At 43.5% G+C, this 72,089-nt stretch overlaps 1 protein-coding gene across 1 annotated transcript; it reads right to left on the reverse strand.

Annotated features, from left to right (window-relative positions):
- Nucleotides 1–23,073: 23,073 nt before the first annotated feature.
- Nucleotides 23,074–59,427, reverse strand: OLFM4 (olfactomedin 4). Its single transcript, XM_032783944.2, has 6 exons — nucleotides 59,311–59,427; nucleotides 55,037–55,114; nucleotides 52,116–52,268; nucleotides 37,695–37,907; nucleotides 36,703–36,856; nucleotides 23,074–25,063 (listed from the first exon to the last, which is right to left on the reverse strand). The coding sequence occupies exons 1-6, from the start codon at nucleotides 59,395–59,397 to the stop codon at nucleotides 24,261–24,263; spliced, it is 1,488 nt and encodes a 495-aa protein (XP_032639835.1). The 5' UTR covers nucleotides 59,398–59,427; the 3' UTR covers nucleotides 23,074–24,260.
- Between the last annotated feature and the right edge of the window lie 12,662 nt (nucleotides 59,428–72,089).

Genomic DNA, 72,089 nt, shown 5'->3' on the forward strand with positions numbered 1-72,089 from the left:
ATCCACACATACATATGCCTGCACACTTTTCATTCTTTAAGGGAGCAGTGGGAATTGGAAAGGTTATAAATGTTCTCTCAACAGTACTGGTGACTGCAGTCCCCATATACTGCATAATAGATAGTGAGATAATAGACCTCCAGAAAGCCTTTGAGAGTCATTGGGATTTTCAGACTGTATTAGAATCTGAAATATGAAAAGAACTTAACTGTAAAAATCCTCTGGATATAATAGCAAGGTTTCTGGTGCAGTGGGGAAAGCTCTGTGTCGGGTACTAAAAGGAGTAAACTATCTGCTGTTTCTGAAGGTGCTTTGGATATGACAGCAGAGATTAAACAAATCCAAAGACACCAAATGAATCCAGAACTGAATGGTTCTACAGACTAGAGAAGTTTTAAAGTGAGTCACAGTGGAGAAATATGAGAAATGGAACTATTCCAGTAGAGGCTTATCTGAAAATATCAGCCAAGGAAACAAATTCCTGTTTTCTGCTACTGAATGAAAGGTCATCTTATGCAAGGTTAAATAATAGAAACACACTGTTGTCTTGTAGGATTTTACAAATTACTTCAGGATGACTTTTCTCCAGAATTTTCTTGTTGGTCACCAAGCACAGGATGTCACTTTTCAGCTGCTGATAGACTGTTAAGAATCCAAGATGTAGGCAACATGTTTGACTGCTTGAGTCAGATTTTGAAGTATTCTCCAAAACCTTGGGAAACCAGATCTTAAAAGGTAACTAGAGTGGACTGAAGATACAGGGGCTAGAAATGTGAACCAGCATTGTAAGCCAGCATAAAAGGCATCTTTTGAGGTCCCTTCCAACCCTAATAATCTATGATCTATGAACTAGCTAGGCTGGTGCAACTTAGACCCTCAAGTGGTGTAACTGGATGGAAAATGTGAACAGAGAAGCCCCACAAACTTGTGGTAATGTAAAATAAGCTAAATAGCTTTAATAGCCACAAATTAGTGGCCAAAAGGATGGTAAATGAGGTATAAATGGGGGAATAAGGGCATCTAAGTCAGTGCTGTGATGTAGGGTAATCTCACCACCTGCCATAATATAGTCACTTCTCAGCCATCCAAAAAGACATCCAGCACAACAGAAAAAACACTCAGTGAAACAATGCTGGCTGACTCCAAACACCTCTCCAATTAGTTCATGCCCAACTGTGGCCTCGACTGAGGTTTGTCCCATAGCACTCAGTATCCATGGACAGCTCTGGAAGATGTGCCAACTGCAGGGCCAAGAAAATAGCTAGTCTCTACAAAGAGGAGCTTGAATGCAGAGGCTAACTCTATAAGAAGGCCTATGGAGCCTGAGACTGAAGTTGGTTTTTAATGATTATCATTATTTGTATTGTGGTAGCATTTACAAACCGTAGCCCCATTGTGCGAGGCACCATATGCATAACATAAAGAATCCCTGCCCTAAGGAGTTTGCAGTCTAACTATAAGATGAGAGACAACAGGTGGATACTACAGGTCGATTTGGGAAGCAAAAGGTAATAATGAGAAGGCTCTGATCAGCATGATAGGCGGGGATCACAGCACACCAGCTGCCTAACAGTTGTCACGTCTCTTGTAGACATCACATGAGAGGAAAGATTTGAAGGTAGACAATGGAACAGCTAGGCAGATGTGTGAGAGGCACTTTCCATGCATGAGGCGTGGCATGGGTGAAGGTGGGAAAGCACACGTTGCGGAAAAATGTGACAAATGGACAATGAAGGCTAGCATGACTGGCAGAGCAGAGGAGGGAGTTAACCTCTTCTAATTTGTTAGAGGAGAGTAGAGATAGTCCTTAAAAGAGTAAATACAAATAGCTTGTTTGTGTTTGTGATGGAGAAGGGAGAGCCAGTGAAGGGATGCAAAGAGGGAGGTGATGTTATCAAAGAAACAAGCCAAGATAAAAATATTGGCAGCAGCGTTTTGTATGGATATAAGGGCAGCTAGATGGCATTTGTCAAGGCCAGAAAGGAGCAGGTTGCAGTGCTCAAGATATGCAATGATGAGGGCCTAGATGAGAGTTTTATGTTTGTGGACTGAGAGGAGAGGCCCTATTGCAGGGATCAGCAACCTTTGGCAGGTGGCCAGCCAGGGTAAGCACCCTGGTCGGCCGGGCCAGTTTGTTTACCTGCCGCGTCCTTAGGTTCGGCCAATCGCTGCTCTCACTGGCCGCGGTTCGCCGTTCCAGGCCAATAGGGGCGGCGGGAAGCAGCGCGGGCCGAGGGATGTGCTGGCCACTGCTTCCCGCTGCCCCCATTGGCCTGGGGTGGCGAACCACGGCCAGTGGGAGCCACAATCAGCCGAACTTGTGGACGCGGCAGGTAAACAAACCGGCCCAGCCCGCCAGGGTTCCAAAGGTTGCTGATCCCTGCCCTATTGTGTCATTCATAGTTAATGAGAGAGAAAGCAAGGGCTATGGGGAAATATTAAGAGCTCTGTTTCTACACCGAGCTTATGCTGATGGCTCAAATAGTCAAATTATTCACTGAATATTTTAGCAGATGCATTTAGCCATTTTTTCTACCAACAATTCACAAACCAGGCCTGATTTCCGCAAATGTATCCACTTGAAGCATAGGAATAGGTCTACACAGCACTTTAACATTAAAACAACACCTCCACTAGTTCAGACACATCAGTAGGTCTAATGATCTTCCACTAGCAGGCAGTCTCACGCAGTGTGTGTGTGTGTGTGTCACACATGCCAGTATGTACCATGCAGTCTTTATAATGTGGCAGCTCCCTGAAAGTCTCTCAGCTCACTAGATCAATTGCCATGGAGATGTTGTGACAATCCCCTGGAGGCACATGAGTGGTCTACACAACAGCATTTTTGAGCCCTAGAGGTCCCTTTTCAAGCCTATATTGAATTAAGTAAGTCACACCATTACCAAGGCACTCTCAGGACTGGTGATGCAAAACTTTAGTAGCTATTTTCCAGCCTTAATTGCTTTTCAAATGTATTCAGAGCAGCCCTATGGAAGTCCCAAGACATGCTTTCCCAACACTTGTGCAGTAGAACTGAAGCCTCCATTGTTAGGAGTCTGTTTTCAATTTTCTTAGCAATCTCTTTTGTTGCAGGGGCTGCTTTTTAGTGAGAGCTAGAACTCGTAGAGTGTCAAAAGGAACACAGACTCCAAATAAAACTCAACTATTGAAAATAATTAAGTACTGTATTTTTCTAGCTACCATGATGCCATTTCTGCCCCCTGCCTTTTTCAACCGCATAGTGGGCGCAAAGGGCTCACAAGCCCTGAGGTAGGTCTAAGGCTTCTTTTCTCCATTTATTTAATTCTTTCCCCCACTTCACCCTTCCATATTGTCTCTTTCTTTTTTCCATGGCTTCTTCCCTGTACCATTCATTTGCTCTAGGAAGCAGCACAAAATACAGGGCAGATCCAATCACCATGACTCCACTGACTTCAAGGGAGCTATTAAAGCTTACTGCAGTTGAGGGCTGACCACTAAAAGTTTGTGTGTTTTAAGCAGAGATGGCTCAAGACACCAAATTCACATGTGAATCCAAGTTTTCAGCACCGGAGGTTGAGGGATATTCATCTCTGGGATTTTCTTTTGGTTTGTTTATAAAGGCAGCTGCAAAATTACAGGTCTAGGTTCAATGCCATGCACGTTCCTCCCCAAGAGTTGAGGAGTGTCCAGATCTGGGGGTTTTGGCTCTGTATCCTCTCTACTTTTAAAGGGAATTTACCACTTATGAAAAGTGCCAGAAAGCAAGACCTGGAAACTTAAGTTATTTGCTTAGTCACAGAAATTATACAGCCTGAGCAGGAACAACACAAGGGACACACCATCCCATGATGTAACTCAACCCTGACCTGGAGGGATCACCCCTAGGGGCCATATTCAAAGTGATGGCATTTATGAAAGTTCTATATCCCAATCTCTAGATCTATTCAGTTTGTGCAAGAGTACACAACAATTCCTTCTTCTTCTCTTCTCCACATCTTGTTGTCCTTCAGAGAATGACCACTAATATTACAAGCCACAATAATAAATAAGTATACACAATGCCCTTATTTAATACTAGGGATGCTAGAATCCAATTACTTATCTCTTTCATCCCTCTTCCTTAACACTGCACATCTTTATTTTTGAAAAGAAGCTTATTTTTCAGTCTATTGTATCAACTCTGAGCTCCAAAGAACAAGGTTTGTAGTGAATGGTGAAATTTGTAATGAATAATGATATAGTAATGTTGATTTATTTGCACTTTTATTGTAGTTGCCTTCCATCTGCAGATCTCAACACACTTTGCAATTATCAGTGACTTTAGAATGTAAGAACAGCCATACTGGATCATACCAATGGTGCATCTAGCCCAGTACCCTGGTCAGGGCCATCCTTAGGCATAGGCAAAATAGGCAAATGCATAGGGCCTCACTCTGCCTGGGGGCACCACTCTGCAGGCAGCCCAGACAGACGGGAAGCAGTGGAGCATGTAGGAGCAGGGCTGCTGGGTCCTAGAGAGAGCAGAATGCTGCACAGTCTGAGGAATGGGATTGGCTGCTGGGGTCTCTGGGAAGGGGAGGGGGTAAGGGATGGGGAAGGAGCTCACCTGTGAGTGTGACTCTTTCCCCCCGGCTGAGGTGAGGTGAGGCAGGCTCTGTGACTCTGGAACCAGTATCCTTTGTTGTTCCCCATAACATCCATTCTTTTCCCCCCCGCCCCACAGAGCACCCCCTCCTTTCTCCCTCTTCCCAAGGAGCATCCCTCTCTCTCTCCTCCCTCCCCTCCGTCAGGGTTGGGTTGGGTGAGGTGCTGGAGGGTAGGTGGGGGGAAGAGGCTGGCTGGCTGCCTGCTGAGGACTGAAAGTGAAAGTAACTCACTTCCTTGGCAGTGAGCCAGGATTGGAATGTCACACAGGGCTTGGCTGGGGTTAGCCAGATGTGTGAAAAATCAGGATAGGGGATTGGGGTACAGTGATTAGATATCCCTATTTTATAGGGACAGTCCCAATTTTGGGGTCTTTTTCTTATATAGGCTCCTTTTACCACCCCTCTCCCCCATCCCTGTCCTGATTTTTCACACTTTCTGTCTGGTCACTCTAGGTGGAGGTAATTGGTGCCTATATAAGACAAAGCCCCAAATATCAGGACTGGCCCTATAAAATCAGGACATATGGATCTGGCCACCCTAGCTGGGGAGTGCCTCTCCCCCGGGCTGGCAGCTGCCAGAGATCCATCTCATCCGGGGGGAGCTGCACAGGGCAGGATGATGAAAGCCTCCTGAACCACGGTGATAGTTTTGATTTAAATGGGCTTGAACTGTACGAAGAATGAGTACACTGTCATCAATGTTGCCACATGCAAAATCGGTGATGGACATTGTACCGTTTATTCATACCCTCAAACTTGTTGACATATATCCTAATGTGTACATTGGCACTCATATTCTACTGACAATTCCTGTAACAGTATCATCAGGAGAACGGAGTTTCTCAAAACTAAAGCTCATTAAAAACTATCTCCGCTCTACAAGGAGTCAGGAACGCTTAACTGGTCTTGCTATTCTTGCAATCGAACAAGACATGACTTTGTTCTTTGTCATACGATGACATTATTCCTGATTTTGCAGCCAAAAAAGCCAGAAAGATTGCTTTTAATTAAAAACAAATCTTTGTTTCAATACCTCTTCATATAAATTTCCAATAAATTTTGATAAATTAAAAAAAAATATTATTTGCATCATTCTGTCATATCAGAAATTTTTTCTTAGTGCTGCTTCTTTTAGTCGCTAGCATCAGCATTACAGTGTGCTTAATTAAGTTAAACTGGTTTTAATAACGTGAATGTGGCAAGTTTTCCAATACTGTAAGCTTATGTTTGTGTTGCTAAGAGCAGATCAGGCACAGGGGCACCAGTTTAATAATCTCGCCTAGGGCACCATAAATCCTAAGGCCGGCCCTGACCCTGGTTTCTGTCAGTGGCCAACGCCAAGTTCTTCAGAAGGAATGAACAACACAGACAATCAAGTGATCCATCCCCTATTGTCCACTCCCAGCTTTTGGCAAACAGAAGCTAGGGACATTCAGAGCATGTTGTTGCATTCCTGCCCATTCAGGCTAATAGCCCTTGATGGACCTATCCTCCATGAATTTACCTACTTTTTTGAATCCTGTTATAGTCTTGGCCTCCACAACACCCTTTGGCAATGAGTTCCACAGATTAACTGTGCATTGTGTGAAGAAATACTTCCTTTTGTTTGTTTTAAACTTACTGCCTATTAATTTCATTGGGTAACCCCTAGTGCTTGTGTAACGTGAAGGAGTAAATAACATTTTCTTATTCACTTTCTCCACATCAGTCAAGATTTTATAGACCTCCATCATGTCCCCTCTTAGTTGTAACTTTTCCAAGCTGAAAAGTCCCCATCTTTTTAATCTCTCCTCATACAGAATCTGTTCCATATCCTTAATCATTTTTGTCTCTGTGCCTTTTCCAATTCCAATGTAACTTTTTTCATATGAGGTGACCTGATCGGCACACAATATTCAAGATGTGGGTGTATCCACATCTCGACTTGCATCACCCCTCCAGTATTGTCCCCACTCTACAGATGGGAAAACAGAGGCACAAAGGATGACTTGCCAAAGTCATGCAGAAAATTGAATAAAATCTTGGTGCCTTCATCCCAAATCCTGTGCTTTAACCACAATTCACTTTCCTTGCAGAAGTTCTATGACAAAGATGGAGAAAATATTCTACATGTCAATAGCAACTTTTTACTTAAATTCAACTTGCATCCTACATCTTGACAATGTCCCATGGTTGTACAACAATTGGCCTGTATCCTGTAAACCTGGTGACAACCTCCAGATCAAGAATTCCTAAATGTGTGCCAGAGTATGGTGCGGGGGGGAAATGTCATGGAAGAATCAATTACAGATATGAACATGCATTCTTATTTACATATTCATATTGATATCTTTCCATTTCTAACATTGATCAATGGAGTAGCACCAATGTATGTTAAGACAGCTTCTAGCAATTTAAGTTAATACTTGTTTTCATAACATTCTTTATTAAAAACTAGAGGTGAACAAAGAATGGGAAAAATGTTCCACCACTATGTATTTGCAATTTAAAATTCTGTTCACCAGTATTCACAGCCCTTCTTGTGTTTGCTTTCAGGGGATACTTGAGTGATCAATCTTCTGTAGCGTGCATACTTGTGGAAAGCGGATTTTAAACCTGAAGGATGAAACATCCACTGAAAGTGAATTTACAATAATATATCTAATTATAATATTTGTCACTCGTAACGAACCAACACAGTGAAAAGTGTGAAGTTTAACTATACAATATTCACAGCAAACTAGTTGTCATAAACAGATGGTTAAGGGTTATTGTCTCTCTTACCTGTAAAGGGTTAAGAAGCTCAGTGAACCTGGCTGACACCTAACCAGAGGACCAATGGGGGGACAAGATACTTTCAAATCTTGCTGGAGGGAAGTCTTTGTTTATGCTGTTTGTTTTGTTCGATGTTCGCTCTTGGGGCTAAGAGGGACCAGACATACACCCAGGTGTTCCCAATCTTTCTGAATCAGTCTTTCATGTTTCAAAATTGTAAGTATAGCCAGGCAAGGCGGATTAGTCTTACGTTTGTCTTCTTAACTTGTAAATGTGTCTTTTTGCTGGAAGGATTTTTACCTCTGTTTGCTGTAACTTTGAATCTCAGACTGGGGCAGGGGAGTCCCTCTAGTCTATATGAATCTGAGTACCGTGTAAAGCATTTTCCATCCTGATTTTACAGGGATAATTTTTACCGTTTCTTTCTTTAATTAAAAGCTTTCTTTTATAAGAACCTGATTGATTTTTTCGTTGTTTTAGAATCCAAGGGATTGAGTCTAAACTCACCAGGGATTGGTGGGGGGAAAAGGAGAGGGGATCGTTAATTCCTCTTTGTTTTAAGATCCAAGGAGTTTGGATCGGTGTGAAGCTTCCCAAGGCGACCCAGGGATGGGAAAGTCTGGGGGGGAAGTGGGGAGGATGGTTTATTTCTCCTTGTTTTAAGACCCAAGGGGTTTGGGTCTTGGGTTCCCCAGGGAAGGTTTTGGGGGAACAGAAAGTGTGCCAGAAACAGACTTCTGGCTGGTGGCAGCGTATCACATTTAAGCTGGTAATTAAGCTTAAAAGTGATCATGCAGGTTCCCACTTTTTGGACGCTAAAGTTCAAAGTAGGGGAAAAAACCTTGACACTAGTCCTAGGCAAAAAACATATGAAGGTATACAAATGAATAAATGTAGTAGTTTCACAAATAGGACAAAAGGGTGAAAATCTACAAATTATTCACAGCAAATTATTTGCTCAGCTAAAATAAAAATACTATTTTGATGGACTTCATGTCCTATTTTATATTCTCCACCGCCCACCCACAGTGAAGTCAATGGAAATGGTTCAGGCCCTAAGTGAACTTAGTGTTAGAAAAAGATGCTGATGGACTGATCCTCCGACTGGACTCTATTGGCCAATGTTGTGTTGGGGCAGCTCAGGCAAGCATAACCTCACCGGGGGCAGAGGGAGAACACATCAGCTGTACTAGTGAAATACACGCTTTTTACATGGGAAGGACCAACTCCACTTTGCCTTGCCCTTTCTTGACTCCTCTAGGGAGTCTAGTGGCACTAGACTTGAGTAACATTTACCCTCAGGCTGATGAAGGACTATAATTATGCCTAACCCATGCACAGAGATACAAAGAGAGAGATACCCTTGTGCCCACAAACCTGTGCAAGGACTGGAAACAATTATGCCCTTTTCTTTCAGGTTCAGTTTAATTTAATGCTTGGAAAAGACACCAGTTTGACAGCAGGGAAACTTGAACCCTTCTATTCATACACAGGAACATGAAGGTTATAAGCAATACCAGCGTAAGGTTCCTCCATAATCCCCCAGCAATGCATTTTTAACCCTGATCTGCAAGGAACACCTTTAGGGTTGAGCTTGTAGTTTGCTAAGGAGCAGGAGTATCTACCAGTTCACCTTGATCTGGGCCTGGCAGCGAATCCCTGGGAATCCAACATCAGATCTGACTGAGATTAGTTTTTGCTGGCAATGGGAAAGGGTAATGTTAATTTTTCATTTTGAAAATGGAAGCATATATTCGTGTTGTTGGATCTGGAGACTTCCACCCACCATTTCATCCCCCTCGTCTGGGATGAACAATTCCTGATATGACTGTGGAGGTCCTTGAGGGGTGTACCATATTTGGGAAGGAATAATACAATCATAATGTAAATTACCCTGAAAAACTGCCTCTGTTGTGCAGGGTACACTTTGTGAGATCCCTCCGCTCAGGAAAAAATGTATTGTAATGCAGATTTCCTCAATTTCCTTCAGAATCCCTTAGATAATGCAAGACAACACTTTTCAATGGTTCTCACTATATGCACTGCGTGTCTAAGTAAATGGGAACAAGGTACACTTCAGAAATCATTGTAAAGAATTACTGTTTATCTGGATAAGGAGAATAGTCTTGAGAACTGATTGTGCCTACTGATCTCAATACACTTAAAACTCTGTCCCCTTTTTCACATTCCTAGAGCAGCAAAACTTGACATCCGTGCAAAAACTTTCTTGCTAAATAAAAAATATGACTATGTATGCAACTAAGAGGAAAGTTTATATCCCTCTTTCAGAGGCATTTATGGCTATTGTATTTTTTTAAGTTACCACAGGCAATTTTTATCTACACTTTTTGGGATGTGTCAAAGATCAAAGCTGATTTGTGTGTTCAAGAAATGACAGAATGTAGAGCCATATGTAAGAATGGCTAATTTTTGTCAGAATCATTGCAATTGTGCATAAAAACTAGGAAGCAAAGTAGACAACCAGGTAGTTAGAACCCACCCCTGTGAGGTTGTAAGGTGCTGAGCACCCACAATTCCCATCCAGTGACGTTAATGAGAGAGGATGACTCAGTATCTTGCAGGCTCTGGCTTTGAGGTACATGTAATCTTCTGATATGCACACACATTTACTATAATTGTTTACAAGAAGATGGGGGCATGGATGCACTTGCATATGGTCCTCTGCAGTGCTTAATTTGTAATGGAAAAAGGTGAGGGGTCCAGCAATTTTTTTACATTCATAACTGATGCAGCAAGCCCAGAAGTGCCAGAGCTACGAACTGCTAAGCATAAGGGTGCTGGGGCTCAGGCCTAGCAAACCCTGGCACAAATTAAGCACTGGTCCTCTGGCCTAGGGTTTAAATATTTGGCTGAGTCTCATTTGGTAGCTGATGGGGGCGGTGCGTATTTTCATTTAACACCAGAACTGCCACAGCTACACTTTCACTATTGGTCTTGACTGTATCCTGGCAACTGGCTTTACAAAAGAGGCAGCAGCAGTTCATTTTCCTAAATGGTCTGTCTTTCCTGCCTTACCTACACATATGCACACACATATAATTATCTCACTGAGAGAGATTTGTCTGCTTCGTATCGATAAATTCTAAATCATTTGGTTATTTGAGTAATGAAATCTATTGTCCACTGTAGTATAAAGCAGCCTATGAACCACCCTGTAAACATTAGGCACAAAGCACACTGCCATTTATGAAGCATTCAGATCTATTTCCTACAGATTCCCCACTGCACAAAGCAGAGTAATATATTTTTAAGAATGAAAGGATACATTTTCAAAGTGCTTAGCTCAGCACTTTATTCTCCTGACTCCTATTAAAGTTAATGGGAGTTGTGCTGCTGAAACCCCATGGAATGCACATGGATTGATAGCACAATATAGCTGCAAATGAATGATGGATTGTGAAAGATTCAGGTACAAAATGGCAATTTTTGCTCAATTTAGCCATAGTCTGCTTTCCAGTTCTCAGCACATTAACCTCTTTGTTGCTGATTTCATCTGCAGTTTCTTTGCTGAGACTGCGCTCTTTGAAGTGTCCGAATTTCACTAACAACGCTGGAACTTTGGTGTCATACCTGATAGACAAAATCTCTATTTCTCCCACATACCAGCTATGTTTCACAGCACTACTTATGTTGATGCATTTGACTGTTAGCATTCACTCACTAAGATACATACAAGATTAAATCCTTGGAATGCTTTAGAGATTTAGCCCTCAAAGTCTATTCAATGCATTGTTTAGTTAAAACATATATATTTTGCTGTGTAGAATAAGAATATGTGACTTTAGAAATGCAAAATTTTAGAACAAAATTACTCAAGATTTTTATAGTAGTAAACATGCATCATTTAATTATGAAATGTGCTAAAATGTGGCATCTATAGATAGACATGGAAGAATTTAGTTTTTATCATTAAAAGTTGATAAACATCAATTTTACCATACTTTTTCATTGGTTTGTGTATATATTTCCATCCACAATAATCAAAATTTACAGATAAGTAAAAAATGCTGCTTGCAAACTTACTGGAGTTTGTTGTAAGGATATTTATTTTGCATATGTTGACGTGGTGATGACAATTTGTTTTAACAGTTATAAAGCTAACTTTTTGATTCTCAACATCTACTGTCATTAAATAATCTGACCTCACCCCTCACCATTGTTTGACACCCCTATAATTTCCCATGACTGTGAAAATTTAAATTATTAAAAAATCTTTAAAAATGCTTTAAAATAAACATTGATATTCATCAAAATTATATTTAAAAAAATTGAATTCTCACAAGCCTATTTTCTCTTAACAATCTGCAAGTTGGGCAATTCTAAGTTAAATCTCCATAAACATTCTAAATTCTGCCCTATCCTCCTTATCCACCCACCAACGATCCCTTGAAATCTAACCACTATACTTCTGTGCCATTGTACTTCTTCTACAGTAATGGGGGCCACAAACCACCTCCTCCATACTGTAAATATTGATGCCCCTTTTCAACCTGAGCAGCTAGTCATTTTGGTACCCTGTGGGGAGCAGAAATTGGTGGTAGTTAAGTATTTCTTTGATACAATTTTATTTACAGAGAATGTACAAAGTCCAGTGTCCTGCGAATGTAGAAGGAATCAGATAATAGGAAATGACTTCTTTGGATCACAGTGCCAAGAGCACTCTTTTCAGCCTGCACTCCAACCCCAAAGCTCTTCCCTGGTTTCTTCCAGGGTCAGACACCATACATATAGCTGCTCCTTCAGGCTGCCTTTCTCTTTCTCTAAATGTTCTTGTCTGACCTCAGTTTCTGTGAGATCTTTTTCTCCCATGCACACCTACCAAAAAACAAAACAGTACTCGGCCAAACACTCCTGGGTACGTTCACACACCTCCTTTGTCTTAGGTGGTGCTTATGCTTACATTTATGTTAATTGAAGGTGAGTTCGCACCCATCAATCTCTTGACTCACTCCATAATAGCATTTCACTCAGCTCATAACAATACCAATCTTCAATTGCCTCCCTTCAATCACATATGATCCACTGATCCAAACTCCCTTCCACTTCACCTGCCCACATGCTAACTGTGAGAAACATGAAAAACTCATCTCTTATCCTCCAGATGAATGTCTTAGAGATGCAAAGAAAATATTCATGAACTGCTTGTGAATCATAACATAGTTCCAGTGCTGATTGGGGACTGTATACACTTAAAAACCAAATTATGCTACTGATCTGTCCACTTGGAAATGTAATGATTTAACACAGAATAAAATTAAAAATCAACACAAAGTGGCATTCTGTATTCCTAGGTATGTACACTGTGGTGATTATCATTGAATCTGAATGAACATTCGTTCAAAGAGATTAGAATTAAATGAAATGTTTGAAGTAATTCCTGGGATTGATTCCTGGGTCTTCCAGTGACTGACTGTCTCCTGTCTGCTCTTGGGCATGTCTCCAAATTCCTCTGTGTCACTTTGTCCTCTCCAATTAAAAAGAGAGAAGGAAGAGAACTCATATGGAGCATGGAAGAGAGAGACAGTAGTGGATTCACTGTTTCCCATCTCCTCTGGGTAGATCTACACAGGGATTAAAAAAAAACCCAGGCTGGCCTGAGTCAACTGATTCGAACTTATGGGGCTGAAAAATTGTTGTATAGCGATTTTGGACTTGGGCTGGAGCTTGAGCTCTGTGACCCTGCAATGGTGGAATATTCTACCTGCTCTGTAGAATATTGCCATAGGGAAGAATCAGAAACTGTTAAATCAGAGTGCAATTGTATCACTATCATAACTATAAAGGTAAGGGAACAGCCCTCCTGTGTACAATACTATAAAATCCCTCCTGGCCAGAGACACCAAAATCCTTTTACTTGTAAAGGGTTAAAAAGCTCAGGAAACCTGGCTGACAGCTGACCCAAAGGACCAATAAGGGGACAAGATACTTTCAAATCTCGCTGGGGGGAAGTCTTTTGTTTTTGCTCTTTGTTTTGAGGGTCGTTCGCTCTGGGACTAAGAGGGACCAGACATCAATCCATGTTCTCCAAATCTTTTGAACCAGTCTCTCATATTTCAAACTTGTAAGTAACAGCCAGGCAAGGCATGTTAGTTTTATTTTTGTTTTCTCAACTGTAAATGTTCCTTTTTTCTGAGAGCATTTTACCTCTGTTTGCTGTAACTTTGAACCTAAGGCAGAGGGGGTTCCTCTGGGCTATATGAATCTGATACTCTGTAAAGTATTTTCCATCCTGATTTTACAGAGATGATTTTTACCTTTCTTTCTTTAATTAAAAGCTTTCTTTTTAAGAACCTGATTGATTTTTCCTTGTTTTAAGATCCAAGGGGATTGATTGGACTCACCAGGGATTGGTGGGGGGAAAGGAGGGGGGATGGTTAAATTCTCCTTGTGTTAAGATCCAAGGGGTTGGATCGGTGTTCACCAGGAACTTGGTGAAAAAGTCTCTCAAGGCTACCCAGGGAGGGGAAGGTTTGGGGAGGAAAGGGGGTGTTCCAAACTGAGGAATCGGGATGGTGGCAGCAAAACCAGATCGAAGCTGGTAGTTAAGCTTAGAAGTGTTTATGCAAGTCCCCACATCTGTACCCTAAAGTTCAGAGTGGGGGAGGAACCTTGACAGTCACGCAAGCCTTTTTATTGAGCTCCAAAAAGTCTGAGCCTTTAGCTCTGCTATATCTTCCAGGATGGTGGGGCTTCAGAGTGAGAAGAATAAGCAAACATTTCCATTCAAAATGTATAAAATTGCTTTACTATTGAATGTATTAAATGTCCCACATCATGCATAGAAAGAATTTGCACCTCTACTTTTCTGCTGTAAACAGTATTTCCATATGTATACAACAAATAGAACAGTTTAAGGCTCTGGGTTCTGTTCAGAATGTGGATGGTAACAATCCGTGTTATTTAAATATGCATTTTTGACATTCCTGGGGAGAATTGAGTATTAAATCTCAGTCTTTAACGCTGCTGTAGACTGAAATGCCCTTGCACAATGGTTGGCTCAATTTTCCATGATTCTTATTTTGATCAATCAGCCCATTCCAAATCAGAAGGAAGGCACTATTCTGATTAACTGGAAATTGGAATTCTCCTGAAGACATACCTATGGACTTAAAATGAGCTGAGAACCAAAGTATCAAAACTATGACTTAAGATTCCAAAATACCCCTTATTGCAAGGGACTGCATACATTTCATTCCCAGAGTCACTTACATTCCACACAAATCTGGTGTCCTCTTACTTTATTAGATTATAAAAAGTTATTTGAATCCCTCATCTTTTTAACTGTTTTTTTTCTGCATGACCAATTTTTTGGTACCACTCAGCTTGGTGCTTTTAAAAAAAAATTTAATAGGTTAGATCAGAGATTGGCAACCTCTGGCACACGGCTTGCCAGGGTAAGCACCCTGGCAGGCCGAACCAGTTTGTTTACCTGCCTCATCTGCAGATTCGGCCGATCGTGGCTTCCACTGGCCACAGTTCACTGCTCCAGGCCAATGGGGGCAACAGGAAGCCACAGCCAGCACATCCCTCAACCTGCACCACTTTCCACAGCCCCCATTGGCCTGGGATGGTGAACTGTGGCCAGCGGGAGCCGCAATCAGCCGAACCTGCCGTGCAGCAGGTAAACAAACTGGCCTGGCCCGCCAGAGTGCTTACCCTGGCAAGCCACGTGCCAGAGGTTGCAGACCCCTGGATTAGATAGATAATTATATGGGCTAACAGTAAGCTGCCACTTCCCTTTTCCCACCTATTTTGAAACTCAGTACAGTAAAGCAACTCAGTTCTGACACTTGTGCTAGAAAAGAGCAAATTAATAGTTCATTTTCCCCTTTAAATCTGAATCTTTATCATATTTCCCTCTTAAATTCCTTCACTGTTTGCTTCATGAAAAGCATGAATAAGATTTGAGGCCTAAAGTCAATGGAAATTTTGCCAATCAGTTCTGTGGGAGCAGGATTGATCCCTAAGAACCAAATGGTGGGCCCAGTTTTCCAGTGACTTCTGGCAGCTTTGCACCACTGTAGCTGCACAAAGAAGCTGTAACCCAGCTCAAATCCTATTACAGGAGATGGGGGAGGAGGAAAGGAGCAACGTCAGGATATTGCCTCATCCAGCTGATTCCCAGCTTCTGGAATGACTCCTGGGGACCATTAGCAGCCAGCATCAGATACAAGAGACTTAAAGCTGCTCTGACTTTCACCAAGGCCAGTACCCACCAGCCTCATTACTGGGATGATGGCTGCAAGTCACCTTTGACTCCTCCACCTGCTCAACCTGAGCCAAGCACAACTCAGCTAGTCCAGAGGAACCAGGCCAATGGCTGTAGAATTCCTAAGAATGGTTGCCCATTCAGCTTTATTCATTCCATTTGCAGCCTTGTGCATGACAAACAGCTTGCTTATTGTCTGCACTCCAGAGGGGAGGAGAGACACACACACACTCTTTTCTACAAATTGTAATGTGATTATTATTTTTTTTAAAGTCTGATATCTCAAAACCTAGGTAGGCTAGGAACAAGCGTGATAGCCCGTTGGAAAGAGGAGATTCCCAGCTCCTCAGTGAGATTAAATATTAATTCCCATTCCTGATGGTTTACAAGATACTGGATACTACCCCTCTCACTGGTGCAAGACTGCAGATTTCCCATCCTGAACCTTGCCTCAATGTCATTCGGAGGGGAAATTCCACATTTTTAGAGAGTGTGGAGGAAGAGAGAACTTTATTTTTTTTCATTGATTTTTATTTTTTTAAATAGCTAGCTCTTTGAAGTTGTTCAGAAGTTTTGAATATCATTAGAATTGGGCCTATTTATACTTCATTTTTTGTAACCAGGATGACCATTTCAAATTTTTTTACTACAATAGTTATACCATTAGAAGCCCTAATGTGGATGCAGTTGCAGTGGTATAAAGATGACTTATATCAGGATATCAAAAAGACAAGGTGGGTGAAGTAATCCCTTTTACTTAACCAACTTCTGTGGGTGAGAGAGAGGTGCTTTTGAGCTACAGGGAGCTCTTCTTCAGGTCTGGGAAAGGACTCTCTCACCATCAGAAGTTGGTCCAATAAAATATATTGCCCCACCCACCTTGTCTCTTTAATATCCCGGGACCTACATGGTTACACCTATGCTGCATGCTGATACCAGTATACTTCTTGTTCTTCCTGTACAAGAATAGCTATAACAGTATAAGGGACCCTTATACGAGGGCAGATGGACTGGATCAAGAAGATTAACAGCAGCCTCGGAGAAACTTTGCTGTTTTCTGGATGGGATGATGGACAACACCATGAGGGTGTTGCCATACTTTTGAACAGGAGTGGAGCAGTCCCTGCAATGGAAATCCATCAGTAGCAGACTTATGAGGGCCAGACTGAAAGGGAAATATAATAATATCACTCTGATTCAGTGCTATGCTCCAACAAATGACAGTGATGAAGAAGTAAAGGACAAATTCTACCTTACACTACAGGCGAAGTTAGAGAAAGTACCACGCTATGACCTAACTATCATCATGGGAGACCTGAATGCCAAGGTTGGTAAGGACAACACAAACAACAGAGCAATGGGAAGACATAGGTGTGGAACCATGAATGAAAAACAGAGAAAGGCTTGTTGATTTCTGTAATATGAATGACCTAGTCGTCGGCGGAACCCTGTTTGAACATCGTGAAATTCACAAGCTCACATGGTGTTCTCCAAATGGCAGAGATAAGAACCAGATTGACCATATCTTGATCAATAGCAAATGGCGATGCTCGCTGACAGATGTGAAAGTGAGAAGGGGTGCAGATGTTGGCAGCGACCACCATCTTGTGACAGCCTCCATCAAGTTAAAACTGAGAAGTGTGGATCCACCAAACAAGGGACACAGACTTTATAATATTGAAAAGCCAAAGTCTCTTGAAATACAGAAAGCCTTCGTTCTGCAGTTAAAGAACAGGGTCTAAGCACTTGCAGACCTTGATGAAGAGGAGGCGAATGCAGATGAGGAGATCAACAAAAAGTGGGACAAAGTAACAAGTGTTACAGCCTCTTGGTGAGAGGAGATTCCCAGCTCCTCAGTGAAATTAAATATTAATTCCTAGCTTTATAAACAGAGCAGTGAAGCCTGTCTAGGCTACAGGCAGAATAGAAGGAAGGAGTGGATTACACCCAGCACATGGAACTCCATAGAAACTAGATGAGCCCTGAAGAAAAAAGTTTCAGACACAAAATCCAGAAGCAAAAGGACAAATACTACGAGCAGTATAGCAAGGCACACCGGGGGCTCAAACACCTTTGAGAGCGGACAAACAGCATTATATTGATAATCTGGAAATACAAGCAGAGGATGCAGCTGCTTGTGGTGAACAAGGAACCATCTACAAAATGACATGGCTTATCAGTGGTAAACGACAGACACCAACAAACTCTCATCAGGAACAAACAAGGGCACCTACTAACAACCGAAAAAGAACAAGAAATGCCCTGGACAGAGCATTTCAAAGAATTGCTGAACAGGGAACTACCTAAAGAGGAATCAAACATCCAGGAGGCAGAAGAAGATCTTGATATCAACACAGACACCCCAACTAAGGAAGAGATCATTCAAGCCATCAAATCCTTAAAAAATGGGAAAGCTCCTGGCAAGGATAACTTGAATGCAGAATTGTTCAAGGTAAATCCCAAATTAGCAGTATCTATCCTGGCCCCTCTATTTACATCAGTCTGGGAAAGGGAAAAAGTGCCAAATGAGTGGACCAATGGGGTTATAGTGAAGATACCAAAGAAAGGAACTTTCAGTGATTGTAATAACTGGCATAGTATCACACTTTTATCTGTGCCAAGCAAAGTATTGTTTAAAATCATAGTCCAGTGTATATCAGAGGCAGATGATAGCGTTGTCAGAAAAGAGCAAGCTGTTTTTTGGAAAGGGCGTGGATGCACAGACCAGATCTTCACTCTATGAAACCTAATAGAAAAGTGCTTAGAATGACAGGGGCAATGCTACACAAATTTCATAGACTTTGAGAAGGCTTTTGATAGCATTCACAGGACCAGCCTAAGGCACATTCTGCAGGCAAATGGAATTCCTTTCCATATAATTGACATCATCAAAAGCTTCTATTTCAACTTTACATGCAGTGTTGATCACAGTGAGGTCAGTTTTACAACAGAAGACAATGCAAGAGGCATTAAATGGACACTCTTCTCATCCCTTGAAGACCTGGACTTCACAGATGATGTCATTCTCCTTTCATATACCCAAATGCAAAGTTGCAAGCCCCAGTACTCATAGCCCCATAGAGCTCTGGGTCAGGCTCTGGTTTGTCCTTCTTGGGAGATTCCTCCCTGGCACAGTGCTCCTCCTGGCTCCAGTCCTGGGGTGGCCCCAATCAACTGCTTTGTCTCTCCCAGGCTCCAGGCTCATTCTCAGCTGCTTCATTACATGACGGCCTGCTCAATATAGCCCTCTTGTTTGGACCTACGGACATACCTGCCCTGTCACTCTTCCGCTCCCCAGGCCCCTGAAACAACATGCACTTCTTCTGCCTCAGAAAAAGGTTTTAAAGGGGCCATGCTCCCTGAACTCCAAGGGCATTACACTGGCAAATAACTATAAGTAATTAACACTAGAACTATTTGTTAGAGTTTGAAAACAGACTAAGAACAAATAGGAACAGAATTCCTCAAGAATCTTCAGCAGAAACTGCAATTCATGATTTTTCAATCTATTCTCAAGAGACATGCTAAATGTTGTTTTTATGACTGAGTCCCACCTATAGTGCAGTATGCAAAAGACTACTCATTGGCTTTGTGCTCTGTGATTGACTCTGACCAGATTTGTTAGTCTCTAACTTTCAGGAGCACTAATATTCAATCACAAAAAAGCAGCGTAATATCTACAGGAAAAAGAGATCCCCATCTCTTACACTTTATAAATTTAGGGATGAATTCATGAAATTTAAATGTCATTATGTGCACACAACTGTTGAAACACTGTTTCCAACAGAATGTTTACACAGTTGTCTGGAAACATATTGTTTGCCTACTTTTCAAAGCCAATTTATATTCAATCCATATAGGTGCATGCATGACATTTCAGACAAAAATACAGATGCACAAAAAATCCCAGGCATGCTATTATTTATTGTTCGTATCCCAGAAGTATCTAGAGGCCATGATTGGCGCTCAATGCTGTTCTAATGCAAAGCAAAAAGGCAGTTCCTCCCTAGAAGAACATACAACAACATTTAAGATAAGAGGCAACAAGTAATTGTAAAAATTGAAAGAATGAGGGATAAACAATGAGGGTAAAAGAAACAAGATCATGCAGAGGCCAACTATGTGCATGGATAGATGGTTTTCAGTTGGTTCATGTCTTTAATATAATGAAATACAATAAATATCAGAAGTTCCTACTGAAGACATCTGCTTAGCTGTAATCAGTTGACAACTTACCATAGGCATCTGAAAGAAGTCGGTCTTAAGGAGCTATTTGGAGGAGCACAGTGCAGTGGATTTATGGATTAGTTTAGAGGGCATGCCCATGCATCAGAATGGAAGAAAATAAAAGTGCATGAGTGACAGGTGAACTAATGGATGATGGGGGCTGACAACATTGGCAGAGCAGAAAAGTCACGGTTGGATACAAGAGTAGACAAGTGGGCAAGGGTCAGGTTGTGAAAGGCCATAAAGGAGGAACAAAAAGCTTGCGATCACATATTCTATGGGACTCGAGAAGGGGACTGACATTGTCACTGTGACAGATCAAAAAGGTGACTTTGCAACATCGTTTGATGAGACAGGAGAGTGAAGTGGGTGCCAGGATGGTCAGAGAGGATGCAGATAAGCACCAGAGAGTTTTAGTCATGTGGACTGAGGGAAAAGGCCCAATAGCGGAAATGCTAGGGAGGAAGAGTGGCAAGGCTTGGATATAGCTTGGATGTATGGCTCTACAGAGGGTGAAGAGTCAAAGATGACTTTCTTGATGACTCTGAGTGACAGGAAGGATGGCAGTACTGCCAGTGGTGACTGAGAATGCAATGGAGATCGTGAGAGGAATGAAAGGAGTTCAATTTTAACCAAGTTACAATTTAAATAGCAAAATATCCACAAGGAGAAGACAGAGACAGGCCAAGATGCAAGACTGTGGAGAGGAATCAGGTCAGGAATGGATCTCCAAACAACCGAATTTGTGTCCAGGTTTTGGTTCATTGTAGTCTCGCTCCCACTGAAGAAAAAGGAAGTTGTGTCATTTGCTTCAATGGAAGGCGCTTGCTTTCCCATTGCATTGCCATTTAATCTGACAAGCCTGTCCTGGGACTGGGGACACTGTGCTCCTCTTTGTAAATTGGAGAGGACCATATCAGAAACTCATTTACAGTATGAGGCCATTTGGGCCCTACCCCAAACTAGGCACCTCCATGACTGTGAAGAGGCACTCTCTCTTTGGACAGTACAGAAAGGTATGGAACTGTTCAGATGATGTGACACTTGAAAATTGCAAGTGGGAAATGCACAGATCAGCTAGACTTGCCCTCTGCTTTAGTCTTTCTGATATTAGATACAGAATGAGCTGACATTGCACAACCTATCTGGTAAATAGAAATCTCCTACAAAAGAAAGTCTACTAGTTTGGCCGTATCTGCTATAAGCAAGTTTGTTGCTAATCAGAAAATTTCTCAGAGTGACAATATTAAGATGCTGTAACAGCTTAGAACTAAGCAGCTGTTCAAGTTTAAACAGTCATTGGTGCAGGACTAGAACTTGGGTCTGTAAACCAGATACTGTAATCAAGGGGTCAGCAACCTCTTGAAGCCACAGCCAGCACATCCCTCACTTGCACTGCTTCCTGCAGCCCCCATTGCTCTGGGACGGCGAACCGCAGCCAGTGGGAGCAGCGACCAGCCGAACCTGCCGATGCGGCAGGTAAACAAACTGGCCCAGCCCACCGGGGTGCTTACCCTGGCGAGGCGCATGCCCAGAGGTTGCCGACTCCTGCTGTAATCCCTCTACTATAGAGTCATTATGACTGCTCTTTGGCCCACTGACTATTTAAGTATTTCATACAAAGTGAAGCAGCTTCAACAGGTGAGATTGAGAAAGCCCTTTCTCCCACCCTCTCTGTAGTCCAGTGTTTAGCACACTCACTTGGGCAGTGAAAGACCTTGGTTCAAGTGCTTGCTCTGCCACAAGAAGAGTGGGGATTTGAACCCTGATCTCCCATCATCCAAGCTGAATGCTCTAAATACTGTGTAGAAAAGGGCATCACAACCTCCACGTTGTCTTTTCTTTTCCCCATTCAGACAGGGCTGACCTAGGTTAAACACCTAATTTCGGGAGAGGGTTCACAGCTGTGAATCCCAAGTGGCATTAAATGGACTCAAGCCCAACCATCTACTTGCTAGCTTAAGCAGCATCTCATTCAGCTTCTGGGAATCCCATTTTTAGGTGCCTAAATCTCCGCATATATTTATGGCATTGGTTCCCAAACTGGGCTTTGTGAATCCCTGGGAGTACACAAAATGTTTTAAGGGGTTCTCAGGAGAAAAAAATTCCCTAATGGCAGACAGAGCTGTCTATAGGGGCATGGGGCCAGCAGCCCGGAGCCTTGGGGACTTCCAAGAGCTAAGCAGATCAAAGCAAGCATGTCTATCACACTGAGATTTAAATTTCAAAATTCCTTATACGAAATAGAAAGGGAGGTGGGGGTTTTATGCTGTTTTTTTTTTTAACTAAATAGGCTGCTAGGGTTGTTTTTAAATTATATGAAGAACAAGTTTAAACTTTGTTTGTTCGCCTGGACTGCTCAAGACCTGATTGCTTGTGTAAGAGGAACTCTTTGAGTTGGCTTCTTAAATACCTTCATGCTGTTTCACATCTGATACTCCTTGATGAAATATAGGAACCAGAGATGCCAGTGCGGGGGGCAACGAGGGTCACATGCTGCCCTCGCTTCGCCCCCCGCTCCCTCTCCCCCGGTGGACCCTGTGAGGCCTCCCCAGTTTTCTGGCAGTGCCCTCTCAGGGTATATGGGGGCTTTGCCCCTGCACCCCTTTTTTCTACTGGCACCTCTGATAGGAGCCTTGTCTTATAACAGGCTTAATCAAAAGTGATACAAGCTACAAAAGTGAGATCCTAAGTTCTCTTTGTGGATCTAACCTCAAATTTCTCCTTAAAATGTGATGCCATATACACCTGCCTTTTATGCCTGTGATTAGGGCAACCCTTGGGAATTATTGGTTCGCCCAAAAATGTGAAGCAAGAAATATTCTGCTGTCTATTAGCTTTTTTATTTTTAAACATCCTTTGGTAGGGCTATTGTGAATTCTTTATAGGCCTCTGCTCATGGCTGGTTTTCAAATTTATTTCACAAATTTTCAGGAAATGGATGTAGATACCTGTTAAATGGCAGCACGTGACTTAAAGATGGGTCATCAGCCTCAGCCTCTCAAGTAACATCTCAACTTGGTGGAGAATGTTAATCTAACCGATGAACATATTTCAATGGGTGGAAATAAAGTCCCTCATCTAGTTACTGACATATTGATTCACACCTTTGTGTTGTTCCAGGAGCTATGGAGTATGATGATCTCTGTTTCCAATATTGTTTGGTCAAGATGGCTTTTTGCTGTATCCCAAAAGTTACCCAGCTGTCACACAATGACTTAAATAACTATAGGGTTTGGATTTTTAGAACACTTTATTAAACAAAAATTAATCATTCACATCTACTGATCCAGATTATAAGAAGACAAAGATAGGATTAATAAAAGAAAACCGGCAAACATTCACTGCATTTTCATAATTGTACATGTCAGTATTTCTGACATGATTACAGTTCAGATATTGATAAAAAAACCATGTGGCATTTTAAAAATAAAGAGCATATGACTGATTTTGTCCCAACTTCAGTATTCTGTAACTGACAAATCATGTGCTAGATTCGCTCCCCAATGTACAATAATTGAAGCCAATGGAGTTATACTGGAAATAAATTTTGGCTCCTTGTTTTTGGAGTGTTTTTGAAAGATGCTAATGGAGGTCATAGTAAATTGCAGAATGCCAAATGGAAGCATGTAGGGTGGCATAGTTTCTGCTCTGTTGCATCATAAGGCATATACCATGGGACTGCCAGAGACTATTAAAGTCAATGGAACTCATTGCTTTCAATGGGCTATGGATCATGCTCTCAGGACACAGTGCTAAGAAAATGAAACTGTCCAAAAATAGGGTAAGGTTTTTTTCCCTGGAGTGCAACTTTAGGAAAGTAGTGCATTGGAGCCCTGTCATCTAAAATACATGGATGGGTTGCAAGGAAGGCATGGCATGGCAAGGCAACCATTTCCATAGCTTCATCTTAACTGATGGTCTGCTCTTTAAAGATCAAGTCTTAATTCTCCTCTAATTTTAATCTTTTAGTAATTATTTGAGGTCAATGATTAATATATTTATGGCCTTCCATACTTTGAGCAATGATGATGAAACAGCAGTTCAGTTTCCATGTGTTATCTAAATAAAGACATTCCTCCAAATGCACATCAGTGTGTGAGCAATTTCTCTATTGCTATGCATATTCTGTCTATCAAGAAGTCATCTATTTATCTTTATAGCAGGGTCATTTCTAGTACACTCATCACCATTTTATCTAAACACCAGTTAAAAAGCTAAGAACCTAATCCTGCAACTAGTTATTACCAGGCATAGAGGTTATTAATGTAAGTAATCCCTTCAATGGGACAGCTCATGGTAATAAACCCTATGCCCAGTAGCTACTCTTGGTAGGATTAGATCCTAGTCTAATATAAACATTGTCCACGGGGATATAAAATGGGACTTTCTATGATCTCTAGCTGTTCTGTATATTCATATCAGGGTAACACAGGTTGAAAAATCAGATTGTATTTAACAAGGTAACCATCATTGTAAACATACAGGATTTGGTCTGAGGGGTTATAGTTGATACTGTGAACTGTTTCTAACATTTTGTCCATAATTATGCTAATTTTGCCTTCCTGTTCAGTGTTGGTGTCATACATGTAAAATATTTCCTCTTTCCTAGTGCTGACTGGTCTTGTGGCATACAGAACACCACATATGATGAAAGCGTTGGAAACAGATGGCTTGTACTGCCTCGTTTTCCAAGTATGGAGCACATCAAGTGTGGTATCATTGAGTTTGCTAATCACAATGTTACCCGTGCTTTCTTCAGTTGAATAAATTACCCATAATCCACTTTCATCCACAGCAAAGTCCATACCTTGCCACGAAACACCAGCATAAGAGAAACGGTTACCATAAGCAGCATCGGGCAGAGTTTTCCTCAAAGCTAAGGTGTTTGTGTTTAAATTGAGCTTGCCCATATCTACTGAACCATATATATTATAATACATGAAATTATTGTAAACTGCAGTGCCACTGCCTTCCCCGTATGTCGTTCTCCTTTCTCTAGCGTTTTTGAACAGCAGCAAATCATCATAGGAATTATAAAGTCTGTAATATTCCAAGAGTCTCCCATCTGTATTCAAAGGTGCAACCCAGTATAGATCCTTCTCTGGGGTCTGAAGAGAGTAATCCCTACCCCAGGCACCATATTTGTAGGAAAATCCTCTCCAGTTCAGCTGTACAATATAGGGCTTGCTGATATTCACAATTCCACCATGACCACAGCTACCTGTAAGCAAAAAGAAAATATGGGTTTTTCAAATGGCATGATTGCGGGGGATGATTTACAGTGTGTTCTTTATAAGAATCAGCTTTGTTGCAAGAACAGAAATACATACATATCTTTGTCAATGATTTGCTTTGTTCCATGTAAATACCACATGGATTTCATTACTACAGCTGGTCCAGTCTGACTGAGATACAGTGGGCAAAGGCCCATACCACTAGAATGGGGGTCATATTGAAAAAACAGCCAATAATCCTGCAACAAATTATAGGGACCTCTGTTTTTAGTCAGTACTTACTTGCAGTAAATAAGTGATCAGCTTCTGTTTTCAGATAAGTGATCAGTTTTCTTTTTACACCTATTCTATGCTTTCCAACCCAATGGGCTGGGAAATCACATAGAAAATACAATTTCAGAAGCATTTTAGGCCATTTGCTCCTGCAGTGGAGCACAGTTCTGGGAATATGGGAAACAAGAAAATGGAACATCTTGTCTTACTGTACAACAATGAATTTTAGAAGTTGGAGGAAGAGTTAGCAGCACTCGTTCTAGAGGCTCATTTCAGATTAGCATGCTGCTGTTAAAATCACCACTTTAAAACAATACTTCACAGTGCCTTCCATCTGAAGCTCCCAAAGCAATTCAGACATTAATGAGCATAGCCTTACAACAGCTCTGTGAGCTGGAATATCCCCAGTTTAAATATCCCCAGTTTACATGTGAGGTACCTATAAAGTGACCTTACATCCTAGTTTAAACAGAACAGTCCTGTTTTTTCTTATGTTGTCCCAGGAGCTTCAGGATGATTGAAATATCCTGTGTTTTTCATTTCATCAGCCAAAATGTTTGGCTTTTTATAGCTACACAATGCTTGCTCAAGGTGGATTGCTATGCTGAGTAGAATTTGCACTGTTTAGCAAAACAAATAGCCCAGTGGAATGAGAATTCAGTGGAATGAACAATGTCTGGAATGAAGAGAACTTGAATGAACACTATCAAAACTATTCCTTTGCTTAAAGTGACTATTAGTTACACTTTGTTCAATGTTTCACAATGAACACAGAACACTACATTATTGGAACATAAGAACAGCCATATTGGGTCAGACCAAAGGTCCATCTAGCCTGGTATCCTGTCTTCTGACAGTGACCAATGCCAGGTGCCCTAGAGGGAAGGAATAGAACAGGTAATCATCAAGTGATCTCTCCCCTATCACCCATTCCCAGCCTCTGGCAAATGGAGGCTAGGGACACCATCCCCACCCATCCTGGCTAATAGCCATTGATGGACCTATCCTCCATGAATTTATCTAGTTCTTTTTTGAAGCCTTGTAGTCTTGGCCTTCACAACATCCTCTGGCAAGGAGTTCCACAGATTGACTGTTTGTTGTGTGAAAAATACTTCCTTTTGTTTGTTTTAAAACCTGCTGCCTATTAATTTCATTTGGTGATCCCTAGTTCTTGTGTTATGAAAAGGAGTAAATAACACTTCCTTATTTACTTTGTCCACACCAGTCATGATTTTATAGATCTCTATCATAACCCCCCTTAGTCATCTTTTTTCCAAGCTGAAAAGTCCCAGTCTTATTTATCTCTCCTCATATGGCAAATGCTCCATACCCTTAATCATTTTTGTTGCCCTTTTCTGAACCTTTTCCAATTCCAATATACCTTTTTTGAGACGGGGCGACCACATCTGCACACAGAACTCAAGATGTGGACTTACCACGGATTTATATAGAGGCAATATGATCTTTTCTGTCTTATTATCTATCCCTTTCTTAATGATTGCCAGCATTCTGTTCGCTTTTTTGACTGCCCTGCACATTGAGTGAATGTTTTCAGAGAACTATCCACAATGACTCCAAGATCGCTTTCTTGAGTGGTAACAGCTAATTTAGATCCCATCAGTTTATATGTATAGTTGGGTTTATGGTTTTCCAATGTGCATTATTTTGCATTTATCAACATGGAATTTCATCTGCCATTTTGTTGCCTAGTCACCCAGTTTTGTGAGATCCTTTTGTAGCTCTTCTCAGTCTGCCTGGGACTTAACTATCTTGAGTAGTTTTGTATCATCTGTAAATTTTGCCACCTCACTATTTATCCTTTTTTCCAGATCATTTCTGAATATGTTGAATAGTACTGGGCCCAGTACAGACCCCAGGGGGACACCACTATTTACCTCTCTCCAATCTGAAAACTGACCATTTATACCTACCCTTTGTTTCCAATCTTTTAACCAGTTACCAATCCATGAGAGGACCTTCCCTCTTATCGCATGACTGCTTACTTTGCTCAAGAGGCTTTGATGAGGGACCTTGCCAATGGCTTTCTGAAAATCTAAAGATATTATATCCCAGAGGTTGGCAACCTCTGGCATGCGGCTCACCAGGGTAAGCACCCTGACAGGATGGGCCAGTTTGTTTACCTGCTGCATCAGCAGGTTTGGCCAATTCCGGCTCCCACTGGCCACGGTTCGCCACTCCAGGCCAATGGGGGAGGTGGGAAGCCACAGCCAGCACATCCCTCGGCCCGCACTGCTTCCTGCAGCCCCATTGGCCTGAGAAGGTGAACTGCGGCCAGTGGGAGCCGCGATCGCCTGAACCTGCCGATGCAGCAGGTAAACAAACTGGCTGGGCCCGTCAGGGTGCTTACCCTGGCAAGCTATGTGCCAGAGGTTGCCGACCCCTGCTATATCCACTGAATCCCCTTTGTCCACATGCTTGTTGACCCCTCAAAGAATTCTAGTAGAATTCTAGTAGATTGATTGATTTGCCTTTACAGAAACCATGTTGACTATTCCCCAACAAATTATGCTAATCTATGTGTCTGACAATTTTGGTCTTTATTATAGTTTCAACCAGTTTGCCCACTGCTGAAGTCAGACTTATCAGCCTATAATTGCCAGGGTCACCTCTGAAGCCCTTTTTAAAAATTGGCATCACATTAGCTATCCTCCAGTCATTTGGTAAAGAAGCTGATTTAAAAATTGAAAAAATCCTCCAGTCCAAAATACACATGTCCCTCTCTGAGTCAGAAGCTGGTCATGGTGACACCAACACACTTTAAAATAAAAGTGTCCTTTTGTCTGACTCTTTCCAGCCCTAAAAGATGTCACCGTGTACATGTGCCAAGTTTCTTTTTCCTTTAAAATATGGTCATCTGAGACACAGATGCTAAGTGACCTGCAAAAGGTCACACAGCAAGTGAGTGGCAGTGCCAAGACTAGAACAAACATTTCCTAACTCGGATGCTTTCACCACTAGACAATGCTCCCTCCCTCTTAGAGGTGAAGGAAATTTTACCTGCCAAGACCTGAATTTCATGTTTCTATTGATTGATCAATTCATGGCAACAGCTAATGATATCATAAACACCTAGATCAGTGCAGAGGTTGCACATGCTCAAGTGAGGGAAGGGAGGGAGGAGAATCTTTGACACAAATCACTTATATTTTATCTTTCCAGTGAATATCATTTGATGGCTGTTTGCAAGCCTATTCGAAAAGAGTTGCTGGCCTTAGTTTATTTCTAATAGAGAAGTGGCCACAGCACAAATAACACCATTGCCCCCTTAGCGCTGAGAACAGAGATAACACAAAGACAGAACTGTGCTCTCACACCTAAAGCTGGTCCCTCTTAAGGATGGCTGAAGAGCACCCATGGAGCAGAATAGGGAAATGCATACTACCATTGACAAGGCCAGACGAACAGGTTCCTTTGGCCAGAAACATCTTCTGAATAGTCCACAAAATACAAAGCAATGTGTAGAGAGGGGAGAACCCCTTGCGGCCAGTCTGAAAATGCTCACCCTGGGAAATTATTAGAACACCCCTTCCACTTAGAGAAAACTGGTGCTTGCGTAACCCACACAGCTCTTGGGCGTGGTGTTTCATCTGAACTAGCAGCACCAAGACCACTTACAGAGAGAGTTAAATGAGTTTGCTCTACAGCCTTAGCTAACAGGTAACTGACTTTTAGCTCATGCGGTAGATGCTCATACACTAAGCTCCAGAGGTCCCTGGTTCGATTCTGATAACTGGGGTCTGTCAGCATGACCACTGGGGGCTTGTCTGGGATTTCAACTGGGAAGACTCTGAAGCTTGGGACATGCTTCCTCAGCTAGGGGAAGTATGTAACCCACACCTTCTGGGTGTAGTGTTTTGTTCCATCTAGTAGCACTGAGACCATGTAGAGAGAGAAATAAAATGAGTCTGCTCTACAGCCTGAGCTAATGGCTAACATCTACAGGCTGTTAGCTCAGCCTGTAGATGCTCATGCACTAAGCTCCTGAAGTCCCAGGTTCAGTCCTGCCTACCAATGACTGGGGGCTGTCAATGTTACATTTGCAAATACAAAATGTTTCTTCTTCAGAAATAGAGGGATCAAAGTCATCCCTGGCAGGGATGATTTATTGACATCTAAATAGAGCGATGCGCCACCCTAGAGGCAAGATCGTATCTTTGTGGTCTTTCAGTCTAACTATTGGTAACATCTACAGAATCCAATGCTAATGTGCATTAAACTGTAATTGTAACATTTGCAGCAGTCTATGAAATATGGTTTTCCAGTGAAATTCACCATGTCTCCCTTGCTTTTGTCTTTCCACCTTTCCTAAGCTCCACGGTCTCCTTTCTTCTGTTGTATAGCTTTTACCACACTTCCTAGCCCAGCCTGACCCCTGGTGCCAAAGCATGTGGGGATCCAGGAATTCACTTACTGCCCTCCCTGTTGGGGGTGGGAAGCAGATTTCATTTTTTCCTAGGGCTTCTATGGAGCCCAGCTGATGGAAGCTGCAGAGAGGCTTTGCTGAATTGCTGCCTCCCCTGGCCACCTGGGTCATGCCTCTTCTTGGTCAGCTCCAGCCATCTGTGGGGCTTGGTTGGCCAGAGCAGAGGTTACAGCCATTCTGTGGCACTAACTTCCCTCTGATCAATTTTCTGCTCTGAGGACACAGTGCTAGAAGATGGTGTAGCCCTGGGTTTTGCTCCCTTGTTGAAAACACTAGCAAATAATGCTCCAATTACAGCAAATCAGTATTCTAAATGCTTCAGCAAAGCATTTAAACACGTGCTTAAGTGCTTTACTGACTAGGAATGGACCGCTGAGATCTCATTTCCAGATATAGTACACAATGCAGGCACTGTATGGCCTGGCAGGCTGTAGCTCTGCAAATGGCAATTAGCATGGCTAATAACATGGCCACAGTACTTGGCACACATACTGATGTTTGGAGGTGCTCATACCTCAGCTAATGCAGTGCAAGAAAGATAATGCAGATGATGATGCACAGTGGCTTGCAGCCTGCCAACTCCATACATTTGCCTTGTATCTCTACTGTGTATCGCAAGGGTCGGCAACCTCTGGCACACAGCTCTCCAGGGTAAGCACCTTGGCGGAGCAGGCCAGTTTGTTTACCTACCACGTCAGCAGGTTCGGCCAACCGCAGCTCTCACTGGCCGCGGTTTGCCATCCCAGGCCAATGGGGGCGGCAGGAAGTGGTGTTGGCGAGGGATGTGCTTACCCTGGGGAGCCATGTGCCAGAGGTTGCCGACCCATGGTGTATCGTTGTCTCCAGCATTATGGTTTGTTCTTAACTGTCGACATTTTGAATCTATTACTGAACTTAACTCACAGCAAGCTTATTTCAAAATTAAGTGGTTATTACTAAGTGCTTCTATAAATCTCTGATTTGTTCCGATAATATTGCTGGTACAGAGGTACTACTAAACTCATATATTTGCAACCTCAAATAATTGTTCATGTCATTAAACTGAACCCAATCCAGCTTTATTTTAATAATTCATAATAATTCATAAATAAAAAACAAACGTGTTCAGCAGAGACCTTTTCTTACAAAAGAAATAATAAATTATTATTTCTTCCCTTAAAGACATCTCTCTGCTGAACACTTGTTTTCTTATTTATGAAACCATGCATGAATTATTAAAATAAAGTTAGGAGCATGTTTAGTTTAATGACATGAGGAGTTGTGTGAAGTTCCATACAGTGGATGTTTGATTTTGATTTTTGAAAACTTTCCCAGAAAGAGTTCCAAAAAAACCCTCTGTGATAGTCAAGGTGGGTTATCTGTCTTCTGCACAGGTTCAGAGGAACTCAATGTTTATTTAATCGTAACTTGCCTTCCTGTCTGGATCTTGTGAAAAAAGCAGCAAAATGTCATGTCATTTTGTAAATATTGGGCTGTACTTGAAACAAATCCATATGAATTATTCAGACTTAAGCATTTTTAACTCCTTTTTTACTGTGTTAGACCTCTGATCATTGAAGTCCCAGGGCTAAAGCCATGTCTTAGCTCTTTTTCAGAGGTGGGCTGCATGTTCACGTGGGGGAATAAGGTAGAGGGAGCTAAGAAAACACATACGCTTTATTCCCTCACACAGGCTACCCAGACTTTGGGTCAGGATGTGCAGGGGGAAGTGGCACTACATGTCTGCATGCTAACTCACTTCTGAGGGGCAGAGGAGTGAGCATGGAGAGGCAGGAAGCCCTGGCTCCATAGTCCCAGTGTGCCAGTCACCACAGCTAAGATGTCAGGCTAGGGGTTGTGAAAGCAGTGAATTGATATCCTTGTGCCCATAGTTCCCTCTAAGCTGCACGGACAGGCGGCCGCCCAGCAGTCTATCATGTGCTGCACACTTTAAGTGCCCCTCCCTCAACTGCCATGCTGGTCCTGCCCTCTGCCTGGGAGCCCCTAGCCAGCTGCTCCAAGGAGCCTCCTGCTTGCTGTGCAGATCAGGAGGAGAGGAACGAGAGTGATGTCAGGGTGTCCCCCTCCCCTGTCCTACCACTCCTATATCCCATCTCTGCCCAGCGGGGGAGGGACACAACAGAGCTCAGAAGTGGGATGGACCTTGCTGGCAGCTGTTGCTGGGCCTAAAGAAGCAGGCTTCAGACTGGTGAGTGTCAATCTACTTAAAGGAGCAATATACTTAAAGGGGCAGCACGTGTGTGTGTGCGCGCATCTCTCTCTCTCTCACACACACACACACACACACACACATGCACACACACAGTATGTTTGTCTCTCTCTCACACACACATACATAGACTCATAGACTTTAAGGTCAGAAGGGACCATTATGATCATCTAGTCTGACCTCCTGCACAATGCAGGCCACAAAATCTCACCCATCCACTTCAATAACAAACCCCTAACCTATGTCTGAGTTACTGAAGTCGTCGAATTGTGGTTTGAAGACCTAGAACCTTAGGAGCTTGCAGGAGAATGCTCCAGAAAGTGACCCATGTCCCATGTGCAGAGGAAGGAGAAAAACTCAAGAGCAGGGCGGTTGCAACCATTGCTAGGCAAACTAGGTGGCGCGTACCTAGGGTGCTAGTGGTGGGGGACGCCTAAAAGTACCCTCAAGGCAGGGCAGGTGGAGTAAGAGGTGAGCTGGGTGGGGGGGGGGGGTGTCCGGGTGGGCTGCCTGCAGTAACGGGGGTGGGGGCGCCAAGGGGAACAGTCTCCTGCCCCAGATCACTTCACTTTATGATCTCCCGGCTAAGCCCAACAGCCACAGCTCTAAGTCTCTCCAATCAGCGCCAGCAAGCCTGGGCAGGGAGGGAGATTAGAGCAGCACACCAGCGTACTCAGTGGAGGATGGCGGGAGCCAAGGCGAGATGAGTGAAACCGTGGCGCTTACCAGGCAGGGTTAGCTGGCTGTGGTCCAGGCGGGGAGATCCTCCCCAGGCAGGGTTAGCTGCCGTGGCACGGCGGGTGGAAGAGGGGAAGTTCCCCCCAGGGCCGGGTTAGTTGCGTGGGAGTGGGGGGGGGGGGGGAGAAAGGGGGGGGTTTTGTTCTCTTTTCCCAGGCAGGGTTAGCTGCTGTGGCGGGCGGAGAGGGGTCCTCCCAGGCAGGGTTAGTGCCATGTGGGGGGTGCGGGGTTATCTCCTGGAGGGTTAGCTGCCGGGTGGGTCCGACGGGCGGGAGTTCGCCCAGCAGAGTTAGCTGCGTGGGCGGTGCAGGGGGGAAGAGGAGGTTGAGCTGTTGCGTGGCAGGAGTAGCCTTGCCTTGTCACGCAGGGCGTGTTCCCCGGGGCGGGGCGCGAGTTTCGGTGCGTCGGGAGTGCGGTTGTTAGCGGGGTGGGGGTGCAAGGTGAAGTTTGGCCTAGGGCTGAAACCCCACCGACCGCCTCTGCGCCTCCCAGGGCTTGCATCTGCCCTGGAGGAAAATCTTCCCGACTTCCAAATAATGGCGTCAGTTAACCTGAGTCATGTGGGCAGACTCATCGCCACCCAGCGAAGAAATTCTCGTAGTAACTCAGATTCCATCCCATCTAACATCCATCAAGGTACCACTGGGCATACTTACCTGCTGATATATCAGATTCAATTGCCAAGTTATTGTCAAAATTAGGCTCTCCCATCATACGCATCCCCTCCATAAACTTTATAAGCTAGTCTAAAGCCAGATATGCCTTTTGCCCCCACTACTCCCCTTGGAAGGCTGTTCCAGAACTTCACTCTTCTAATGGTTAGAAACCTTTGTCTAATTTCAAGTCTAAACTTCCTAGTGTCCAGTTTATACCCATTTGTTCCATACACACTCTGTCTTTCACACTCATCTCCCAACACATACTTGTGGTGGTGGTGTTGCTGTTACTTCTTAATACTTCCTGCAATGCACATATAGTCTCTGTAATTTTATTCTTTCAAACTGCTGTTATTTGAGCTTTTTGACTGGTCTGTGCATTTCATAATTTTTACTTCTCTTTTATGCTTAAATTTAATCCTTTGAGTAGTGAGTTCTAAAATGTCTAACCTGTCCTGGCTGGAGTAATTATTCCTATGGTAGCTTTTTTAAAATATGTATTATATCTAAGTATTTTGTTTCTAGTGGTAGCACACATCCACACATTACCTCGATAATTTGGTGCACGCAACAAAATGCATTCCATGCATGGATAAAAAAAATTAGAGGGAACAATGCCTGTGACCCCTGAAGAACAGGGCAGAGAGGGAAAATGTGGCTCCTTGCACCACAATTTTTCCTGTGTTTCTCCTGGGGAGCCCAGCAATGTGCCACCATCCAACCCAGAAATAGTAAGCTCCCTAGGGAAAGGAGCATATTACATTTTGGTCCTACTCCTGTGATCTGGCCCATGCAGGCAGATCCTTATACCTACATTGATTCCCATTTATATCAGGGGCACAGGGATCTACCCACCCAGATCAGATTGCTGTAGTGGGCCTATGTTTGTACAAACACCAAGGAAATGTCCAGCTCTAAATTAACATATCCATAACTAAGGCATTAACATTTCAGGTGATAATTGGTACCACTATATTACCCCAAAAGACAACCAGATTATAGGCATTTATTTTCCTACATCCCAGCTTTCCTTAGGTGGGGAGGAGGGTGCATGAAATCAGTGTGACCCTCATACCGAGATGCCTGAGTTTCCATGAAGGCTAATTCCATGTTCCCTCCCTGGTGAGAGCTGTTTGCCAATAACTTGAAGTCTGGTATATTAGTCCATGAAGGGCTCATGACTCACCGCTGACTACCAGATAATTTTAGTCCAGTGTGACAAAGAGCCTGCTACTGAGCCCGCACTGAAGTCATCTCTATACTCCTGCCAAAGTCAATGGAGCTATGACAACTTATGCCAGTGAGAATCTGGCCTTCCATGTCATTCCCAGAGCTAAGAAAGGAGCTGTGCGCTGCCAGCATGACACATTCAAGTCAACCAGAAAGAGATCCACTAACCTTGAAGTAGCCCCTCCTCCTCTTACATACAGCTGCTGAACATAGCACTGTGGTTAAAGGTTTTAGCACCTTTTAACTGTAAGAAAGACTTGTTCTCAGGCTTGAGAAGAAAGAGGCAGCCTCTCTCTACACACCATCACCCTCAATAAATCAATGAAATGCCCTTCGAGTGCTTTTTAAACCCTACACTTTCCACTGAACAATTGGTAAGCTTTCCTAAGGATTAGCAAAGGACTTTAGAGTGTATTTCCCTCCCCTAGCCCCCGCATCATCTGACCCAACAGAGAAAGTGCTGTTCATTTTTCCTATCAGAGACAAACTGCACTGGCTGCCGGCAATACTGGCAAGCCCTGAAGAGACCACAGAGGGAAAACTTTTACTTCTACCAGTTCCTTTCTCCTGCTAATGGGAAGCTTGAAATAACTGACCTGAAGGTGGTAGGATGCAAGTGCTGGTAGGTAATATAGTGCACTATCTATACAGTGAAAAGTGCTCTGCTTTGTTCAGAGGTTTCTCCAAACTCTGTTATTAGTCTGGTTCACCTCTGATTTGCTAGCCAAATTGTTAGGTGTAGGTGAAAAAGCAGTCTTCTTCCCCAATTGTATTATGAACATTTTAATACCTTCTGCTTTAGAATAATTTGGCAAAAAGAAGTCATAAAAATGCATACAAGGGAGTAACACTGCTTGAAAAATCCTCTTGCCTACTCATTAGTGACTGGGAAGCTTCCCCTTAAGGAAAGCTATCAATTGCTACAGAATTTAAACTTTTTTTTTTTTTTAAAGAAAGTCAGAGTTAGTCAGAAAAAAACTCTTTCTCAAAACTGGGTGACTGGGCAACAAAATGGCAGATGAAATTCAATGTTGATAAATGCAAAGTAATGCACATTGGAAAACACAAATCCAACTATAAATATAAAATGATGGGGTCTAAATTAGCTGTTACCATTCAAGAAAGTGATCTTGGAGTCATTGTGGATAGTTCTCTGAAAATATCCACTCAATGTGCAGCAGCAGTCAAAAAAACAAAGAGAATGTTGGGAATCATTAACAAAGGGATAGGTAAATAAGGCAGAAAATATTATATTGCCTCTATATAAATCCATGGTACATCCACATCTTGAATACTGTGTGCAGATGTGGTCGCTCCATCTCAAAAAAGATAGATTGGAATTGGAAAAGCTTCAGAAAAGGACAACAAAAATGATGGGAGGTGTGGAGCGTCTGCCATATAAGGAAAGATTAATAAGAGATTGGGACTTTTCAGTTTTGAAAAAAGACAACTAAAGTGGCAATATGGTAGAGGTCTATAAAAGTATAACTGAAATGAAATTAATAGGCAGCAGGTTTAAAACAAACAAAAGGAAGTATTTTTCACACAACAGTCAACCTGTGGAACTCCTTGCCAGAGGATGTTGTGAAGGCCAAGACTATAACAGGGTTCAAAAAAGAACTAGATAAATTCATGGAGCATAGGTCCATCAATGGCTATTAGCCAGGATGGGCAGGGATGGAGAGATCACTTGATAATTACCTGTTCTGTTCATTCCCTTTGGGGCACCTGGCATTGGCCATTGTTGGAAGATAGGATACTGGGCTATATGGACCTTTGGTCTGACCCAGTATGGCCATTCTTATGTTCTTATATTATACCACAAAAAGAGAGAGTTTGGAAGAAGTTTTCATACTTTTGTACTGTCTTCCAGCTTTTTCCACTTGAAAAACAGTATAAGAGTATGTGAAAGTGTTTGTTTCCTGCTCTTATCTTTCATACCAGCCTGTTGCTGAAAGGGTTAGTACATGTCTGGCAAATTTTACAGAACCTGTGCTGTATTGTCATTTCATTTAACTCAGTCTTCTTCCTACTTATACTATCCCTTCTCATGTGATTTATGCACAGATTGCTTACCTGGTGGGAAATAGGAGGGTGGAGTGGTTTGATTTCTCTCCTTCTCACATTCCTTCAATCGATTCTGCAGTGTCACAATTTCTCGACGGATTGCAAGGATATTGTTTTTGTCCAGTGATTCCAGATCATTTACCATGAGAGTCAGATTCCTAATCTGGAGAAATAAAAATTCAGCATGACTTTAAATTATCATTAGCTTTATTTCACCAACATTTTAGGCTGGATTTATCACTTCACAAAACGTGCTGCAGAACATGTTTTAAGAAATGTTCCCAAGAATATTTTAGCATAAACATCAGGTCTCGTGAGGATGCATGTAACCAGAAGAAAATATTTGTGATTTTAGCATTCAGTCATATCCATAATGCTTAAGATCACCTCAAAATGTCCAGTAAGGCTTACTCGGTTATTAACTGTTACCTATAAATGATTTCAGCCTTGCAGACGTGTCTTGAAAATTTACCTGCCCAGATAAATAATCTACTCACACACTCCTTTAATGTTGAAAAGGACAGTGAAGAAACTAATGATATTTTACTTACCATCAAAAGCAATTAGTCACTCCAGGTGAATGAATGATAATTTTGAAAATTTGATTTATTGAATATTGGGAAGGTATGAGTCTTTTCCAGTTCTTGATTTTATATTAATCGGGTCACTGCCCTAATAAGTTAAGGTTTTAATTATATTTGTTAGAGCATAGAAGCTTTCAAGCATAGGTGCCCATAAATTAATATTTATTATAATAATTTAGACAGCATATTTATTTAATATAGCAGCATCCAAGAACTTTAACTTTCAGTCACACAAATGATAAAAATTGCCATTTTTTTGCCAGATATGAAGAAACATGTTAAAGCCAAGATTTGCTTAAATTTACACTGATTTAAATCCAGAATAACTCCACTGACAATAGTAGGGACATTCCAGATTTCGCTGGTGTAACAGAGAACTGAATGTTTCTGAATGGCAGAATAACCCTCATACTCTACCTCCACGTATAGTTGTTCAACAATCACATTGCTTCCAACAAGTGTGGATTTCAGCTGAGTGACCAGTCTCTGCATTTCATTGATTTCCAGTTTCAGTAACTGAAAGTCCAACTCAGTGTAAGAAACACTGGTCGACGCCATATGTTCCACCTTGATGGTTAGGTTTTGGATTTTCTGTTCATACATTTCAATTGCTTTGGTATATTGGCTAACCTAAAAAAAAAACAAGCACATTTTCAAGTTCAGTTTAGCATATATCGCAGACGTTTGACATCTTTATTACATGCATTTATATATAAATTTGAGAAATTCTGCCTTCATTTACACCTATGCATTACTAAGGGCAGAATTTCATTCATAATCTTCATTTTTTTATTCCTCACTATAACAAGGGCAACCACGTTGTGAGCAACCCCCTATGGCCAGAGTTCACCCTGCAGCACCTGCCTGTTTCCCCCTCAACGGCCCTTTATGCAGACTCCACACTCTTTTTCTGGGGTCAAAATACCCCTTGTTGGGACCTAGGTTTATTCACAAAAGAAACTCAAAATAAAACTCAGAGTCCAAAATTAAAGTCCAACAAACAACCATTTCTCTTCCTGCTCCCAAGCCACTCTGCTTGGAGAACTTTGGCTGTCTTTCCCCTGCTCTCTCAGGGTCTCCCCTGCCTTAGCAGGCTACTGCCAGCACTTCCTAGCTGGAATCTTGGGCTACATCTATACTGCCCTGCAGTATAGTGCTGCTCTGTAACTCCCCCGGGTGGATGCCAGGGGTGTGAACAAAAAGGTTCCTTCTTCCCATTAATGTAGTCCTGTTTGAAGAAGATTACATGAAGGCAAACTAGGAACCTTATGGGTTGCACCCGCAGCACCCACGAGTGACTTACAGTGCAGCCTTGGTGCACATTGCTATTCATACGCCCCACTGCTGGGCAGTATAGATCCGGGGTGCCCAACCTATGGCCTGTGGGCTGTACACAGCCCACCAGAGTATTTCATAAGGGCTGCAGCTTGCTTCAACACAATATACCAGGGATCAGCAACATTTGGCCAGTTTGTTTACCCACCACGTCCTCAGATTCAGCCGACTGTGGCTCCCACTGGCCGTGGTTCGCTGCTCCAGGCCAATGGGGGTGGTGGGAAGCATGGCCAGCATATCCCTCGGCCCGTGTCACTTCCCACAGCCCCCGTTGGCCTGGAGCGGCGAACCACAGCCAGGGGTAGCTGCAATCGGCTAAACCTGCGGATGCAGTAGGTAAACAAACCAGTCCGGCCCACCAGGGGGCTTACCCTGGCGGGCCGCGTGCCAAAGAGTGACAATTCCTGCAATATACTAACAGCCGATTCATTAGCGTTTTGTCATCACGTTTACATCATTTTAGTTTACACAAGTGTGTAAATAGACAAAACTGTACACAGAAACAACCTATCTAAATACACACAAAACAAGCTGAACTTCGACTATAAATCAATATGGATGACTTCAAATCCTATTAAAATATGTAGACTATGTTTGGCCCAGATAAGGTTTATGTGGCACTCCTGTGTAATAAGGTTGGGCACCACTGGTGTAGATAAACCATAGTCAGAAATCCCTGGACTCTGCTGGAGTCTCCTCACTCCCAGCAGTCTTTGCTCTCCTTGAGTTCAGCTTTCAGCTACTTTTTATAGGGGAATTACCTGATCCCTGGTCAGGTGTGTTTCTTTCAGTAATCAGGGTTGGCTGCCCCAGCAATACCAGGTTTACAATGGTGCCGAGGTGCTGGGCCCACACTCAGAAGGGGCCTCAGCCTGGCCTGCTCCATTTGCACTGAGCCCTGAGGCTCCGCCAGCCCGCTGGCTCCTCTCTGCCACTTGTCCCCACCCACCTTCTCTCCGCCTCCTGGCCAGACCCCGGTGCAGCTCTGGTTTTTTCCACTCTCGGCCAGCATAGGGGAGAAGGGGCAATGTGGGGGGTATGGCTGGGTCCCTCCAGGCAAGAAGGTCCTGAAAGGCTGCCCAGGGCAGGGGCAGGACCTCGCCTGGGTGATCACACTGCTCCCAAGGAGCCAGAGCAATTTCCCATCCCGGGAACTGGACCAGCCTCGGCCACACTGCCGGTTCAGCCCAGCCGACACAGTCACCTCCCAGCAGCAGTGAGTTCAGCCAGAGGGTGGGGTGTGAGGAGAGTCTGTGTCTGGTGAGCTAGTGGGGGGTGCTGGGCTGTGAGGGGGTGGGGGTGCTGGGCAGTGGGGGAGGTTTATGTGTTTTGGGGTGCTAGGAAATGGGGGTTCTGTGTGGGTGCTGGACAGTTGTGGTCGGGTTGTGGGGTGGTGCTCGGTAGTTATGATTCATAGATTCATAGATTCATAGACTCTAGGACTGGAAGGGACCTCAAGAGGTCATCGAGTCCAGTCCCCTGCCCTCATGGCAGGACCAAATACTGTCTAGACCATCCCTGATTAGACATTATCTAACGTACTCTTAATCTCCAGAGCCGGAGATTCACAACCTAGCAATTATTCGTTTTTACCCACCCTGCAGTTGAACTTTTCTTAATGTTAAGACTAAATCTCCCTGCTGCAGTTTAAGCCCATTGCTTTCTGTTCTATCATATGAAGCTAAGGTGGACAAGTTTTCCTCCCCTCCTCCGAGAACCTTTATACTAAAAACTGTATCATGTCTTCAGGTTTTCTCTTTCAACTAAAACAACCAATTCTTTCAGCTTCTCTTAGCATTTCTCCAAGACCTTTAATCATTCTTTGTTGTCTCTCTGACTCTCCATTCTCTCACTCTTTCTTGAAATGTGGTCCGCAGGACGCATATCGCAGCTGAGATGCTACCATGCAAGAGTACGCGGAAGATATGCCTTCTGTGTCTCGTTTACAACACACTTTAATGCATCCAGAATCGATTTTGCTTTTTTTGCCAGTATCAAACTGTTTGACTCATATGTAGCTGTGGTCCAACTATGACCCTAGATCTCTTTCTGCATACTGCTCTAGACCAGTATCTTCCCAGACTGTATGTGTGAAACGTTTTCATTCTAAGTGATGTCAATTTGCATTTGTCTTTATTGAACTCATCAGTTTACTTCAGACATTCTCCAATTTGCCAGATCAAGTTTGAATTTTGACTGTACTCCAAAGATTGCACATCCTCAATTGGTACGTCCACAACTTATAAAGCTTTTTCTATTCAATCATCTAATCGTTGATGAAGATATTGCACAGAGCTGTCAAAAAGACCTTGGAATCCAACTTGTTATATCCTTTCCAATGAGATGGAGGCATTGATAACCCCCCCCCCCCCCCCACTCTCTTGAGTACGGTTATCCATCAGTTATGCCCACCTTATGTAGCCCCAATCTATTGTATTGAGTTTTTTGATAAAATATTCTCGAGACCGTATCAAATGCCTTACTAAAGTCTTGGTATACAATCACCCTCTCTTATCCAAAGCTATTATCCATATAAAGAAAGCTCTCAGATTTCTTGACACATTTGTTTCTTTCAAAACATGCTGGTTATCCTATCACCAACACCTTCCACTGTTTGCGAATGATTTCTTTAATTACTGCTCCATTATCCCTGGCACAGAGTTACTAACTGTCTGTAGTTTTCTGGGTTGTTTTATTTTCCTTTTTCTAGATGGCACTGTATTTGCCTTTTTCCAGTCTTCGATCTTCCGTCTCGCCAGACTATCCAAGATAATAGCTAAAGGCCCGATATTCCTCGATTAACTCTTGAGTATTTTAGATGATTTCATCGCCTTGGTGACTTGCAGCATCTAACTTTTCTAATTGTTCTTTTTATTTTATCTTCTAAACCTACCTCCTCATAAGCATTCACTTGTAGGACCTTCTTCAGACTTCAGTGAGACGAACAGAGGAAGTCATTAGCATCTCTTTTTCAAGTTTCTGTCGTTGTTCCTTTCATGAGCAGTGCCTATACGCTGTTGGTCTTCTCTTGACTTCTAAATATTGATAAAAAGTTTTCTTGTTTCCCTTTATTCCATACTAGTTTGAGCTCATTTTGTGCTTGCCTTTCTAATCTTGCCTGCTTCCCGTGTTATTTCCTATATTCGTCCTTGTAATCTGGACGTAGTTATTTTTTATCTGATCCTTTATTTTGTAGGTATGCAGATTCGTGGTTAACAAGTGTCTTTTTGCCACATTTCTATCTTTGCTACCCATTTCGGAATAGCTTCTTTGGCCCTTATAGTGCCTTTGAAGAACTGCAAACTCTCCTCAGTTTGTTTTTGTCCCTCAGTCTTGATCTCATGGGACTTACCTATCAGCTCCTGAGCCTTACAAAATCTGCCTCCTGAATCGATGTCTCTATTTTGCTGTCTCCTTCCACCTTCTTAGAATTGCAAACCTATGATTTCATGATCAATTTCACCAAGCTCTTCTACTTTAAATTCTAACGAGTTCTCCCTATTTTGTTAAAATCAAGTCTGATCTTCCCCAGTATTTTCAACTTTGAATAACAAGTTCTGCAATGCAGTCCAGGAACTTATTGGATAGTCTGTGCCCCGCAGTGTTATTTTCCCAACATATATCTGGATAGTTGAAGTCCCCCATCACCACCAAATCATCTGGATAGTTGAAGTCCCCCATCACCACCCAGCCAAAAGATGTGGGTAGGGTGACCAGATGTCCCATTTTTAAAGGGACAGTCACATGGTTTGGGACTTTTTCTTATATAGGCACCTATTATCCCCCACCACCCAATCCCGTTTTTTCATAGTTGCTATCTGGTAACCCTAGGTGCGGGTGCGGGTGCACTGGGCAGAGTGGTGATGTGCAGGGCACTGTGCATTTGTGGTGGGGGATATGTGGAAGGGCACCACAAATGGGCATAGCAGGTCCAGGGGATACTGGGCATAGGGAGCAGGGGTGTGTTTGGCCAGGGAACCCATGGGGCATGCTCCAGGCCCGACCCCAAGAGGAAGCAGGGCCACCCGGGGGGGGAAGGCAAGTAGGGCAATTTTCTCTGGGCCCCACAGGGGCCCTGTGAGCCCTGGCCCTGCGGCGGTCCAGGTCTTCAGCCGGCATTTCAGCGGCGGGGGGCCCTTCAATGCTGCCAAAGATGCGGAGTGACTGAAGGGCCCCCCACTACCAAAATGCTGCTGAAGACCTGGACCACCGCCAGGTGAGTACAAGCGCCGCAGCTCCCCCGCTTTGCCCCAGGCCCCCTGAATCCTCTGGGTGGCCCTGAGAGGAAGAGGCATGCTGGCAGCACAGGGCTGGGTGGGCCATGGTGTATCTGGCAACTGCCAGTTTGTAAACAGTGCCATCGCACTGGGCTGGGCGGAGTGGGGCCACCCCTACTGTCCCATGGCCCATTGCCCCTAGCCATCCCCTCGCTCTAGGGACCGACTTCCCCACGCCATGCTCCACTATCCCCAGGGGGTCCCACAAATATGTTTGGCACCAGGCCTACACAAGGTTAATCTGGCCCTGAGCCCCAGGCCCTCCAGCCTGCACAGGGCAAGCCACCCGCTTACACTCACTAATGTTCCCTCTAGGAGTTAATTTTATCCAGGATTATATAGAATTTCTGGGGCCAGATTCTACCAGGGAATCTGCAGTGATTATTTCAGATAAGCAATGTACATGAAGAATTTGGGGGTATGTCTACACAGCCCGTGGCTGCGAGTCTCTGAGCCCGTTGACAAATGCGGGCTTTCACTATTGTGCTGAAAATAGCAGTGCTAAAAATAGCCTCCTCCCCAGACCTCAGAGCCTATACTCCAGCCTGAGCTGTAACATCTACATGGCTATTTTTAGCATGGAGTGCAAGCCCGAGTCTGTTGACCTGGGCTCAGAGACTCACTGCTGCGGCCTGTCACTTGCTGTATAGAGTTACTCTTTAGGGCTGAAAAAGATAACGAAAGAGCCACCAATTTCTCCAAGATGACTTTCTGTTGACTTCAGTGGGCACTGGTCAGGCCACCACTCTGCAAATAGTATCTAATCTTTTCTGCATTAGAACTAATTGAGTCCACTGAAGAAGGGGATATTTTAGCACAGTGCACTATTATAAATCCAATCCATCCATCCTGAAACTGATTTAAATGAAGGCCAGTTATTTGAGCCTTTAGGTAGAATAAGTGTTGCGCAGCAGCCTCTTCATATGTGGAACCACTAAACAGATGGCTGGATACATATACTTTTGCACATGTATCTACTAATGTAAAGGTCATGGCGTAAACACTGTGAAGAAGAATGTCAAGAACATTATATGAATTTGGAGCATTCTCTGAAATATTTAAGTTCCATACAAATGGAACATCTTGGGAAAGATATAATCTTCCCGCATGACTTAAAACTGTACCCATTTTTCCTTAATGGCATTCCAAAAGGTAAGTAGTATCTCTCAGCAGGAATAAATAGAATTATATTATTGTGTCAAATTAGCAACTCTGAAGTTATGGACTAGAAGGCATTTCCATTATAAGTCCCAATTTTCAGGTGCTTATCGCTTCCCTAAATATTACCTTCTGGACTGAAATTGCTCATGCATATTCTCAGACTTAAAATGAATTTGCTGAATTCAAAATTAATTTGACAACTTTTGCATTATTTTAACATGAATTAAGAGTGTTTTACACCAGTCGCAATTTTTTTCAGATCTAATTAAATCAAGAAGATGGTTCTGAAATTGACTTTTAAAAATTTGACATGGGTACAGTTTTTCATTAAAACTAGAACTTTTCTGTTCTACTGTCCTGGTGATATTGCCTACAGATTCCTGACCAGGGATTTGTAACAACCAGAAAAGAGACTTCCCCCTAATAATTCTTTCCAAGATATACACTGAACCTGAGTACATGCTGGGGCAGGTCTTTGGGAGTTTAGTCAATGGTACATCAATACTTGTGCAGGGCAAATACGATCAATAAAACAAATAATAATGTGTCTGACTACTGAATCTCAGTGTTTTAACTTAAGGAGGCAAACCAAAGATAAGAGGACCCTCTTTTCAGAGTTACAATTTTTCATGTAACTGTGACTGAACTACTTTTTGAGTCTGAGGGAAGCCATTTTACGTAAACTCATAGAAATGTAGAATTGGAAGGGACCTCAGAACCCTGCACTGAGGCAGGACTAAGTATTATCTAAACCAGGGGTCGGCAACCTCTGGCACGCGGCTCTCCAAGGTAAGCACCCTGGCAGGCCAGGCCAGTTTGTTTATCTGCTGCATCGGCAGGTTTGGCCGACCGCAGCTCCCACTCAGGGGCGGCTCCAGGCCCCAACATGCCAAGCAAGTGCTTGGGACGGCATGCCGCGGGGGCGCTCTGCCGGTCGCCAGAAGGGTGGCTCCGGTGGACCTCCTGCAGGTGTGGCTGCGGAGGGTCCGCTGGTCCCGCGGCTCCGGTAGACCGCCCACAGGCGTTCCTGCGGGAGGTCCACCAAAGCCGCAGGACCAGCAGACCACAGGACCAGCGGACCCTCTGCAGGCACGCCTGCGGGAGGTCCACCGGAGCCGCCTGCCGCCCTCCCAGCGACCGGCAGAGCGCCCCCCGCAGCATGCTGCCCTGCTTGGGGCAACTAAATGTCTAGAGCCGCCCCTGCTCCCACTGGCCGCTGTTCGCCGTCCCAGGCCAATAGGGGCGGCGGGAAGCCACGGCCAGCACATCCCTCAGCCTGCGGCACTTCCCACCACCCCTATTGGCCTGAGATGGTGAACCGCGGCAAGTGGGGGCCCCAATCAGCTGAACCTGCTGACGCAGCAGATGAACAAATTGGCCCAGCCCGCCAGGGTGCTTACCCTGGCGAGTCCCATGCCAGAGGTTGCCAACCCCTGATCTAGACCATCCCTGGAAGGTGTTTGTCTAATCTGTTCTTAAAAACCTACAGTGACGGAGATTCCACAACCTCCGTAGGCAATTTATTCCAGTGCTTAACTACCTTTATAGTTAGGAAGTTTTTCCTAAAGTGTAACCTAAATCTCCCTTGCTGTGACTTAAGCCCATTACTTCTGTCCTCAGTGGTTAAGGAGAACAATTTTGCACCCTCTTCTTTATAACAACCTTTTAGGTTCCTGAAAACTGTTTTCACCTCCCCCCTTAGTCTACTCCTCTCCTGACTAAACAAACCCAATCTTTTCAATCTTTCCTCGTAGGTCATGTTTTCTAGAGCTTTAATCATTTTTGTTACTCTCCTATGGACTTTCTCCAATTTGTCCACATCTTTTCAGAGTGTGGTGCCCAGAACTGGACACCATACTCCAGCTGAGGCTTTATCAGTGCTGAGCAGAAGGGAAGAATTACTTCTCGTGTCTTGCTTACAACACTCCTGCTAATACATCCCAGCATGATGTTCAGGTTTTTTGCAACAATATTACATGGTTCACTCATATTTCATTTGTGATGCCACATAACCCCTAGATCCTTTTCTGCAGTATGTTCCTACACAGTTATGTCCATTTTGTATTTGTGCAATTGATTATTCCTTCCTAAAGATAGTACTTTGCATATGTCTTTACTGAATTTCATCCTGTTTATTTCAGACCATTTCTCTCGTTTGTCAAGATCATTTTGAATTCTAATCCTGTCCTCCAAAGCACTTGCACTCCTTCCAGCTTGGTATTGTCAACAAATTTTATAAGTGTACTCTCTATGCCATTATCCAAACCATTTATGAAGATATTGAATAAAACCAGACCCAGAACAGATTCCTGCAGGATCCCATTCAATATGCCCTTCCAGCTCAAATGTGAACTATTGATAAATATTCTCTGTATACGCTTTTCCAACCAGTTGTGCACCCACCTTATAGCAGAGGGGGGAGCAAGTGAGGCAATTTGTCCCAGGCCCTGCAGGGGCCCCCCATGAGAATATAGTATTCTATAGTAATGCAACTTTTTTTTATGGAAGAGGTCCCCGAAATTGCTTTGCCCCAGGCCCTCTGAATCCTCTGGATAGCCCTGCTTTATAGTAGGTTCATCTAGGCTATATATCTCTAGTTTTCTTATGAGAAGGTCATGTGAGACAGTATCAAAAGTCTTACTAAAATCAAGATATATCACATCTGCTGTGTCCACACTATCTACAAGAGTTGTTACCTTGTCAAAGAAGGATTTTAGGTTGATGTAATTTTTTCTTCACAAATTCAGATTGACTGCTACTTATCACCTTATTTTTTCTAGGTGCTTGCAAATTGTTTAATTATTTGCTCCTTTATCTTTCCAGGTACCAAAATTAAGCTGACTGGTCTATAATTCCCTGGGTTGTTCTTATTCCCCTTTTTATAGATAGGTACTATATTTGCCCTTTTCCAGGCCACTGGGATCTCTCCCATCTTCCCTGAGTTCTCAGAGAGAATTGCTAATGGCTCAGCAATATCTTCAGCCAGTTTCTTAAGTATTCTATGATGTATTTCATCAGGCCCTGCCATCTTGAAGACATTTAACTTGTTCTTTCCTTATTTTAGCCTCAGATCCTACCCCATTTACACAGATGTTCACTATGTTATCCCATCACTGCTAATTTTTTTGGTGAAAATATAAACAAAAAAAGGCAGTTAACACTTCAGACATTACTGTGTTTTCTGTTATTATCTTTCCTTCGTCATTGAGTAATAGGCCTCACCTGTCCTTGGTCATCTTCTTGCTTCTCATATATTTGTAAAATGTTTTCTTGCTACTCTTTATGTCTCTAGCTAGATTAATCTTGGTGGCGGGGAGAGGGGGTTGGCCTTTCTAATTTTGTCCCTTCGTGCTTCTGTTGTTTTTTTTTAATATTCATCCTCTGTAATTTCACCTAGTTTCCACTTTTGTATGACTCTTTTTTGAGTTTCAGGTCTTTGAATATCTCCTGGTTACACCAACTGAGTCACTGATTTACACCAACTGAGGATCTGGCTCTCATAGTTTTAGTCCTGTATAAATTCAAACTAAGGAATAATAAAATGTATTGTACTTGGCAATCAAAACAAATAGTGTGTTTAAATTTATCTCCATATATGGAGCTAACTGACTGGACATTCACCATAGGTATGTTTAAATTTCCCTACCTCCACCCTAAAATGGACCAGTCCACAGAGCAAGATCCATGTTGTTTGAAGAGAGGATTTAGATGGATTCTGTCTACCGTACTACTCACAAAAATCCAATGAGAGCTGGGAGATTTCACCAGTAACCTCTGTGGGGAAGATGTTTAAAAGTTGGTGTCTAAACTGTGCCTATAAAATTTGCACATGAACCCACCGCATGCACAAAAATACATTTGCATTTGCAAACTGGTGAGCACAAAGGAGGCAACCACGTGGAGAAAACGCGTACTGATATGTACAATTACCTATACCACAGGCACAAACGTTCAGAAATGTGAGTATATATCCTGATGCTCATAATATTAAAATACTTTAAGAAAACAAATGCTTTAAAAAAAAAGCTAGTTGCCAAAAATATGTCAAATCTGCCATCCATTGAAGTCAGTGGAATACCTGCATAAGTAAGGGCTACTCTCATAAGTAAGAGCTTCAGGCCTGAGCCCAGGTGTTTTGGTTTTCTCAGATGTATTGATCTGTTTTTTTCAATTTGGCCAAAATGCAGAGGGCCAGCACAAGGCAGAGCACTACGTAAGCTCTATTTGGAGTGTGTTACACAGCTCAGTCTTCCTTCTACCTCAGACAGCCAGGCCATCTAGGAGAATGCCTCCCATGATGGCTGCTCTAATGCTCGGCAGTTAGACCCATTTTGCCTTAATAGCTTGTGATTGTATCTACCTGTGGAGGATTGTGTTGAAACCATCTGCTCCCCTCTAACAAGCCAACATACCATCTCAGAAATCTAGTACATAAACCACATTTTTGGGTACAGATCAGTATTCACCATGCATCTCACATTCATCACAGAACTTTGCAGTGGGGTTTGAGCAGTGCATAGGCCTTGTGGTGGACCTCTACAGGAGGTGAATTTCACCCTTAAAGAAATATAAAATTCATCTATTTTAGGCATGCATAAGAATAATTCCCATCTAGTTTTTCCTGCTTTGCAAGCACTGTCACACTAAGGGCCTGAAAAGGGCAGAGAGAACATCGGTAATGTTCATTTATTGTGTCAGTTACCCAAAACTGGTATTTATCAACACAGGTTTCTCAGCATGCAAGCAGACACTCCTCCTGCACGCAGGTGGAAGGTGGGGGTGGAGGAATGAAGAAGCAGAATGAAGGCATAAAATGAAAAAGGATGGAGAGGAAGGAAAAGGCGCATAGAAATGACATGAGCAAGCAATTCACGTGCAAGTGCATTGGCCACAGGCAAGTCTGACCTCCATGATCACATGGTGAGCATGCCACCCGCATGGCATATAACCCAGCCTGAGATCAAGAGGAATATTTCCAACAGAATAATCTATCCTGAATATAGTTTTTCTCTCTGTTAGGCAGGTGTGTTTGCGCTTCCTGTTTTTATTGCCCAAGCATGTTCTGGGCATTGTGTCAAAGCACTGAAAGGTACCTTCTCCCAGGGGGTTAAAGTTGCTATTCTTCCCTTTTAATGAGGTGCACAAAGAGAGCCATACTCCTCTTCACTGTTGTGAACAAAGCTGATTCCTGCATTAGTCTTAACAGGTTAATTTTTTCATCATGATAATTACAGATGAAAAAATTAGTCCAACATTTTCAGGCTACAGTTTTTTACTGATTTGGGATATCAGAGTTTCTCTTTGTCTGTGAAATTCACTGCCTGCAGAGTTTACAAAAGGGCCCCTCTTGGTTGTTGAATTAGCAGCCTACAATCAGATAAAAACTTAGAGATTCAATCAAGTTGTATATCTAGGACTTCTAATACATGTATAGCACCTCTTAAGGAGCTGGATCTACAAGTCTTACTCAGGAAAATCTCCCATTAGCTTCAAATGGAGTTTTGACTAAGCAAATAAGGAAAGATTGAATCCAATCACAATGGGATGGTGAAATGTAGTTATGGCATTTGGGTCACATCCTCAGCTGGTGTAAATTAGCAAGTTGTAAACTAACTTCCATGGTGCTACATCTATTTAAATTAGTTGAGGATCTGTTTGTTATTCTTTGTAAAGTGGTTCTCAAATTCAAAATCAAAATCGAAGTATTTATGATTTGCCTAGTTGTTTCAAATTTCACAGTAGTTCAGTAGATGCTCCCACTCCATAATGTGTAAAGACAAGTCTGGGCTGCAAAATTGGATGTGGATCTGAACATCCACATAATTTGTGGGTGCTTGGAACCCAGAATTTTGGTTCAGACCCCTCTATCGCTAGGATGAGTTGGGAGATCTTTTGGTTTTATTGTTTCATTTTGTCCATAGGTATTTTCAGGAAACAAGCAGTACATTGGGTTACACACTGAGGGGTATCTTTAAAACTAGAAAGGTAAGAAACTCATTTCAAAGAAAGCCTGAGAAATATGTTTACATGAGACAAGTACAGATATGCACATAGATTCAAGCATCTTCTGCCCCTCTCCAGACATTTCAATTTTACTTGAACTCAGAGACAAACAGGTCAATGCCTGGTATCTTTTTTGTTCTATAGTCAAGCAACATAATAACTAAGTATGAAATTGTAATAACGCCGTAGTTAAACAAAAATACAGTTTGTTTTCATTTCTGACCTGATATCCCTTTGCCTGGGATCACATTGAAGGATCTGTCACACTGTATCTAACTGGATATATTGTAACACTGTTTGGCTGATCAGACTCAACGTGATAAAGTGCAGTGAAACTCGGATTAGGTCAAGATTTTTTTTGGTATCTACCACTGGAGTTGAAAAGTGAGAGCCAACTCCTGAACTGGTATATACTGCCAGAGCTCCATTGACTTCAAGAAAATGACATCAGCTGAGGATCTGGTCACTAGAGTCCAGCCATTCTTTTTTAATAGAGAATGACTACAGGGTTTCAAAAAATCAGCCAGTTCCTGCCAGCCGTACTTGGTCCTTACTCAGGCAAAACAACCAGTGCAGAGTTTCACTTCAATAGGAGATTGGCTTCAGGTGGGTTTTATTTCAGTCCTCTCTGATCTGGGAGGGTCTTGCAGAATTAGTCCAAGTTTCAGGATGGAAATTATAAACCTGATCCTGTCCTGTTGCAAGCAATTGAAATTTTGCGACTGACCACAGTGGGAGCACTTTGGGGCCCTTAAATAGCTAATGTCTTCATGGATCATTAGTGTCAAGTTCCATATTCCTCCTAAAGTGATCAGGTAGCTCTTGTGCCGAGAGACACTGAGATTTGTCAAATTGCCTTCATACCTTCACTGACAACTGAATGTATGTCATTGTTAGCACTAGTTATTTCAAAGCAAATTATTGTAACTTAAAAGACCTTCTATAGGATTATGCCCCCCACACACACATTGTTTTGTTTTTATGCATAATTTCTTATCTATTCTTGATTATACTAGAAGAGAGTTATGAATATTTATGGTTAGAATTTATAATTCACTGCTGTGCCTTTTCTACTGATTAATTCAAGGACACTTCATTTCTTAAGATGTCTGGCTCCTGGAGAAGTCAAACACTTTCTCACGGACACCTAATTTAAACCCTGAATATTCATATACCAGCAAAAATCAAATGTAGATTCTCCTTCTCTCAAGAAACCATGGTAGTCCCCTAGTTTTGTCTGCTTTTTGCAAGAAAAATGAGCTCTGAATCCTTGTAACAAACAAGCAAAGTAGTGTATGGGTAAGGAGTTCGTCTTTAACTATAATACATAATTCCTCAGTCATTGCTAAAGCATCAGATCTTGACAGAGAAAATAACTGATTTTTTTTTCAACTGTTATGGGAATGAAGGAGGTCAGGGGGTGGATTTTTGCCCATGCTTCAACCTGGGCTGAGCTGACATTTGCTCTCTTTTCCCTCATTCCCTCCCATAAGCTGGTTACATACAAGTAATAACACAGGAGGGAGCAGGAATCATGGCTTCCTCTGTGACTGTATATAGCAATTACAAGCCAACAAGACTGTTCCATGGCTCATAAAGAGTAGCACAGCTCTCCGTCCATCCTTCCAAGAACACCATGTGCCTATAGGCAGAGCCGTCCCTTGGGTAGGAAGAATTGGGGCGACCGCTCCGGGCCCCATGCTTTGGGAATCCCTGCGGGCTGGTGCAATTGGCCGGCACAGTTGGTCCCAGAAAAGACGGATCCATCACTTCCACCCCAGACCCCGAACCTCCCTGCGGACTGCCTATAGGCCCAGGAATGAGGCCTGAGGATACTTGAAAATCATGTTATTATAAGGCCCTGTGTACATGCTACAATATTGAATATTTTATGTTTAATCACCCTTTTCCTTGCAATTTTTACATGCCCCTCACTGCAATTGCTTAGAAGGCAGGCCCTGCAAAGTTCTGACTGCTGGACTGTTTCACATTCACTAAAAATAGGACTGGTAGATTTTTTTTTATTTTCTTTTTTTTTACAAGAAAAACCAAAAATCCTTACTTTAGTAAGTTCTATTTCAAATTTCTCAGAAAGCACTCGGGCTGTGATTTCCAGCATCTCGACCTTCTGCACAGGAAACGTGGTGTCTGGCAGGTACACTGAGCACTGGCATACTCCATTTTCATTCAAAGAGCCGGTTACATTGGCAAATGGCTGTAAGAACAAGTTTGTTTCAGAAAGCAAATAATAAATATGCTACTAGGAAACAACAGCAAAGGACTGACAACAGTCCCCAAGCAGGAGAAAAATGAGCATAATAATTAATACTGACCTTGAAAGCATTTATTATTATTATTACAACTTTCTTCCAATAAACTCAAAGTATTTTCTGTTATTAATTCATTAAGCTTCACCACATCTCTATAGAGGTAGTTAAATTCTATTATAACCATTTTAACAGTGACAAAACTGAGGTACAGGAAAGTTATGTGATTTTTCTAAGATAAGACAGTGAGTCAATGGCAGAGCAGGAAATAATCATATTAAATCTTATAGGGCGTCTTTCCATTGCTTTTAATAGTCTTTGCATCAGGTCCAGTTAGTGCTTTTAGTCCATTAATTTCAGAGCACTTTACAAAGTTTTGTTTGGATTTTATTGATGGAAGAATCCACAGAAATTGATCTATTTTCATGGAAAATTTTGATTTTGACTAAACCCTATTTTCGCCACTGGAAATATGTTTCATTTGTATTTTTCAGCTAGCCTAGTAAACAGGTTGCAAACTCAACCACATGCACATGAGAGCTGGTATGCCTACTACTGCAGGGTATTGAGTGGACATTTATTACTGCTCTATCAGTGCACAGGGGCATAAACAAGTTTCTTAATTGGGGCAGTTAGAGTTAAAAAATAATAAAATATTGGCTGCTAAATACCGCTTTTATGAGTAGTTTTGTACCTGACTAAATTTGTCCACATTCAATAAAGTGAGATAAACAGGCTTCTGTTCCACATTCAGTGCTTCCTTTGATTAATACATTCCCTAAATTTGGGCTCCTAAATCCCTTTTGAAAATGAAAGTGAGATACCTAAATTGGTTAGGCATTGCAACACTGAGTGCAGCAACACTTAAATAGTTTTTAAAAATCTGGGCCTAAGTCACTATTAAAAATGGGCCTTGGGCTCCTAAGTCCCTTAGGTGCTTTTGGAATTGTCACCCTCAGATTCCTCACATTATTGAATTTGCATTCTGCTCAGCAGGAATAGTGAAAAAAGGAGCAGAGAGGAAAACAGCCAATGAACAGATAAATATGGTTATTGTATTTACTTTTCATAAGGTCCCCATCTGTGCTAGCCTGTGGGGAGGGGGCATTATTTTATCCCTGATACAGATTGCAAACTGTCCTTTCTCTATGTTTATTTAATAAATTAAATCACTCTTTTAAAAGTGGATTTAAACTATGAAAAACCCACCAAACTTCAATGGATGGATTCAACTACTCATTAAAAAAATATTATTTGTATTATAGGAGTATCTAGATTCCCCCCTTTGAGGTTCGGCCTCATTATGCTACAAGATGGACATATACATAGTAAGAGACAGCTCCTGCCTTAACGAAGTTAAAGTCTAAATATACAAGATAGCTAAAGGGTGGGAGGAAGAAATATTGTTATCCCTGTTTTACCAATGAGGAGCTCCATTGAAGGCAATGGGAATTTTGCCATTGACTTCAACCGGAGTCAGCATTTGACCCAGAAAGTTTAAGTAACTTGGCCAAGATCACGCATGAAATTTGTGACAGGGGCAAGAATTCTATCTTTTATGGCACCCATTGCCCTACTATCTGAGCACCTCAGAATCTTTCACGTATTTGTCTTACAACACCTCTGTTAGATAGGGAAGTGCTATTATCCCCATTGTATAGTTTGGGAACTGAGGCACAGAGAAGTTAATGACTTGCCCAAGATCACACAAGAAGTCTGTGGCAGAGCAGCAATCTGACTCCAGCTATCCAAAGCCTCAGGCCAATGCTCCAACCACTGGACCATCCCAAATTCCCTGAGTCCTGGGCTAGTGCCTTAACCATAAGACTATCCTTCCTCCAAAAAAAAAAATGGTATCAATAGGTTGAGTCATTCAACTCCTGTAAGAACTAAGAATTAAAGGCTGATGATGTTTAGCAGGAATTTAGAGGGGCAGGTTTCAGTAGAACTATTCAGCATGAATAATGGTTGCAGATTTCAAGACCTTTGCACATTAACATCACATCAAATTCATAGCTTCTTCAGACTTAATATGATGCTGACAGAATTGTTTCATTTCTTCCATTGACATTATTGTATGCTGGGTTCATGATATTGATGAAACCATAAGCAGTATTATTATTATTAAGATCTTCCTGGGTCCCTGACTCCTTTGATCACAGTGCAATGTCAATAGAATTAACAACTTTGGTCATAACATCTTTCCAAGTCCTATATAAAAATATGTTGAAGCTCAGCTCTTTTTGGTTGGTTGGTCTGTCTATTTTTAAAAGCTATATAGGTTTCATTTAGTATTTAACAGAGAGCAAACTGTCCTAGCCTGCAGCCAGGACTTGACTACAAAAGTTCTATTTGTAAAATTAAATCATGTATTGCATAAAGGTACCTGAGTTTAAAAGAAATATTATTCAGCCTGATCCAAATATTTGTAGCTTAATAAAGTAAATGAGAGCTGCTGGGTGCTGAGCATTTATGAAAACCAGGCCATTTATTTGGGCAACTTTATATGGATTTAGGAGCCTAAATTTATTAAATTAATTTTGAAAATCCTGGACTCAGCAATTTGGCATAGAACACAGAGACCTATGACAACCAGGATTAGACCTCTAAACCACCTGATTGTCAGTCCTGCACTTAATATACTAGACCACACATCTCTCTCATCTTAATGATGATGTTTACTATAACTTTCCAAGAACAGTAAACAATGGTATACCTCTGGCATGAACTGAGGTTTGCTGAGCGTGGCCTGAGGTTCTGTCAGATATTCCACCAGGGTAGGAAGAGGTATAGTCTGGAAAGGAAACAAAAATGCCTGTTACAATGCAATACGTGTCCCATCCCTATTTAAATCATGACCCCCTCTCCCGACAGTCAATCAGCACTCCAGATTCCTCAGTATTCTGAAACAGTTTGATTTTGTTAAGGGAGCCACCTCCAGCAGCTCTAACGTTGATTGGGATTTCTGACTGACTGCTGAGACAGTTAATGTTTCTTCTGGTACAACTCTCTTTCATGTATCAGAGGAGTAGCTGTGTTAGTCTGGATCTGTAAAAGCAACAAAGAATCCTGTGGCACCTTATAGACTAACAGACACTTTGGAGCATGAGCTTTCATGGGTGAATACCCACTTCATCAGATGCATGTAGTGGAAGTTTCCAGGGGCAGGTATATATGTGCAAGTAAGAAACAGGCTAGAGATAAATAGGTTAGTTCAATCAGGGAGGATGAGGCCCTGTTCTAGCAGTTGAGGTGTGAAAACCAAGGGAGGAGAATAAGATATTAGGGACATGGCAATATACACTGAACCTGTAGGAGAACACTTTACCTCCCTGCCACCATAGCAGACCTTAAGGTGGCCATTCCTGCAGCAAAAAAACTTAGGACCAGACTTCAAGAGAAATCTGAGCTTCAGTTCATCTTGCAAATTTGACCATCAGCTCAGGATTAAACAAGATTGCCAAGCACAATGACTCAATGATGGTTGCCACTACAGAACCAGTTTCTTCTCCTCCCTTGGTTTTCACACCTCAACTGCCTTAGAACGATGCGCAGTCTGTCCAAAACAATGTGCATTATTTATGCTAAGCAGGGATCAGCAACCCTTTCAGAAGTGGGTGTGCCAAAGTCTTCATTTATTCACTGTAATTTAAGGTTCTTTTGCCTGCCGGTCATACATTTTAATGTTTTTCAGAAGTCTCTCTCTACAAGTCTATTATATATAAAAGTAAAACTAAGTGTTGTATTGTAAATAAACAAGGTTTCAAAATGTTTAAGCAGTTCATTTAAAAAATTAAATTAAAACGATTGATTTACGCCACCGACCCACTCAGCCCCTCCTTGTCTGGGGTTCTGTTCTCCCTAGCCAGCAGGGGCTGAACGTTGAGGGCCTGCGGCCGGACCCCACTGGGAAGGGATCGGCAGCCCGGAACCCAGACCAGCAGTGGGCTGAGCGGGTCAGCCCACTGCCACTCAGGCGGTTCCATCCTCGGCTCCTGCACAGCGGGTCCCGGTTTTGCCGACCCGCTCAGCCCCGTGTGTCTGGAGGGTCCGGCCGCTGCCCAACATACAGTGGTACCTACCTTCTCCCGGTTCTGGCCCACTTCTCTTCTCTCTCTGCACTGAGCTGACGTGGAGTGGACGAGACATGGCTGGGGGTGAGGGCTGCCAGGAGCTGAATGAAGGAGGGGGCTCAGGGCTGGGAGGCAGGTTTGGGTGTGGGCCCACTTACCTGGCAGCTCCCAAGTGTGTGAGGTGCCAGGTGGATTGGAGTGAGGGTGCAGGGGTCCCGTTTGGTGCTCAGGGTGGGGGTGGGGATGTGCAGGGTGCATGGGAGGGGGAGGCTGGGGGATGTGGGAGTGCAAAAGTCAGGGCAGAGAGCTGGGGGCATGTGAGGGGGTGCATACGGTGTCAGGGGTAGGGGGTGGGTATGGTGGGGGTCCATCAGGGCTGGGGTCAGGGGGGGGGTGAGGAGTCAACAAAGGCGGGTGGTACAGGGCTCAGGGAAGGGGCCTGGGGTGTGTGGGGGTACAGGGCTCAGGGCAAAGGGCTGGGTTGGAGGGGTCAGGTCGGGCCCCACCTCCCCTGCTCCCAAACCTCCCCTGACTCCTTGTCAAACTACCCCCCTCCTGGGACCCCACCCCTAAATCTAAGAACTCCCTGCCGCCTTATCCCCTGACTTCCCCAGGACCCTACCCCCGACCTGTCTGACTGCCCCAACCTTATCCACACCCCCTGGCTCTCATGCCTATCTAACCGCTCCCCGCCCCTGATAGGATCCCCAGAACTCTTGGACCCATAGAACCCCCCCACCCGCTCCCTCCTGCCCCACCCCTCTCCAACCCCTACCTCCTGCAGTCCCCAGAACTCCCGACTCATCCAACCCCCTGCGCTTCCTTGTCTCCTGGACCACCCCTCCAGAGACCCCCCCCACCTTAATGCTCCCCCGCACCCTCTTTTGCTCCTTTCCCCTGACGCCCTGACCTCTATCCACCCCCCAAACAGACCCCCATTGACTCCATGCCCATCCAACCCCCCCATCCAACAACCGTCCTGTCCTTGGACTGCCCCCACCCCTTACCAACCAGCCACCCCCCGCCCCTATACCATGATGCTCCTCGCTCATCCGGAGCCCTGCCGCCGCCACCCCCGCTTGCGCAGCCCTGCTCCGCCCTGCCCCTCAGAGCGCTGTGTGCATGGCAGCAGGGCTCCAGATGAGTAGGGAGCATCTTGCCCTCCCCACGGAGCCAAACGCTGCCCCGCGGGAGCGCCTAGCTCGAGCCCCCAGAGCGCTGCACGCGCAGCAGCAGGGCTCTAGGGGAAGGCGGGGGAGGGGGCAGCAGCTTGCTGCGCTGGGCCGGCACTCCGGCCCGGGACCGCGGACTGCCGCGTTGGCAGTATTTTTAATGACACTCCGAGTCCCAGCAGGTAGCCGCGTGCCATTAAAAATTGGCTCAGCGTGCCATCTTTGGCACAGTTGCCGACCCCTGTGCTAAAGTAATGTATACCCTCTCACTGCCATCTTATGGAATAAGGTTTCAGGTCCTACCCCTCCATAACGCTGGCAAGATTAGATGTCACGCTTCAATCTTAACATGCATCCCTGGAAGTCTACAGTAATCAAGGCCCTGTGTACTGCACAAAACACTGTACCTCAGGGACGCAGCCCACCAATGTACGCAGCTGAGCTCCATCGAAAGGGAACCGTGGCAGTCTCCAATGCTTGCAAAACCATTTGATAAACTGTGCATCAAATGATGTGATTAAACTAGGGGAGTGTGGGGCAGGAAGGAGGCAGCTGCTGGGCAGCAATACAAGAGCAATGTGCCATTCATGCAGGAGCTCTGCGTGGCAGGTGTCATCCCCCGCTGCACAACTTCAAAGCCAGGCTGAAGCAGAACTCCATTCTGGCAGAGCTCTGGAGCCCCCGTTTTTGCAGGCTTCTCCTGAAGGCCTCCCATTACTTCATCCAAGAACCTGTTCAGCTCCTCATGCTGCTGCATCCCCGTCACCTGCTCCCTCACTCCCCCAGCCAGTCAGACAGTCCCACTCCTAAGGAGCCCCTAAAACAGCCATCTGGACAGCTGAGGAACTGGAAGATGGCAGGAAAAGGGCCACTTGTTTAAACTGATTCAGAGAAAACAGGGTTTTTTATGCCAGCTTATCAAAAAGATAGTCTACGCAGCCATTTGTCTGGCCCCCGATAGTGTTGTATGGGGGGGGGGGAAGGGGCTGATAGTGATTAACAGCAGAGTTACAAGGAGCATCATAAATTTTACAAATGTCTGCACAAATTATGGTTTACCCAAGAGTGATCATAATGAGGAGACATTTCTGACATATTTAATTCCCCTGTCCTCAGCTTATCATTATATATTTACACTTCAGCCTTGATTCTTACTGCCAGGAATTGCCACTGTTTAATTAAGCTGCAGTGAAAAACATTCTCTCTCCTTAGATGCTGAGTTCACTACTGAGTCCACAGCACTTTCAAGGCCTACTAGACCAAGAGACTGCATTAATAGTATCATCTAGAACTCATATAGTGCATTATATTTTCAAAGTGCTGGGTAAATGAACCTGAGACACTGAGCTATAGATCCAGATCTTCAATACTCCAAAATGCTGTAGGGCGTTTGCATCTGTGGTTTTGGATTGAGCTCGTCTCAGGTACAAATCAGAGTTACCTAATTACAACCTGCATTTTGCATTTAAACTCTATTCCAGTTCTCAATGGGAGTTGCATTCACCTAACTGAAGGCAGAATTTTAGCTTTTTAAAACAGTGTAATTTGTTTTCAGATTTATAGTTAAATCTCAGCACATTCATTAAAGGTGATATTTTACACTTGCTACCTGCAGAGAGCCCACAGAACGAGTGGAGATCTGAAAACTTGCCTCAGATAATTTTAAAACATTTTCCTAGCAACATGAATAGCGAGAGGGAAAAAGAATACATTAGAGCCTGTGAAAATCATAATACACATCTTACCACATTCTGGAGCGTGGTGGTGACTGCACTCAGTGCAATGGCATTTTGTAGAAAGGCCAGCAGCACAGCCAAGTTTGCACACTTCATCTTCTCAGCAAACAGGTATGATGGAAAAGGACAACGGGAGCCCTTTTATAGTGTGCTCTGGGAATTCCCCCAGTAGGAGTTTGGTGCTTTGAAAGAGGAACGTGTGTAATATTTATTGACACTTCTCATAACGCTGAGTGAATCATGGCACAGAAAATGACAGAACAGCTATTATACAAACATCATAACTTTTTTATTGCCTGCTGTCAAAAATTAACTTCCGTGCCCTTTTGTAATACAAAGCCTTTCCTCATTCCCAAAATCTAATCTTGTTCTCTGAGAGCCACAAAGAAATAAGTACATAATGGACAGATCAATTAATTTGATAGGACTGCAATAATTAAAATGCATTCTTGGTTGGGTTTGGTTTTTTGTTTTGTTTTTTTGGTGGGGGGAGAAAACGCTGCTTCCTTTTACTGGAGTTTTAGCCATATTTTTATTGTAAATCCTTTCAGGAGCACATAGACAACCTGGGCCACATCATCTTCCTAACTCTGCTTCTAAACTCAGATGGGGTGAAAGTAGCTCAAGGTAGGTCATTCCACATACAATGTCAAAGAAGCATCCCTCCCTTCCTCTAAGCCTCTGGATGCCTTTTAATATGAGCATAGTGCACATGGGGCTCCACAAATTTAGGCTAAAGACCAACCATTGCATGGGAGAGGAGGCCGAGCTGAAGAACAGCACAACTGACCTGCAAGGTAATGATAAGACAGTCACCGTTAACGCCCATCCTACAGCTTTGGTACCTTGGCTCCTGATGCAGGGGAAATCAGGGAACAGCACACTGTGGAACAGCCCTTTGCATGGGAGCATGAAGATCTGCATGGTTTGCCAGCAGATTTAGAGACATTCAGGCAATTGATGAGCTGGTCTCATGGCATTTAGGCACTTCCACTTCCAGTGCTCACTGGAGCCAAGTATGGAGGCAGGCAAGAATGAAAATGGCTATCCAGACATTTTCAAACTGGCATGAAGGCAAGGTGTGAGTTTGGGTGGAAGTTCAGGTCAGTTCCCCTACCTTTAATTAGTGTCTGCAGTTGTATTTTTAAATAATACATACTTATAGTGGAAAATGCAGCTTGGGTTCTGTTTTCTGAGTACTGCTCCTTTAAGTATAAGAAAATGAGGGAGAAGAAGGATTCTGAGACCTTACGCAGAAGGTATGCAACACCTGAGTGCCGCAGAGCTGTCTTCACAGGCTGAAGGAAGCCTCTATGGCAGCTGTAGGCTCTTTGGGGATTTCCCTTACATGGGAGAAATCCCATCTGGCCAGTTCTGTCAAATTTCTCACCTGTTTGTGCTAGGGGAGCAGTGCAAAGGGGCCCTATATCAGAACATAATATTCTACCCCACCTATTTCCTGACTTACAAAAGAATTTAGAAACTGTGTCCTTCCAGATATGAGGTTATTCCAATTCCTCTAAGTAATAACAGCACTTCACATGTACTACATCTTCCTTCTGAAGAATTTAAAGAGCTTTTCAGCAATGGATTAATATTATTATCATCTCCATTTTACAGAAGGGACAATTAACTCTTAGACCAGGTCTACACTAGAACATTTTTCAGGTATAATAATGTTGATTAAGGGTGTGATTTTTTTGCAACATATCTATATTGGTAAAAGTCCGCACAGTCCTACTTCATGTTCATCCAATCACCAAGACAATTTACGGGACATAATGTTACCTACTTCTTATTTACAATGTCACCTGAAAGTGAGAACAGGTATTTGCATGGCATTTAGAATCATAGAATATCAGGGTTGGAAGGGACCTTGGGAAGTCATCTAGTACAACCCCCTGCTCAAAACAGGACCAATCCCCAACTAAATCATCCCAGACAGGGATTTGTCAAGCCTGACCTTAAAAACCTCTAACAAAGGAGATTCCACCATCTCCCTAGGTAACCCATTCCAGTGTTTACCACCCTCCTAGTGAAAAACGTTTTCCTAATATCCAACTAAACCTCCCCCACTGCAACTTGAGACCATTACTCCTTGTTCTGTCATCTGCTACCACTGAGAACAGTCTAGATCCATCTTCTTTGGAACCCCCTATCAGGTAGTTGAAAGAAGCTATCAAGTCCCCCCTCATTCCTCTCTTTCACAGACTAAATAATCCCAGTTCCCTCCTCCTCTCCTCATAAGTCATGTGTCCCAGCCCCCTAATCATTTTTGTTGCCCTCTGCTGGACTCTTTCCAATTTTTCCACATCCTTCTTGTAGTGTGGGGCCCAAAACTGAACACAGTACTCCAGATGAGGTCTCACCAATGCAAATTAGAGAGGAATGATCATGTTCTCAATGCTGTAATCCTACTTATATAGCCCAAAATGCGTTAGGCCTCTTGGCAACAAGGGCACATTGTTGACTCTATCCAGCTTCTCGTGTCACTTTGTACCATCCTAGGTCTTTTCTGCAGACCTGCTGCTAGCCATTCAGTCCTAGTCTGTAGCAAGCTGCATGGGATTTCTCTTTCCTAAGTGAGGACTCTGCACTGTGTTTCCTTGTTAAACGCTCATCAGATTTCTTTTGGGCCCATATTCTCCAATTGTCTAAGTCGCCCTTGTCTCTATCTACCCATCACAGCTATCTCCGATCCTTTCCAAGTTTTAGTGTCTATCTGCAAACTTGCTGAAGGTTGCACCACGCCTCCACCAGGCATCCATTAATGAGAGGATTGAACAAAACAAGCCCCAGGACCGACCCTTTGGGGCACTCTGCTTTGATACTGGCTGCCAACTAGACATGGAGCCATTGATCACTACATGATTAAGAACTGCATGATCTTCCAGCTTTCTATCCACTTATAATCCATTCATCCAGCCCATACGTCTTTAACCCTGCTTTGCACACAGTCTTCCCACTTCTTATAAGTTTCCTTTTTTGTGGTAAAGCTCACGAAGATTTTCTGTTAAAGCAAGACTGATCTCTGCCATATTGTTGCATATCATCTTCAGATGATCTAAAACTCAAAAGAGTCCCTGCAAAAGTGAAACTTGGGTCAAATTACACAAAGGATGAATATAAACAAATTAACACAAGTTGTAGGGACAAAATTAGAATATCCAAGGCACAAACGAAATAACCTAGCTAGGAGCATTAAAAGGTAGCAAGGAAACATTTTATAAAAAATACATTAGACAGCAAGAGGAAGACAAGACAGAATAGGCCCATTACTCAGTGAGGGGGGAAAGACAATACAGAAATGTGGATAATGCCAGACGGCGTTAAAGACTTCTTTGTTTCGGTTTTTCACCAAGAGGTTGTGTGCGGATTGGACATTAGTGAATGCCAGGTGAAAATGAGGTAGGTTCAGAGTTTAAATAGAGAAAACAAGCCTCAATTTACCAGAGCCCTGATGAATGCACACCTTAGAATACTCAAGAAAGGGTGACTGGGAGCATATTGAGCCATTAGAATTATCTTTTGAAAAGTCATCTGAAAGATGGGAGACATTCCAAAGGACTGGAAAAGGCATATAGTACCCATCTATTAAATGCTAATAAAGACAATCTGGGGAATTACAGTACCAATACAGCTTAATTCTGTACCTGAAAGTTAATGGACGCAATATATTAAGAAATCAGTCTTGCAAAAACCTAGAAGATATTGAGGTTGATAGTAACTAGTCAGCATGGTTGTCAGAACAAATCATGTAACACACCTGAATAGCTGTTCTTTGCGTTGAGCGGAGGTACAGTCTTTCTTGTGAAGAGGGGGAATGCTAGATTGTTGGTATATCTTGACGTGTTAGTAAGGCTTTTGATTACTGTCTCACATGATCTTCCAATAAACAAACTTAGGGAAATACATACTTAAATGAGTCACGGTACTGATAAGGTGGGTGCGATACTGGTTTGGAAAAATCATTCCAGAGAGTAGTTATCAGTCTAGAGTCACAGTCATGCTGGCATAGAGACATAATGAGTGGCGGTCCCATGTGGGGTTCAGTTCTGGGGTCAGTTCTGTTCCGATTCTTATCATAGTTATAATGGCATAGATGAATACACTTATAAAGTTTTGTGGAAGATACCAAGGCTGGTAGGTGTTTGCAAGTGCTTTAGAGGATAGAATTAAATTCAAAATGATCAGGACAAACGGAGAAATTGGTCTGATGTAAATAGAATGAAACTTCAATTGGACAAATGCAAGAACTCCTTAAGGAAGGAAATCAGTTTTGAACACATACAAAATGCGGAAACTGGATGCCTTTAGTAGAGGAGTACTGCGTAAAGGGATTGGGGGTCTAGCATATCACAAGCTAATATGAAGTCACAGTGTAACGCTGTTGCAAAAAACAGCAACATCATTTCCTGATGACTGTATTCAGCAGGAGTATTGTAATGCGAAGACCAAGAAGAAATTCTTCGGCTCCACTCCATGCTGATTGCGCCTCAGTGGAGTATTGTGGTCCAATTCCTGGGCACCACATTTCAGGAAGGATGAGGACAAATGGAGAAAGTCCAAGAAGAGCACAAAAATGATTAAAGTCTGAAACACATGACGCTTATTGGAAAGATTGAAAAAAATGGGTTTGTTTAAGTCTGGAGAAACGAGATGGCGGCATTGATAAAGTTTTCAAGTATTCAAAGGTTACACAGGGAGAGAGAAAAAAACATTTTCTATAACTCTGAGAGATAGGACAAGAAGCATGGCCTTAGTTGGACATTAGGAAAACATCTACACTGTCAGGGTGGTTTAAGCACTTGGACAAGCCAGGGAACATAAGATACTAATAATGGCCCTACGGGTCAAGACAAGGCAATCCTAGCCCCAATTCTGTCTTCTGACATGTGACCAGTCTTGTCAGGTGTCCAGCGGGAAAGAATAGAACAGTGTAATCATCAAGTGATCCACCCTGTCACCCCATTCCCAGTTCTGGCAAAAGTGGCTAGGACATCATTCCTGTCCATCCTGTCCTTAATATATCCATTGATGACCTATCCTCCAGGGCAAATTTATCTTAGTTCTTTTTTTAACCCTTTATTGGTTCTGGCCTTCCCATCCTTTGGCATGGAGTTTTTCAGGTTGACTGTGCATTGGGTCGAAGAATAGCTTCCTGTGTATGTTTGTTTTAAACCTGATGCTTATTAAATTTCATTGGTGACCCTCAGTTCTTGTGTTATGAGAAGTAGTAAACAACACTTCCTTAACCTACTTCTCTAAATCAGTCATATTGTTATAGACTCTGTTCATAAACAATAGCTAAGGGTTAAATGTTTCTTTTTACCTGTAAAGGATTAACCAAAGGAACCAAACACTCTGACGCAGTAGGACCAATCAGGAAATCCGATTTTTTAAAAGCTCAGGGGAGGGAAATTTTGGGGCTTTTGTCTTTGTCTGGCTCTCAGCTATGAGAGGGAGTGTTTCTTTTCGATTCTATCTTCAAGCTTCTAATCTTCAGTTTTCAAGTTTAAGTTACAAAGGTCAAGAAAAAACATAGGCTGTTATTGGTTGTTTTTGTATTTGCATGCGTGGAGTTTTGCTGGAATGTTAAATTGTATCTCTTTTTGTATAAGGCTGTTTAATATCATATTTTTCTTAAGCCAATTGACTCTGTATAAGGGTCACCTGGATACAGAAGATATTTCATGTTTTTTTCTTTCTTTTTTATATACAAGCTTTCTTTTTAAACTCTTTGAGGTTTTTCTCTGATCAGGGCGCTAAGGAATGGAGGGGAAACGGGAATTCTCTTTTTGTTGTTAGATCTACGGAGGGTAAGCTTTGCAGTACCAGGGAAATGGTGGGAATGGGGAAGAGAGATAGAGTCATTTCTTGTTTCTTGTATTTGTTGGGTCTCTGTTTGGAATAGAGGAGACATGCTTCTGGTATTAGTGATGTAAAAAGAGAATTGCATCAGTACTCTCACTCAAGTTAGCCAGAGAGGAAAGTCTGGTGGGAGAGAGAGCGGGGAACGGGAAGTGGTTATTTCCCTTTGTGTAAGAACTGCAGGGGTTTTCTGAGTCTTGGGGGTTCCCCAGAGAAAGGGTTTGGGAGACCAGAGAGAAGTCAGGTCCTGAAACTCCTGGCTGGTGGCAGCGAGAATCAAAATCTGAGCTGGTAATTAAGCTAGAGGGGTTCCATGCGGCACCACAGATTTCTGGCCGCTAAGGCCAGATTGAAAGCTTATGATGGTTCTTGGCTTCAACAACCTCTGGCATGGAGTTCTACAGGTTGACTGTGCATGGTGACAGATACTTCCTTTTTATTTGTTTTAAACCTGCCATGCATTAATTTCATTTGGTGACTAGTTCTTGTGTTATGAGAAGTAGTAAACAACACTTCCTTATCTACTTTCTCTACATCAGTCATGATTTTATAGACCTCAATCATATCTCTCCTTAGCCATCTCTTTTCCAAGCTGAAAAGTCCCAGTCTGATTAATCTCTCCTCATACAGAAGCCACTCCCTACCTCTAATCATTTTTGTTGCCTTTTTCTGAACCTTTTCCAATTCCAATATATCTTTTTTGAGATGAGGAGGTTGTGGAATCTCCATCATGGGGATCTTTAAGAGCATGTTGGACAAACACCTGTCAGGGATGGTCGAGATAATACGTAGTCCTGCCTTGAGTGCAGGGGACTGGACTAGATGACCTCTCGAGTTCCCTTCCAGTCCTATGATCCTATGACATCCATGGATATTGCAAAGATTCTGACTGTCCGTTGCCCTGGGAAACTCCTCGTGGGGTCTACAATTCGCTATGCGGGCTTTTCCTGCATGCCTGGGGTTCTCATGGCTTTCAAGGTTTTCATGTCTTCTGGGCTTCCTGCGGCAGAGCTGAGAACCTAGCCCCAGCTAGATCTGGGGCTCCCAGGGCTTTCAGGAAGCCCTGTAATGGTTGATGTAACCAGGATTCTCATGATTTCTAGGCTTCCTACTCTGCAGCAGGGAGCCTGATAGGGCTGGGAGCCTAGAAGCCTCGGGGCCCCAGCTCCGGTGCTGACTTGGTCCCTGCTGCAGCATGGCAAGGACTCTAGCCAGCCCTGAGAGTCCCAGCTCCAGCCGGGAGTGGCAATCCTAACAACTCCTGGAGACTGGGCTCCAGCCAAGGCTCCACTGGCTGCCAGACTGTCTGCTGTTGGGTTGCCCACCCTGGAACATCAGGACCAAGTTTAGTCAGAAAACTTCCCACCAGCTCTAGCCCAAGGACATATAGCAGGCTAATGGCAGAATGAAGAGCAGACAGAGCTTAAATTCAGCTAGAGCCCTCCAGAGAAAAGCTCCTGTAAATATTTTCAAACCCCTGGAGCAGAAGCCCTGAACCCAGTCCCACGAGGCAGAAGCCCCTGAACCTTGGTGCACCCTGCAAGGCAGAAGTCCCAGCCCCTGAGGCTCCAGGAAATAGTGTGTGAGAATTTAAGCCCTGAGAATGTAGGTCCCATAATTTCTAAGCCTCGGCTCTACCTGCTAGATAATGTCAAATGACTCATGTAATCTATTTGATCTGAGATTTCCAAATTGTTTGTGAAGTGTTCACAGTCCAACTGCAGCTCCGGTTTATGACTTGACTTTTTTTTAAATAAATACCCGAAACCAGGGTGTAATATTTAATTGTGCTATCCTGACAGAATAGTTCAGTGTGAGAGTACATTGCATTGTACTTAACATTTTGCAAGCCTAATGTAAAAGAGGCTCTGCTGTTTTGCCTACAGAAGAGATAAGCGTCAGAAACATAAATTCAACCATCCAATGTGTTTTGTTCAGTACACTGTATATTGTGGATTTAACAAAGCTTGTCTAAAGCTTGTGAAATATGTTTCCCAAAAATATTTTTGACCCAAAGCCAAAAAAAAGCAAGAAAACATTATTCCTAAGTCATATGGACTAAAAACCATATAAGGGTTTTGGCAAGGACATTTCCCTATTCAACATGATTGCAAAATGGTTTCTTTTGAAGCTAATCAGGTCAGCTTCTTTTGTTATAGAATCTGCACATAACAAGGATCCATGTATTGCAAAATAAGAAATTTCCAGGAGGCAGGATATCCTCAGTAAGACATTAGTCAAGAATTCACACCAGAGTTACTACACTATTTCATAACATGTATTACAGAAGGCACATTGTTATGCTAGGTTATCTGCTTACTTGGTTATTCATTTATTCTCTGAGTACTCTAGTACAGAGAGAGAGACCCAAGAGGGCTGGGCCTGGTGCAAGGCCTGAGGCCTGAACCAAAGTCAGCAAAAATCAAGCTATGAGCAAAAGTCAGACCCTGTCATAAAGCAGAAGCTTGCTTACAAGTTAACTGTCTGGTGCATGAACTTGGCAAAAGCACAACTGGAATCGCTAAAACACAGCACTTCTGAGAAGTACTAGCTACTAGGTATTCATGTAAACCAGGGGTCGGCAACCTCTGGCACGCAGCTTGCCAGGGTAAGCACCCAGGTGGGCCGGGCCAGTTTGTTTACCTGCAGTGTTGGCAGTTCGGCCGATCGCGGCTCCCACTGGTTGCAGTTCGCCATCCCAGGCCAATGGGGGCTGCAGGAAGCGGTGCGGGTGAGGAATGTTCTGGCCGCAGCTTCCCGCCATCCCCATGGGCCTGGGATGGGGAAACATAGCCAGTGGGAGCCACGATCGCCTGCACCTGCCAATGCAGCAGGTAAACAAACTGGCCCGGCCCCCCAGGGTGCTTACCCTGAAGAGCTGCATGCCAGAGGTTGCCAACCCCTGATGTAAACAAATGTCAGAAGCACAAGTGCCAACTTGCCAGTTTGCCGGAAGTACTCGACCCCCAGGTCTACCCCAGGCCCCACCCCCACTCCACCCCTTCCCCCAAGGCCACACATACCCTACCCCTTTCCGACCCCTCCCCCAAGTGTACTACATGCTTGCTGCTTCCCCTTCCTCCCCCAGAGCCTCCTGCAGACCACGAAACAGCTGATCATGGTGGGCAGGAGGGGTGGGGAGGGAGGGGGAGGTGCTGATCGGTGGGGCCCACCGGTGGGTGGGAGATGCTGGGGGGAGGGGAAGAACTGATAGGGGGCTGCCACTGGGTGTGCAGCACCCACCATTTTTTCCCAGTGGGTACTCCAGCCCCAGAGCACCCACAGTGTTGCGCCTATAGCCAGATGGCCAGTACAGTTACACCCCAACATAGAGTTCTGGCATAAACACAATCCTGGGAGATGGTACAGTAACATAGGAGGACAGGATGATGGATGGAGATATTTGTTCAAACCATCAGGTAGAAGGTGTAGGGATAGTAACTAAACATGTCAGGAGTGTTATACATAACTTGTTTGTATCAATGGATAAAAGAGAAGTCATAGGAGGGTCACCTTCGTCCAGCTTAGGGGGCAGCAAAAAGTCCCGCTGCTGACTGAGCTGAGTCCATTGTCACAGGCATGCATATAAGTGTCCCTGTAACCACAGAGCCAGGGTAGCAGGACCATGCTTCGTCAGTAATAAACCTAGACAAGTGCCTTTGCCGCTGAGGCTGTGGTCTTTCTGGGTAGTACTCGAGGTCTGCTGAGCCAGCTTTCTGCTCAGAGCTGTGATGGAAAGAAAACACACACGCACGCCAACTGACGCCAAATACCTTTTCCCTTGTGTAAGCTCAAGGTTGCCTCTTTCACCAAGATAAGTTGGTCCAATAAAACATATTACCCCACCCACCTTGTCTCGACTTAGTTACTTCTCTTTTTCCCCCACCAAGTGATTTAAATGCTTGTGAAATACACTGCAGTGTCAATTACCATGAAGCCAGTCTTTTGAAAAAGAAAAATTCAGAGGGAAAAAAAAGTGAAGCAAATGCTTTTGCTCAGTCCCTTTGTTGCCATAACGTTGCCAAGCCCAGGATGAGAGAAAGCAGAAATGTTAATGGCTGTACCTACTGGGTTCCAGGAAGTGGGTGTTAATGGCTGTAGAGGGGCAGTTACCCCATTCCTCGGGGGAAAAGTTAAAGGCAGCTGGGGTGGGTTGTGGCCATACTCAGTCAGGACACAGCTTGCCCTGATATAAGGGCTAAGAGAGGAGCTGGGTCAGTCTCACTCCAGCTTTTGAGTGGGAAGGACCTGGCTGCGGGGGAGCACAGGGTACCTTGGGTGGAGCAGTGCTGGGGAGGCCAAAAGGAGCTGGGGAGCTGTAGCCTGGCAACTCCCCAGGCTGAGGCCTTGTATAAGACCTAAGGAGGTACTGGGGCAGAAGAGATGTAGCCTGGGGATAGGCAGAGGCAGCTGGTCCAACTCCTTTGCCAGTGATGAGTGGCCATTACAGACTGCAGTCTGCCCCAGAGAAAGGGGGCTAGATAATGACTGGCAGTAGCCACTGAGGCAAGGCGGGCACAGAGGGTTGGGGGTTTCCCTTGGAGGGGAGACCCAGAGCAGGGGGACTGCCGTGGGGCAGGATGTTGTAACTGCAGGGGTCCTGACCCAAATGAGGGTTGTGGCGGGGGGGAGAGGTTGCAAGATTATTGTAGGAGGTCATGGTATTTCCACCCGTACTTCTATACTGCTGCTGGCAGTGGCGCTGCCTTCAGAGCTGGGCAGCTGGAAAGCAGCAGCTGCAGGCCAGAGCCCAGGTCTGAAGGCAGCGCCACTGCCAGTAGCAGTGCAGAAGTAAGGATGGTATAATAAGTGTGACATTGCATTTTGTATGATTTTATGAAAGTATGCTGATGAGTGTGAACATAATGTAACTAAAATATGCTTCATGCCAAAGGTCTCTTGTAAGGTATCATTACAAAGCTTATAATCTACTGAGTGTGGTCATCCTATTTGTATAAATGTATCACTCTTGTATCTGAAACTAGAAATATGAAATATAACTCTGAGGGCCTATTGTAATTATGTAAAGTATGGGCCATTAATGGTGCTTTGGAATCTTGATGGCTCCCATTAACCAGGACAGTTGACTGTAGATGGCTCTGTTTACTTGTAAGTCTTCCTGTATACGTGCGTGCTGGCAAGTGGGAAATGAAGTGTTATAGTGACATGTGATCATGTCACCTGAATTGGAGTCTATCTTCAACCTGGAGCTTTCCCATTGAGAAGGAGGGGTGGGATCCCAGAGAGGGACAAAGGATTCCCACCTTATGCAAAATATATATAAGTGGGTGGAACAGAACAAAGGGGGCGGCCATCATGAGAAATCCCCTAGCTACTACCTGAGCTGGAACAAGGGCTGTGCCAGGGGAAAAGATTGTGCCCAGACTAGGAAGGTGTCCAATCTGTGAAAGAAACTTATTGAAACATCTCTGAGGGTGAGAGTTTCTGTATTCAGTTTTATTACTGTATTAGGCTTAGATTTGCATGTTTTGTTTTATTTTATTTGGTAATTCACTTTGTTCTGTCTGTTACTACTTGAAATCACTTAAATCCTATTTTCTGTAGTTAATAAAATCACTTTTTACTTATTAATTAACCCAGAGTATGTATTAATACCTGGGGAGGGGCAAACAGCTGTGCATACCTCTCTATCAGTGTTATAGAGGGAGAACAATTTGAGTTTACTCTGCATAAATTTTATCCAGGGTAAAATCTGTTTATTTGGGGTTTGGACCACATTGGGAGTTGGGCATCTGAGTGTTAAAGACAGGAACACTTCTTAAGTTGCTTTCAGTTAAGTTTGCAACTTTGGGGCACATGATTCAGACTCTGGGTCTGTGTTGGAGCAGATGGGCGTGTCTGGCTCAACAAGACAGGGTGCTGGAGTCCCAAGCTGACAGGGAAAACAGTGGCAGAAGTAGTTGACAGTTGACAGTTCCCGGGGGTTCTGTGATCCAACTTGTCACAGTATGGTATTACTATCCTTACTTCTGAGCTGTTGCCTTCAGAACTGAGTCATTGGCCAGCAGCCACCACGCTCTGGCCCCCCAGCTCTGAAAACTGGAAGTAAGGGTAGCATGGTATGGTATTGCCACTGTTACTTCTATGCTGCTGGTGGTGGGGTGCTGCCTTTAGAGCTGGATGCCCAGCCAGCAGCCACAACTTTCTGGAGACCCATCTCTGAAGGGTGCACAGAAGTAAGAGTGACAATATCATGAAACTCCTTCCCACAATATCCTTGAGACCCCTTTCGGGGTTGGGACCCCCAGCAGGACCGGTGCCAGGGTTTCTCGTGCCCTAGGCTCACGGCCATTTCGCCGCCCCCCGCACCGATCCTGTGGCTTTGGTGAAGCTGCCACGAGCATGCCTGCGGGAGGTCCACTGGAGCCACGGGAGCAGCTGACCATCTGCAGGCATGACTGCGGCAGCTCCACCGGAGCCACGGACCAACAGATCCTCCACAGGCATGCCTGCGGCAGGTCAACCGGAGCTACCTGCCGCCCCCCCGGCAAAATGCCACCCCCTCAATAATCCTGGTGCCCTAGGCAATTGCCTAGGCTGCCTAAATGGTAGCGCCGGCCCTGACCCCCAGTTTGAGAAACACTGGTCTCCCTTGTGAAATCTGTGTAGCATAGGGTAAAGGTAGAAAAAGACCAGATTTCCTGGGGGAGACCTGATTTCATGGGGAAGACCAAATTTCATGGTCCGTGATGCATTCTTCATGGCTCTGAATTGGTAGGGCTCTAATTATCGGGAAAGAGGCAGCTGTAAAAGATGAATGCATAGAAAACAGAAGAGGGAAAAGAGGGGTTGATACACATGCCTCAGGCAGAGCAAAGAGAAGTGATTCAAGGGACTAGGAAAATAATGCTATCTGTTAAAATTAAGCAAACTGAGAGCACTTGGTCATCCAGTCT

The sequence above is a fragment of the Chelonoidis abingdonii genome, chromosome 1 (genome assembly GCF_003597395.2).
Source record: "Chelonoidis abingdonii isolate Lonesome George chromosome 1, CheloAbing_2.0, whole genome shotgun sequence".
Taxonomy (NCBI): Eukaryota; Metazoa; Chordata; order Testudines; family Testudinidae; genus Chelonoidis; species Chelonoidis abingdonii.

What these genes read in the sequence shown, in the direction of transcription:
- OLFM4 (XM_032783944.2), bottom strand. Translation starts at nt 59,397, where the DNA reads ATGAAGTGTGCAAACTTGGCTGTGCTGCTGGCCTTTCTACAAAATGCC. An exon ending in AACCTCAGTTCATGCCAGAG is followed by an intron (nt 52,269 to 55,036) that starts GTATACCATTGT and finishes TTGTTCTTACAG; the next exon opens with CCATTTGCCAATGTAACCGG. An exon ending in TTGAACAACTATACGTGGAG is followed by an intron (nt 36,857 to 37,694) that starts GTAGAGTATGAG and finishes TTATTTCTCCAG; the next exon opens with ATTAGGAATCTGACTCTCAT.